At 38.6% G+C, this 72089-nt stretch overlaps 2 protein-coding genes and 1 long non-coding RNA gene across 3 annotated transcripts; all 3 read right to left on the bottom strand.

Moving 5' to 3' along the window:
- Positions 1-30697: 30697 nt before the first annotated feature.
- On the bottom strand, positions 30698-31444 carry LOC149209072 (uncharacterized). The gene has a single exon (XM_089398509.1). It carries the CDS (start codon positions 31442-31444, stop codon positions 30698-30700), a length of 747 nt encoding a protein of 248 aa, XP_089254635.1.
- Positions 31445-33622: 2178 nt separating this feature from the next.
- On the bottom strand, positions 33623-34732 carry LOC149209071 (dof zinc finger protein DOF1.1-like). The gene has a single exon (XM_089398508.1). The coding sequence runs from the start codon at positions 34730-34732 to the stop codon at positions 33623-33625; it is 1110 nt and encodes a 369-aa protein (XP_089254634.1).
- Positions 34733-49328: 14596 nt separating this feature from the next.
- On the bottom strand, positions 49329-52436 carry LOC149209070 (uncharacterized). The gene is made up of 3 exons (XR_016252179.1): positions 50927-52436; positions 50578-50808; positions 49329-49471 (listed from the first exon to the last, which is right to left on the bottom strand). It is a non-coding gene; the product is annotated as an uncharacterized LOC149209070 (long non-coding RNA).
- Between the last annotated feature and the right edge of the window lie 19653 nt (positions 52437-72089).

Genomic DNA, 72089 nt, shown 5'->3' with positions numbered 1-72089 from the left:
ATGTCTTTTCCAAACTCTATAAACATGAAAAAGATACCGAGTTTTTCCTTTATCGAACTCGTTAAAATTTAATGACATCGGATTCGTCAGCATGACCGACAGGAGCTTCTCTTTCCTAGGGATCATTAATCTTAATAAGTCTGGTCCATCTAAATTGATGGACTTATATTACAAGTGTATGCTATCCCGTTCAAGCTTGTGATAAAAAATAATTGGGGTACCTGCCAGGAATGGTGGGGGGAAATAGGAAATTTTTACCAGTTGTGTTGGTAGCTTGTCAATCTTGAACATGACACTCCTTTTTCTTCTGTCGGTTGGGATATCATCACTTCATCATTGACCTTCTTGGGTTTGGATCATCCACTTTTTTCCTTTCCCTTGATCTTTTCCATGTCATCAGGACCTCCGATCCTATGGATCCAAAGAGATGCTAAACTCTGGAGACATGTCACCGATATGTTCAAGAGTTAATCCTTCTGCAATTTACACTCATTCATGATCCTTTGTGTCATCTATAATCATTTCATCTCCTTGTCTCGCGTCGATGATGTGGGATACATCATGGCCCTCCTTCGACAAGGTCATTTCCTGTCAACTTCATCTCATTATCTAGGAAGTTGGCTGAGAGACTCCCTTCTAGTACCTTAGAGCTTGCATGCCCTAATGGAAATTTCTTCGCACTCGACGACAGGTTCTCATCATTGGCTTTCGATCGAGTGACTTCACGGGTGTTCAAATTTAGTTCCTTATTCACACTTCGTGAGTTGTGCTACTAATACCTTGAGAGTGATTGTCATTAATGGTGGTTTCTCTCGCACTTGTTAAGTGTTCACATCATTGACCGGCAATCAAGCAACTTTCTCGCATGTTCGACTTTGACACATCTATTCACATGTTAGAATTTGTACTTTTATTAGGTCATGTTGGAGCACAAGATCCTCGGCTTAGATTACAAAAGTCCAGGTTGCGAGGCTATGTGACATGATAATGCTTATATACATTTCTCTTTCAGATGGATGGTTGCAACCATACCATGAGTCTGTTATATGTGATCCTTCTCATTATTGGATGTTTGCGACCATACCGTGGGTTAGATATGATCCTTCTTACCGGATGGTTGCGCCCATACCTTGGATCCATTTACATGATTTTTTTCTGGATGGCTACGTCCATACCATGATTCATGTATCTTTTATCATATATTTTAGTGATGTATATGTATATATGCTTGCTTGTAGGTTTCCCGATGACAGTTTCTGGTTCCATGCATCTACTCGTAAAGCATTTCACCCCTCACTCTTGTTTGGCCTTCACGCTTTAGGGGGCATCTGTTACACAACATTTTGTCACTATCCCTGTACTCCCCGTTCCTCGATCCTGGAGGACCTCTATAGTGAACCTCATGTGTTTTCCTATCATGAAGAACATGTCTTTACATCACTCTTCATCTGCAGAACATTTCCCTCTTACATCATTTCCAGAGAATATTCCTTCAAACTTAGCTTTAAAGGCTGGTGCTATCCCTCAGTTTCTTCCTCGCGCTGATTTGTGGTGTTTAACATTGAGCCTAGCACCGATTATCATTGGTATCCATCCATTACCCATGTCTACCTGCTTTTGGAAAGTTTTAAAAAATGCAGTTGAAACTTCTAGGTCTAGAAGCTTCGTGAACGAAAGTCTGGTAAATGGTTAGTCAAGATAGAGCCGATAGAGACTGTTTGGGATCCTTTCCCCTATTAAAATGGAACAAAACAAAAGGGATAGGACCTCTCCCATCATAAGAGGATCCATGTCCCCTCTCTCAAGCTATATAAACTTTTCCTATTCCAACCTCAACTAGCTAATGGAAGGGTTGAAATAATCTACAAAATATTGATAGCCTTAGTCTTCTAGTTTTCGCTTATAAAGGGAGAATAAGTTTGTAGTTTGTTTGGTTTGGAGCAAAGAGGAAAAATCATTGAACTTCTATTGTTTGAGGTAAATTATGAGATTCTAATAGTGGTGTTGGAACACGGACATGTTGAAGGAAAGCTGCAATGCTAAGGCAAAGGTTGTACTTTCCCTTTTGTCATAATAATACAACTGATATTTTGTTTCCTATATCAATCACATATGTTATTTGGTAGATTAAGACTCCTTAGCCTCTTAAGTAGGTTGAATCTATTGCATGCTATCATTTTTGCTTTGGTTTCTTATCTATTTGTTTTAGGTGCTTGATTGACATTAAGGAGTTGATCGCTGGAGCAAAGACACAAGGACTTCATCAAACAAGGATAAGCGATACAAGAGGTAGGATCTTATCAATTCTAAATATAAGAGAACTTATTTCATATTGTCTCATTTGTGGTTAGACCCTCTCCCCTGGGCTAGAGGGATTGTCTCTATATGCAAAGAGAATCTTTGTACTCCACAAGGCCCCAATTGGACCCTTTTCCTTTGACGCTGGTGGTTTTGACTGGTTGGTCTCCCCTAATGTTGATGGAAGACATTTTTTCCCATCAATAGTACCTCAATCAAGTTGTAGCCTAAAGTGAGTAGTTTCTTGCATCTTTTGAGTTTGGTGCCTCAATCAAGTTGTAGCCTACTATAAGTGGCAACCTGTAATTTCTGGAGGTAGTTTCCTCCAACAATTCAAAGACTTAAAATTGATGTAAATGAATTGAAGATAAATAACAAGAATATCGATGGTTTTCTCACATATGGGTTTCCATCTAAAAAATTGTGTGTCTTTGTGATGTGATGGTTTCTAGATCTATTGATGGCTTCTTGATATGTTACTCGTATGATGATGCACTTTTATAGTTGCTGATATAATGTTTATGATCCACTAATATGTGGATGTATGATTAATAAATGGTGTGAAATTGTAAAATTGACCTCACACTGATTCACCGCCCTTCTAAATTTGAGCTTTGGCCAATAAGTGGTATTAGAGCATGTACCTCCAGGAACAACTAACTACTGTAAGGATGAAGATCAAGAGAAATGGCCACAACTAGAGTAATGGGGAGGCCCCCTATGTTTGATGGAACCAATTATGCATTTTGGAAGATAAGGATGGAGATATATCTCATATCCTTGGGAGAATAAGTTCGGGTAATTATGAACACCAATTATAAAGCTACTAATACCATTTTAATAGATGTAGTAGAGAAGGAAATTTTCACATATAATGCACAAGATAAGTATGTTAGCTTGAGTGGCTTGGAAGAAAAATAATTCATCAAAGTAATGTAGTTCAAGTCATATCATGAGGTATGGAATAAACTCCAAACTTATTATGAAGGCGATAAGAAATTTAAAGAAGTCAGATTACAAGCTCTTAGGGGCCATTTTGAAAGCTTAAATATGGAAGAAGATGAGGACATTGCTTCACATTTCCTTCGAGTAGAAAAAATGGCAACTCCATTGCAGGTCTCGATGAAGAAGTCCCTAATATATATTTTGTTCAAAAAGGTTTGAAATCACTTCCATGAATATTCAATCCTAAAGTATTATTCCTTGAGAAAATAACAAAAGTAGACAAGATGTTTGTGGATCAACTTCATGGAACTATCTTTGCATATGAGTTAATAATTAAGGAAGAGAAACCAAAAGTCAAGCAAATATCTTTCAAGGCACCAAAAGAAGATAAAAATAAAAAAGATCAAGAAGATTCCAACTCAGATTAAGAAGAAGCCAAGTTTTTCTTAAAGTTGAAAAGAGGAAACGAGAAGTTCAAGGGTAATCTTCCTTTCAAATGTTTTGAATGTGGAAGAATTGTTCATGCATCTAAATGTACTTATGCCAAGATATTCAATCCCAAGTATCAAAATAAGAAGCAAAGAAGAAAGAAAATATTTTTTTTCAAAGGAACAAAGCGACAGTGAAAGCAATACAAGTGTAAGTGATGGAGAAAGGAATGAAATACTATTCATTGTTGAGGCTAAAGAACCTAAAATGGAAGTGGATCTTGAGGGAGAACTTAAAAGTGCATTGAAGGAAATCAAGATTCTCAAGTAAAGAGAAAGTCAATTGATGCAATAACAAGTTCAATAAATGAGTCTAAATGAATACACCATTGTAGCTCTCAAAGTTTAACTAGAAGAATAAAAAAGAGTAGAGGAGTGTCTATCTAAATTTTTAAATGAGTAGGAGATAATATGTGAAATATTTGAAGAGGAATTTATCCTCTTAATAAAAGAATTAAAGTAGCTCAACTCAAAGTTCCCCAAAGGAACTGAGTCCTTTTATCATATTCTAAGCATGTAGAGGTCCCCACTTATTAAGATAGGTCTTGGTTATCGAGAATGTGAGGCATGGAAAAATAATGATTCCCCAAGTTCATCAACTGAAATTCATCCCAACAATATTGATCAAACATTTATAGCATGTAACAACAACTCACTTGAAGATCCAAATAAAGTAGTACGCCAAGCCTAGAATGTTTACTTCAATGACACTCAAATCTATTTTAGAAAGGAGTAGAATAAAAACAACCATAATGAAGAGAAAAGATCAATGAGCATAAATAATGCAAGGAAAAATGTGAATATGGCTCATCATAAATCATCCACAAGCAACATTGGAATAAGGAGAACTAAGGTCGTGAATAAATTTTTGGAAGGATATCTATGTTGTTTTGCATGTGATAAACAAACACAATGTGTCAAATGTTTTCCCTTGGAAAAATGGTGTTACAACACATCGTTTCATGCCTCATAAAAAATGTCAGCATTTATGGCACTTTATTAATATCATGCTCCATCCATCACATCACCCTTGAAAGGTACAATAAAGGCTCAAGTAGTAAAGGACCACATACAATAACAACAAGAGGTTCTCAAACTATTGAAGGAAAACATGGTTATGGCACAAAGTAGGATGAAACAGCAAGTAGATCAACATCGTAGTGAAAGGGAATTTGAGGTATGGGATTGGGTATTTGTGAGACTAAAACCATATAAATAGATATCCCTCAAGCAAAAAAAGAAGAACAATAAATTAGCACCAAAGTATTATGGCCCCTTTAAGGTGTTGTAAAGGATTGGAAGTATGGACTACAAATTTGATTCACCCCCATCTTCATGTTTACATCGAATCTTCCATGTTTCTTGCTTAAAGAAGGTGATCGACAACAAGATCCCAGTCCAAACCATTTTACCATAGATTAATGAAGAAGGGAAAATAATTCTAAAACCAGAAACAAACTTGGAAATAAGGACTAAGAATCTTAGAAATCAAGAAATTACTAAGTGCCTCATCAAATGGAAGAACCTACCATTGGAAGAAGTGGCATATGAAGATGAGTTGTTCATGAAAAAACATCCATAGATAGTTAAGTGTTGAGGAAAACACTTCTTTCAAGGGAAAGGGCATACTAATCCCTATATAAGCCCACTAAAAAACCCCTTATTAATCCCTAGATATTGATTGATTACATTTATATTGTTTTATTGTTTTATACACTAGAACCTCTCATGGTCCCATTTTATTATAATTGTACCCATTGTCTCCTATATATGCACTGGAGATACCTAGCCTTAGAACCATCAAATATAGTCTGATACATTGTATTCATTGTAAAAGGATGTTCCCCCTTGAAGAACACAACAATTATTTGTTTCTTATCATTTTTCAAGTAAAAGCTTTATAAAAAGATTAGAAAGTTGTGATCAAAACCAAAAGAAATGACAAACTAAAATACCAAACCAAATAAAATCAACTTCCTCACATGCCTCATAACTAATGGGGATGGATATGGAGGGGGATTTATGCACCAAAAGAGAGTGGGAGGAAGAAAAAGGATATTAAAAAACGATATTCCTAATGGAAACACCACTTGAACGACCATTAATGAGTTTTGGCACTAGCTAAATGTGTGAAGGAGAGTCAAAGGAGGCCATGGACTCAAAAAATGTTGCATTACCAACATAGTTAAAAAGGACAAAGGAAGATGATCATGCCTATGAATGCATCTATAGTTCAGGGAAGCTAGACACAAAGTTGCCATAGCTAGCCAAGATTGTGAGGTCATATGTTGGCCAAGGAGGGAGAAACACATGTGGCTAGCACTAAATGTTGGTGGTTGCGGATAGGAGGGTGTTGATGGTCAAAATTGACTTCATCAACATTTGGGAAGGCTATCTGATCAGAGTCTGAAATCATACTCTTGTCTATTTATAATGACGGTTTTCACTAGTTCTATTGGGTCTAGTTACCCCTTTCCCTTCATGCTGACTTGTTCTTACATGGAATTTGCATCTATGGATAAACACATTTTCCCTAGGTGGGTGACTACACCTAGAACAACAAAAAGAAAGTAGTTTAACCTTTTCTTATAGAAGATAGATGATATGGAGGAACTTACTTGTTGCCTTTCACTTCCTAAATCTCTTTTGAATCGCTCCCGTCGCTCCCACTTGAACTAAATCCGCTCAAAAGGTACTTTCATCAAGAGAAACAGAAACAAGAAACGACCAAAGCATACATGAACTGTCAACTATAAAACAATGGGATCGAATAGATTGAAACACATCATGATCACATATATGAACAATCATATGAGAAAAGGAATAAGCTCTTTATTAATGTATAAGGAAGAGTATCACCCAATACAGTTCGTTTTTGTGCCACTCCTCCAGTTTCAGTTAAATCCTTGCCACATCAAAAGCTCAACACTCCAGCAACATAACATTGCTTAACATAAAATCAATCCTCAAACCAACAAAATTTCCTTACGAACTTCAGATTCTAGCCCCATGAAACTATGATGAGTGCTCAATTTATAGGAAACAGAGGTGGTTTTGTCATAAATCAGGGTATTGAATGGCTTTCCAATCTTGTAGTTAGTTTACATTGAGCAAGGGATGAGAGAATATGAGGTTAATGGATCCTTAGCCTATCCAATTTCGAGCTCATAGGAGGGGATAAGAGATGGGAACCTTCTGGAGTCATCTAGAATGAAGGAATATTCCCAGAACCCTATGCAAATTTCGCTCAATCTTGCCCAGTGTAGGCTAAAGAGGGCCTAAGTGCACTGCAGTGCAGGACATAGTGGGCATGCCTGCTTTGCAGTTCACTGCCTCAAGGCTTGGGCTGTGCTGGTATCCCAAGGAGGATTTTCAGGAGGGCTTCAGGCCATGAAACTTTCATAGAAAGAGGCATTCAATGAGTTGACTTCTCTAGGGCATGTAACGATTGAATTAGGGTTTTATGAGCCCTAAAAGCACTAATTTGAATGTTGGGAGTGATGTGCCCAAATAGACCTGTAACAGTTGCCCCGTAAAGAATGAAGTCGAAAATGATAATGTTGAGGGATATGCTTTACAATGTGACGGAGAGGAACTGAAGCGGACAGTGACCTGCATCAATTACAATACATTACATCATGATATTTTGGATTTTTCATGAATTGCTAAGGGAAGGCATACCCATACTCAGCATATAAACTTTTCATTACATGTACATAGATAGTCATCTATAGATATAGAACCATGATGAGATGACCATCAGTGTAAAGCCATCGTAGAGATGATTTTATACTCTCCTGAAATCGTAGCCCGAATGGAAGAAACTAGATATGGGGTCTTCTATTTCGTCCAATCATTCTCTCAAGTATGAGTCTAACCATGTGAATATGTGATCCATAGTCGAACATGGGAAGACACCATCTGATTACCAGCCAATGATGTAAGCCATTAACAGACGCGAGAGAGATCACCGATAATGAAAATGATTCTCAAAGTACTATAGTACATTCTACCTAGTGTGAATAGATGTTTTGATGTCGAACACCATAAAAAGTATTTCGATCAAAGGCCAATGATGTCAACCTATCACTAGAAGTGAGAAACTTTCCATTGATGTATGCAAGCCCAAAGGTACTAAAAGAGTGTTTCTAAGTCAACTTCTTGGATAATGTGTTGATGTCAACAAGAAGTGACTCGTCACAGGAGGGCCTTGATGTATCCCACATCAATGACACGAAACGAGTGTAATGATTTTGGAGATAGAATGTGATTGACGACAGAAAGTTCAAGAATGGTGGTCATGAAAATGAAGGTTTATGAGTATTGCAAAGGATGAGTTTTATTGAGTGACTTCTCTTGAACATGTCGGCGACACTAAATAAATTGTCAGCGTTGACCCAAAACCAAAGTGATGGATGGTGTGATAAACCATAGGTATGATAACCATCAAGTAGATAACCCAACCCAAACAGTCACAGAGATGAAGTGAAAGTGTCATGTTCAAGAGAGACTTGCTACCATAAAGTGATTTATCCCTTTTCCCATTTTCCCAGTCATTGCTGACCAGTACCTCTTTATTTTTTAACAAGCTTGAGGAGGATAACATATGCTTGTAGTATAATTCCACCCTTCGGGTGAATCCATCTCTATGTGATGTTTTAACGGGCCTAGCGAAGGTGAAACTCAGTCTTGTCATGATGGACATGTTTGTCGCTATTTGATGTTTTAACGAGTTTAACAACAATGAGAACTCGGTCCTTTTCATGTTTAGAGAGTTTGAAAAGGGACAAAAAGGAAACTCCACAAGTTCTTTTTCGTAAGTTTATCTCTCAAGTCCAAAAAAGCGTAAAATAATACAAGAGAGAACCTATTGACCATGTTCGATCAACATATTCCTTTTTCGTAAATAATCTATCTCAGCTGGAAAAGGGTTAAATTTTTACTGAGTAGATGTCATTTCCAATCCATTTACGATCTGAAAAGGAAAAGTGCCCGACAATATTTTCATGTTTAAAGAGTTGGAAAAGATCTTGAAAGCAAACCCCCTATATTTATTTTATTTTAACGAGTCAAAAAAGGAAAATACTCAGTGATCTTTTAATTTTTTACGAGTCATAAAAGAGCTTAAAGGTGACTCATCCTAGAGGAACGAGTGGTATAAAGGGTAACAACTAGTTTTGGTGAAGTTGGAACTTCTCAAAACATGTAATGGTCAAGAGGCTAGCTAATAAGACCACTCATTGCAGTTGTTCCTCAAAAAAGGGTAAAACAACCAAGTGAAAGCATATGATCGGCCAAGTAGATAGTGACGATGGAAGGAGAAAAACCAAGGCTCATCTGATGGAAGAGGATGATAGAATGGCAATCACGAGGGTTAAAATGGAGATGGGTTCATTTTTACACAAGCTTGAACCATAGGGAACTATGCTTGGATTCAGTTTCATGTTTACACAAGCTTGAAATGAAAAACTATGCTTGGATTTAGTTTCATGTCTACAAAAGCTTGAAATGAAAAACTACGCTTGGAATTAGTTTACATGCCCCCAACATGATGAATCGATTCTAGGTGCATGACCCCCAAGCTTCATTGCATTCACCTAAGTAGATTACTCGTGACTATCAGGTGGATGGAATGAAGGTTCATTTATGAGATCAAGTGAAAGAGTCAACTGGGATTTTACAAGATCTAATCAAAGACTCGAATTGGAACTTTGCTCTAGGGGCCTTGTTTCATTTTTTTAATGAGATTGACACATGACAAGGAACTCTGCTCAGATTCCTTGTTTCATTTTTTAACGAGCTTGATAGAAGACAAGGAAATATGCTCTAGGACCTGTTTCATTTTTTAATGAGGTTGACATAGTAAAAGAACTATCCTCATATGTTAGGGTCCCACCCTAACCCCCTTATTTATGTAGTAGGATCGAGTCTTAGTTATAGTTAAGTAAAATAAAGCCCATATTAATAATTATAATTGGTTAACCCGCATTTAATGACGGGACCACAGTTAGTTGCAAATGGGCCATGGTATTAGATAGATGGTATTAATAAGAACCATGGTATTGATCCATGGTATTGCATGTATGAGTCATATATAAAGGATAGAGACTCCCTGCGAGGAGCATCATGTCTTATTTTGTAATCGAGCTCTGCTCTATTGGAGGTTGCCCCCTCGAAGAGGCAAGTGAACATTGCTTTCTGAAAAATAAAATACTTGTTGTTGTTTCTCACTATTCTATGTTCTGGGTATATTTCTTCACATATTTGGTATTCTAGTATTCGTCTTGCATATTAAGAGCATAATAAGTGGTATTAGAGCTCTTTCCAGGGCCGGTGGGATCTCCATTTCTTAGAAATTTTCTTTTTTGGCTAGAGACATGTTCCGGCGTCTTTAAACCACGGGATCTGTCATTGAGCGCATAAACCTGCAGATTTGGGGAGGCATGCACGCAGGAAATACAAGAGGTGGTCACGCTTGTTGGACTCCCTTGTAACCCCTGTGGGTACCCCTTCGAGTAGTAGCACATTAGACAGAACCGCGCGCGGACAATCTTCCAAGTACCCTTTGGGTATATCGGAAGCCCCCTAGCTCCTTTGAAACCTCGCCATAGATAAACCGTCGGCTGTTTTGTTGCTACAGTACACCGAGAACAGCACTCGGAGAGATTACTCACCCGTATGATAGGGTAGTCGGGTTGTACGGCTAAGGGTATGGTTGATCCTCCTTAGTTAGAGCCCTAAAACATTGGGCCGAGTACTACTGTCAAACCCTTATGTATATTGCGATCTGTAGCACCTGACACTCCTCGAGACCATAGTTCCCTTTTCTATCTCTGGATCACACATAATCTCTGCCGGATCAGATCTCGCAAGTGGGGTTTGCAACAGCAGTAGACATCAGTTGATCTGAAAATGGAATGTACTTGTTTAAGGGTGCAAGGTATCCATTTCCAATAATTTCAACTATGAGCTAGACACTCCAAATGACCTCTAAAAATGTATAAACTTCTTATTTCTTATACAGAGATAGACTGTAGGGGCATTCACCGGACATGTCACCTCTAAAAGGAGGATGAGTTCCAGAGGCTACCTGGGCCTCTACAGGCTCTGCCTAAAGAAATAACAAAGTAAACACTTAGAAGTCTTTGACATACACATACTTGAAGTTTAAGGTCTTGCGGAAAAAGACAAGTAACTTTCTGCAGCTGAACAGGTGATTATGTGTGTATGCAAGTTATATTTATTTTTTGTTTAATACTTTATATCAGTTTTGTTTAGCATATCATCTTCAGCAAATAAAGACATCAAAATGAGAAAGCAGTTCACCCCCCCTCTTGGCTACATCTGCTGGACCAAACCTCTCCAACTAGGCTTGTCCTCTTGTATTAAAATTGCTACAAAGGCTAATACAAGAATATGGGTGTCTCAAATGACAGATCTGACTGTAAATACAGAATCAGAAGATAGGAATTAGCCAAACATGCTCTTTCCCAAACACTAAATAGTGAATTTTGTACCTTATACAGTACTTTCCCCAATTGGCCCTTGTGGCCCTTTAAACTTGCATGGAGAATTTCGAGGTGAATATGACCTCAATTGGTTCTGAAACCTCTACCATTAGACTTAGAAGGTCGAAAATAGCAGACATAGGCTTTTGAATCACCGAAAATAGATGAATATAGCCCCCAAACAGCTCCAACATTGAAATGGCCTTGGTGGCCCTCAAAGCTTCCCTGAAGCTAAACAGTGAAAAGAATGTCTCAAAAGGAAAAAAAAGGTGCATAAATGGATTCAGAAGGCTGGAAAACTTCAGGAATGACCTTCGTTCCACATTCACTGGCTGCACAATTCCCAATGCAGCTCCCAAACTGATTTGGCCCTAGTGGCTCCTCGAACTTCCACGAAGCAACAACACCTGAAAATGACCTCATATGGCTGTGAAACCTGTTCCAATGGCTTCATAAGGTCGAAGAGACCCAAAATCAAAAAAAAAATCGTCCAAAACCGACTTTCCTAGCCAAAGTTATGGCCATTTAAAGTTTCTCCAGTTTGCCCCTAGAAAAACTCCAGATAGCTCCGCCAATTATGGTGGGTCCGCCAAATTTGGAGCTCCTGCCAAAATTCCGCCAACTTAACTGCAGTTACATTTAATGTTTGGTGTTTGCCTCGGATTTCGTGCTAGGCGGAATATTCCTTTTTTAATTTTTTTTGAAAAATTAAAATTTCTAATGTTATGGACAAATTCTTCTTTTTGCCATAACTTCCTCATACGGCGACCGTTTTTCGAACCATTTGCGGTACCGGAATCGGGAAGACGAGAAATTTCCAGTCATTCAACTTTGAATCAGTTCTAATCACTTTAAATTTTGAGCATTTTCCGACACTTAGGACATGAGCACCTGATCACACCTCCCAAATGAGAAGGCTTTTGGTCCCCAAAAGCTCACTGTATCTCTGAACTGAACTGTACAGCACTTGAGGAACAGAAATATCCTCTTCCATTCAGCCAAAAGAGCATACTGATGCCAAAATTTCCTGCCTTATCAACTGTCGTCATGGCGAATGTTGCTGCATAAACCAAGTACTCGTCGAATCCCGACCAAGCTTGTTCACCAGACAAACTGAAAGTTTGCAGAAACCAGCAATGAAACTTTCTGATATATGAGCTGAAATATTCCCCTGAATATCTGGGCTTGCCAGCTGTCACGATGCCCATCCATGGCACCTCCACTCCAAAAGAAGAGCTGCCTCCCAAATGAGAAGGTTTTTACCAAGATGAAACACTTCATCAGTTCTCCTCTTTACAATCTTGGAGATCAAATTAACTTTTTCCAAGTCAATATTACATTACATGCATGGTTAAAAATAAAGTAATCAACCCTTCAAGTTAATCACACATACATGTTAAAAATACAAGGAAACCATCATGATCCCTGTGCTCATGCATATCATTCTCATGCATGCAGTTTATCCTTCAATTTTCCCTTAGGTACAATCATAAGTACAAGATCCTCGATCACATGTACATGTACTTTCAAAGCTGAAATGAATATAACTTTCACTGCAATAGAGTGAGTCTCATACTCAGCTTTTCCATCCTGCAACTTGCATTCCCTTAACCAAGAAATGCATTCAATCAAAAGACATGCAACTTTAATTGGATAAGAATTCTAACCATTTCTTACCAATCCATTTCAAAGACGCTTCCTTTAACTGCACATCAATATCAACATGTGTATCATCCGACACATATCAATGATGGAAACTTCCTTCCCATTCTTGCCATACTCTTTCTCCAGTTTCTTCAACTTTTGGGAAAGCATTGTTGGATTCAGAGTCCAACACCTTTCAACAGTATGTCCATGCTTATGGCAATAAGTGCAACACATGTTCACCTTCTTGATAGCATGATTTGCATTTTTCAATGGAACTTTGGCTTCTTGCCTCCTTTCCTTCAAAATTTTCCTGCATGTTTCCATTCTTTTCCAACATCTAGAAACACTATGGTTAAACAGACCACAAAAAGAGCATGCAATTCTTTTCCAATGCTTGTGTGGAAATTTTCCATGCTTTACATGATCAAAGGAAATATGATTGAAATCAGATTTATACCTTTCTCTTTCACCTTCATTACCTTCATGAGGAGATGAATCAAACGAAGAAGAAGCTCCTTTTGGAACACCATCAATCCCTTCAATGGTTTTAGAGCTTTCACCATTCTCTTGTTCAAGTGCATTCTTATGCACATCTTCTTCCTGCAAAGCATGTTTCAAACTATTGCATTCCTCAAGAATACAACCTTTACAACCTTGAGATAAAGAACCTGAAATGAAACTCCATTAGGAACTGTTTCAATTTCCTTCATGGCTGCTTTAGAACTTTCTCCACAAGATTGTCCATAGCCAAGACCCAAATTCTTAGGCCTTACCTCAACCATTATTGGCTCAACTATACCCTGTGCATGTTTGCCCAATCCTTTTCCTTCATATCCCATTTTGGACATCAACTTGGACCCTATGCCTCTGGTATGTTTCTCAAAAGAACCAACATAAACATTCTTATCAGAATTTGAAGACAAACTAGAATTGTTTACCTCTTCTTCAAGCTGATACTTGGCTAAGGCTTCTTTGGCAACAAGGAGTTGTGTCTGCAACTCACGCATCCTTTCCAGCTTCATGTTTGCAATATGAAGTTGGCCTTCTATTTCCTACAATTGGTTAGAAAGCAACTGCTTCTCTTCCCTCATGGAATTCAACTGCTCTTGAAGTCTAGAGCTCTTTCTTTCATCCTCATACATTTCTCTCACCATATTCATCATGATGAAAAATTCTTGCTTCAAGCCTTCATCAAAGAATCTTGTGAAGGAGGACGATTTTGAGAACTCACTTATGGAAGTTGTCATTATAGAAATGAACAAAAGAGCTTCAGCAACTCAAACAACAAGTAGTTTGCAGAATAATGAAGCAGTCAATCTTCAACACTGCTTAAGACACCTTTCAAGCTACACAATCAAGCTAGTGATGTAAGTCAAGAAAACCTAGTGCTCTGATACCATCTAATCTGAAAATGGAATGTACTTGTTTAAGGGTGCAAGGTATCCATTTCCAATCATTTCAACTGTGAGCTAGACACTCCAAATGACCTCTAAAAATGTATAAACTTCTTATTTCTTATACAGAGATAGACTGTAGGGGCATTCACCAGACATGTCACCTCTAAAAATAGGATGAGTTCCAGAGGCTACCTGGCCCTCTACAGGCTCTGCCTAAAGAAATAACAAAGTAAACACTTAGAAGTCTTTGACATACACATACTTGAAGTTTAAGGTCTTGCGGAAAAAGACAAGTAACTTTCTGCAGCTGAACAGGTGATTATGTGTGTATGCAAGTTATATTTATTTGTTGTTTAATACTTTATATCAGTTTTGTTTAGCATATCATCTTCAGAAAATAAAGACATCAAAATGATAAAGCAGTTCACCCCCCCTCTGGGCTACATCTGCTGGACCAAACCTCTCCAACTAGGCTTGTCCTCTTGTATTAAAATTGCTACAAAGGCTAATACAAGAATATGGGTGTCTTAAAGGATAGATCTGACTGTAAATACAAAATCAGAAGATAGGAATTAGCCAAACATGCTTTTTCCCAAACACTAAATAGTGAATTTTGTACCTTATACAGTACTTTCCCCAATTGGCCCTTGTGGCCCTTTAAACTTGCATGGAGAATTTCGAGGTGAAGATGACCTCAATTGGTTCTGAAACCTCTGCCATTAGACTTAGAAGGTCGAAAATAGCAGACATAGGCTTTTGAATCACCGAAAATAGATGAATATAGCCCCTAAACAGCTCCAACACTGAAATGGCCTTGGTGGCCCTCAAAGCTTCCCTGAAGCTAAACAGTGAAAAGAATGTCTCAAAAGTAAAAACAAGCTGCAGAAATGGATTCAGAAGGCTGGAAAACTTCAGGAATGACCTTCGTTCCACATTCACTGGCTGCACAATTCCCAATGCAGCTCCCAAACTGATTTGGCCCTAGTGGCTCCTGGAACTTCCATGAAGCAAAAACACCTGCAAATGATCTCAGAGGGCTGTGAAACCTGTGCCAATGGCTTCAGAAGGTCGAAGAGACCCAAAATCAAAAAAAGAAATCGTCCAAAACCGACTTTCCTAGCCAAAGTTATGGCCATTTAAATTTTCTCCAGTTTGCCCCTAGAAAAACTCCAGATAGCTCCGCCAATTATGGCGGGTCCGCCAAATTTGGCACTCCTGCCAAAATTCCGCCAACTTAACTGCAGTTACATTTAATGTTTGGTGGTTGCCTCGGATTTCTTGCCAGGCGGAATATTCCTTTTTTAATTTTTTTTGAAAAATTAAAATTTCTAATGTTATGGACAAATTCTTCTTTTTGCCATAACTTCCTCATACAGCGACTGTTTTTCGAACCGTTTGCGGCGCCGGAATCGAGAAGACGAGAAATTTCCAGTCATTCAACTTTGAATCAGTTCTAAGCACTTTAAATTTTGAGCATTTTCCGACACTTAGGACATGAGCACCTGATCATCAGTCCCACAGTTTCGAGTTAACAGAACAACCATTTAGATCTATTAGATCCATCAGATCCACAGCAGTAATCTGTTCCGCCGCTTAGAGCTATCTGAACAACCATCCAGATCTGAGTAGTTGTGTGGGGTTCCTGCACAGGGGCATGATTTTCATAGGAATTTCGGCAGCATTGACATTTTGGGGATTCGGCTACTGCAGTATTCCTAAGCAAGGAGTAAAACTCCGTTAGGAGTTTGTAGAAAAAAAAAAAAAAAAAACCCCCCGGGGCGCTTATTGGTGATCTAGCCCATAAGAATCAGGACGACGAGCTAAGCAAGGTGGTACCATTCAATTGTTAGTGCCAAAAAAAAAGTTCGGGCGGTCCCAAATTTCAAATGCATCGGATCGGTGCATGGTAGAAACTAGAGCTCAAGCTATGGCCAATGAGAAGATCGACAAACTTGAACAATCCATGAAAGACCTCCAAGATTAGCTCGACAAACTAACTAACGCACTCTCTAAGGGCAAGGTAGAAGCCCACGAGGAGGCGTATATTGGCAATGAACACAGTGAGGGTGAGTAGCCACTCTCTTCACCTCTGGGGCACCCACCAACAATCTCGTCCACGACCTCCCAAGATGGATATGCATAAATTTGATGGTTCTCACCCGGCAGCATTGGCAGCACAAATGGAGCAGTATTTCAATCTGAATTACATCTTAGATAATGAGAGTCAGCTTATGGTGGGGAGCATGTACTTGGACAATGAAAGATGGCAATGGTGGCAATGACATCAACGTTGCAATGGAAGTTTTTTGACTTTGGACGCCTTCAAAAAAGCTCTTACAGAGTGCTTTGACCATGACTCTGCTTTTTTGGTTCGTCTCACTAAGCTCCGAAAGACTGACACAGTGGATGAATGTGTTACAACTTGAAGCTTTAGCTTTCCGCACTAGGGGTCTCCCAGATGCGTTCTACACGGAATGTTTTATCAGCGGTCTTAAAGAGGCCCTACAAGCCCATGTCTGGCTGCACCACCCTCCCACATGGTCAGAGGCTTGCAAGGTAGCTTGTAACGTGGAACATGCGTTAGCGGCCCAGTCCGTTCACCAAAATTTCACCGCCAAGGGTCACTCCCCACAGGTTCACAGCATGACTCAAACACTTAAGGTTCAAAAGGTGTCACCTGCAGAAGTGGTCGAAAGAAGAAAGTAGGGATTATGTTACTACTATGATGAAAAATACTCCCAGGTCATAAATGCAAGGAGCCCAAATTATTTCAAATTGATGCCACTGATTACAGTTAATTGGAGGAAGCCCCACCACTTGAGGAACCTAAGGAGGCAGAAGAGGACAACCAGAAGGACAATGTCCCTGATGAACCAGTTATTTCGCTGCATGCTTTGGCAGGGATTTCTTCACCTCAAACTCCCAAATCAGAGGTTTCATTAAGCATTACCCAGTAGTAGTCTTGATTGGTAGTGGAAGTACACATAATTTCATCCATCAAAGAGTCGTGGAAGCAGTGCATTGTTTTGTACGAGCAGTTTCTAACTTCCAAGTCCAAATTGCGGATGGGGGAACAATGAAATGTGAAGGCCGCTGTGAAAATGTCAAACTTCAAATGGGGGATTATCAGTTAAAGACCCACATGTTTGCCATACACATGGGAGGGTGCGACATTGTCCTCGGTGCTAAATGGCTTCGCACTCTTGGGCCAATCACAATGGATTTCCAGGAGTTATATATGAGCTTTAAGCAGAACAACTCCACACATACCCTCTGCGGACTCCAGGCGGGAGCTCCCTCTATCATCAACTCACATATAATGGAATTTTTTTTTTAAAAGGGCCATCATGTAGTTATAGCTCAATTTAATGCCATCCAGGCCGTCGAACCCAATTCTCTTCCGATTCATCTTGAGATGCAACAGATTTTAAATAACCATCTACCAGTCTTTGACAAGCCTCATGAGCTTCCACCCTCGAGAGGGGAACATGATCATAGCATCACCTTGGTTCCAGGGACCCAACCACCAAATGTGCGCCCATACAGATATCCGTTCACCCAAAAGAATGAAATAGAAAAAATAATCAAGGAACTTTTGTAAGCAGGTGTCATTCGCCCCATCATTAGTCCTTATTCATCACCAGTGGTCATGGTGCTCAAGAAAGATGGGGAAGAGTGTATGTGTCCAGACTTCAGGGCCCTCAATAAGTTGATAGTCAAAGATAAATTTCCCACCCCGATTGTTGATGATTTGCTGGATGAACTCAATGGGGCTCAATTCTTCACTAAGTTGGATCTTCGCTCAAGCTACCACCAAATTCGCATGAAGGAAGTCAACATTCCAAAGACTGCTTTCAGAACTCATGAAGGCCATTATGAGTTTTTGGTCATGCCATTCGGTCTTTGTAATGCCCCATCTACTTTTTAGAGCCTTATGAACCACCTTCTCAAACCATATCTCAGGAAATTTGTCCTTGTTTTCTTCGATGACATCCTCATCTACAGTTGCACTTGGGCCGCACATCTTCAGCATGTAGATCTTCTCTTGCAACTACTCTGCAAGCATAAATTATTTGTTAAGATGTCCAAGTGTTTGTTTGGCATGGAAGAAGTTGAGTATTTGGGCCACATTGTGGGGTGTCAAGGTGTCAAGGTGGACCCCAAAAAGATCCAGGCCATGCAGGATTGGCCTCAACCTAAGACCTTGAAGAGCCTGAGAGGATTTTTGGGTCTCACAGGCTACTATCGCAATTTTTTCCGTAATTATGGTCGTATTGCAAAGCCCCTCACTCAACTCCTCAAGAAAAACTCATTCTTCTGGAATGATGAAGAACAACAGGCATTTATAGCTCTCAAAAATGCCATGTGTTCCACTCCAATCTTAGCACTACCATACTTCACCAAATCTTTTGTCATTGAATGTGATGCTTCGGGTACGGGTATTGGGGCGGTCTTAATGCAGGAAGGTCAACCCTTGGCCTTCACAATCCAACAACTAAGTGGGAAGAATCTAGGACAATCTACCTATGAGAAGGAAATGATGGCCATATTACATGTTATAGATACCTAGTGAGCTTACTTATTGGGGCGACGTTTCCAAATCCACACAGACCATCATAGTCTTAAATATTTTTTGGAGCAACGCCTATCCTCCCCACAACAAAATAAATGGCTCACCAAAAGGCTGGGATGGGATTATGAGATCATTTACAAGAAAGGGAGCAAAAATATTGTAGCATATGCATTATCTCGCCAATTTGAGGAGGAAAGTACCCAGCTCGCAATTTCCCTTCCCATTCCAGAATGGATTGAAGAGGCTCGCAGGGAATGGTTTTCACATCCCTGGCTCTCCCAACTCATTACTCAATTGCAGGCAGATCCAAATTCCACCAAGGGCTACTCGTGGTAGGATGAGATTCTTCGCTACAAGGAAAGAGTCATAATATCACCAACATCCACCCTCAAAAGCCGCATTTTGGCAGAATTGCACTCCTCCCCCACTGCAGGACATTCAGGCTTTCAGAAGACGTATGCTCGCACTAGAAGATCATTTTTTTGGACAGGCATGAAAAAGGACATCCTTACTTTTGTTGCGGAATGCGATATCTGTCAGCACCACAAAGGGGAGACAGTTAAAGCACCAGGCACATTACAACCATTGCCCATCCCAACATCAATATGGACGGAGGTTTCTATGGATTTCATTACAGGTCTTCCAAAGTCAGGAAACAAGTCAGTCATCATGGTGATTGTGGAACGACTTTCTAAGTATGCTCATTTTTGCGCCCTACCCCACCCTTTTATACCGACTTTGGTCACTCAATATTTCATGGATCATATCTTCAAATTACATGGCATGCCAACTTCTATTGTGTCTAATCGTGACCCGATCTTCACCAGTAATTTTTGGCAGGAACTCTTCAGGCTACAAGGCACCCAACTAAAACTCAGTACTTCCTATCATCCACAAACGGATGGTCAAACTAAAGCTGTCAACAAATGTCTGGAAACCTACCTTAGGTGTTTCACTTCAGAAAAGCAACATCTTTGGGTACAGTGGTTACCTCTAGCTGAATGGTGGTATAACACCAACTATCATGCCACCACCAAAGTGACTCCCTATGAAGCAGTTTATGGTCAACTCCCTCCTTCCCCTACTTCTTATATCAAGGGGTGCTCAAAGGTACAAGCAGTGGATTAACTCCTACAAAATCGCACAACCATGCTTGCCAATCTTAGAGAGAATCTTCATCAAGCTCAAAACCGCATGAAGCAGCAGGTAGATCAGCATCGCTCAGATCGCCAATTTCAAGAAGGGGAACAGGTATTTTTGAGGCTACAACCATATAAGCAAACATCACTCAAAGACAAGGGTTGTCAAAAACTATCTCCAAAATTCTACGAACCGTATCAAGTACTTCAGCACATTGGAGAAGTGGCCTACAAGCTAGCTTTGCCACCCACTGCAAAAATCCATCCAATTTTCCATGTCTCATGCCTCAAGAAAGTGATTGGGAAAAATTGCAGAATTCAAACTAGTCTACCTGAATTGGATGAAGAAGGGTCAATCTAGATCCAACCTGAACAGGTCCTAGACACACGAGAACGGCACCTGCGTGGCCGCATGATTAAGGAAGTCCTCGTCAAGTGGAAAGACACCTCTCCGGAAGATGCAACTTGGGAACCAGCCACTATTCTTCAACAGTTTCTACAGCTTCAGCCTTGAGGACAAGGCTATTCTTAAGGGGGAGGGCATGTTAGGGTCCAACCCTAACCCCCTTATTTATGTAGTAGGATCGAGTCTTAGTTATAGTTAAGTAAAATAAAGCCCATATTAATAATTGTAAGTGGTTAACCCGCATTTAATGACGGGACCACAGTTAGTTGCAAATGGGCCATGGTATTAGATAGATGGTATTAATAAGAACCATGGTATTGATCCATGGTATTGCATGTATGAGTCATATATAAAGGATAGAGACTCCCTGTGAGGAGCATCATGTCTTATTTTATAATCGACCTCTGCTCTATTGGAGGTTGCCCCCTCGAAGAGGCAAGTGAACATTGCTTTCTGAATAATAAAATACTTGCTGTTGTTTCTCACTATTCTATGTTCTGGGTATATTTCTTCCCATATTTGGTATTCTGGTATTCGTCTTGCAGGTTAAGAGCATAACATCGTATTCCTTGTTTCAATTTTTAATGAGCTTGACACAAGACAAGGAACTATGCTCATACCCTTTGTTTCATTTTTTAATGAGGTTGACACAAGACTAGGAACTATCCTCATTATTCCTTGATCACAACCCATAAGATGTCATGACTTCCAAGAGGTTCTCATCAGATGGGAGAACAATGCTCTGGAAGGGATATGTAGCAAGGAATCCATTGGAGAGATCTGGTTCCAATGCCCCTAGTACATAATCCATAACATCACGAAATTGATCATTAGTTGATGTAGGCATGGAATGGGTTGCCACATAATTGACCCGTGGCGGGGAAGATACCATTGGGACAAAGGACCATTTATGGAAGATGGTTTATTGGAAGCCATATTTGGACCAGGAAATGAAAGTTGGTCAACGGTGACAATTATTCCTTCATGCGGGAAACGCATCATTCGAAAGAGTGTTGAAACAATAGCTCCCATGTCATAAAAATAGTCGTGCCCAAGAATTAAATTGTAATCTAAAGGGCCTGCGACTATCATCACATTGAGATAAACAATTTTCCCTCCCAAAGTAATAGGCAACTGAGGAATGATCCCTAATGGTTGACTGGTTCCTCTATTAAAAGCCAACAAATTTTTGGTAACAGGCACAAGTGGCGGTGAACCGAGAACCTTCAAAGCAGTGGAGGAAAGGATACTCACAGATGCAACTTCATCTATAATAGTGCCTGGTACAATCATATTACAAACCTGTACTATGATTTGGAAAGGCACATAAGAAGGAAGACGACATCTTGATAGTCGATTCCAATCAAAGGAAGTGACCAGACTACTTGGAGAGGGTACCTTATGAATGGGAGAATCACCCCCTTGAGTTACGAGAACTGGAGGATTTTCCTCCTGTCTTGGTGGAACAGGAGGGTTGCCCCCAAGCACGTTGGAATCTGAAGAAATAAAAAGAACCTGAGTGGTATCATACTCACTCTCTACGGGAAAAGTACGATTAACTAAAGGTGAAATCGGGTCAACCTGTGATTGGTCAGGTATAAACTCATGGGATTCAAATTCAGAGAGAGTGGGTTTGACCGATGGTTGATTCATGTCAGTCACTTCATCAACTAGTGAAGGATTAAGGGAGAGTCTCCTGTAACCAGATGGAAGTCACTACGGAGAAGCAGGATGGTTATCCAACACTTTTTGGGCTTCATCCAAATAGGGACAAAGGTGAATGGGGTGATTCCCTTCGCATAACCTACAAGGAAACTTAAGTTTACCCTTCTTTCCATGAACTTTACTACCACTAGTTGATGGTGTGTCACCAACATGATCTCTAGACGTTCATGACATAGGATGATGTGAACGAGAAGACCATTCTTCTAAGATCTAAGGAATACCAGAACAATTTAGAAGAAGATGGTCTCCCGCACAAAGTTTGCAAGGATATTAAAGTTTGTGAGGCTTATCAGGCGGTTTCTCATCAGAAGTTGCATTCGAAGCAATGGTTGCTTGGTTGCCCCCTGCTAAATTTTCTTCTTCTTCTTCTTCTTATCCACCTGGTTACTGGTGTTAATACTTTCACCAGGCGAAGAAGAAGAAGGGGAGGAAGAAAAAACCAACGAAGAAGGTAAAGGGTCAACTTTAGGATCACCTGGAGGTTGATTTTGTCTAGGTGGAGGAGTACTCGATTGCGGAGAAATCATGACATTTTGAACCAAAGAGGTTGAAAACAACCATACTGGAAAGCCAATGGTAAATCTTGAAGGGATAATGTAGCCATATATGTAGCACCAACATTTCTGAAAGGAGGAAAAGGACTAGGATTCCCATCGATAGGAATTCCTTTATTAGTGGACTATGGAGTTGTTGCCATATGTTTCAACCTAAGATCAACTAAGGAGTGACATGGAGGATGTTATCTGCGGTCAATTAATTTATTTTATTCAAAAATAACATAGCAAAACAAAAGAGGGATAATTTAGGCAAAAGGATTACCAAGTAACTGTAAACTGTAATATACTGCCTCAGTAAACCAAGGACTTAACATACATTCAAGCAATCTCCCCGAATGTTTTTTTCGGTGTATCACAGTATACAAGGTGGCCGACTCGGTTACCTAAGGATGGATAACAAACTAATATAGTCCTCCCGTATATACCCAAAAGTACGCAGAGGCCCAATCCATGTTAGCGCTGTCTAATGCGAAACTGCACAGTGAGAGCATTCCTTTATACTTTTCATATTATAACATCACCCTATATACCTGAAAGTATGTGGACGAGATATGATATACTCATGTATGTGGAATGAGGTATCACACTTGGAATGTATCGTAGATAATTAACGACAACTGCTATGTTTAACGACGTCGGAACACGCCTCTAGCCTAGACCTCTAAATGTTATTCATTAGGTGACAATGCTCCATTAGGTTAATTGAGATAACTTTTAAGTTGATCTTGATTAATAGTTTGTCTTTTAGGTTCACTGCGTGATGTCTTTGAAACCCTAGAATGGAACTATGATGAGAAACATACTTTCATTTGATTTTGAACAATGAAAACCTTAACTACAAGGGATAGATCAATCAGAATGTTTAATCAAAGAGGAAAGAACACATCTGATGCAATTTCCCTAAACTATTCCTATAAGCACACACAAAACCTCTAATTGCATAATGTAAGTTTTTCTTTTCAATTCCATTAATGTTGAGATGAACAAAAGGAAACTAATGCACATACAATCAATCAATCTTTAGCAAGAATGAAGACTTTATGACAGTTCCTTTTTGAAAGAAATGAATACTTTTACGACACTTTCTTTTCAACAAAGATTAATCGACTATAAGCTAACTTTGACATTGAATTGATAATGATAAAGAAATCATTTAAGAAACACTAAACAATCAAGGCCAAAGTAGGGATAGGAAGAGAAATACAAGTTGATTTCAAAACCACAAACATCATTGGTCTTTCAGCAAACGACAAGAGAAGCAACTTTGGAAAAATCAGACCATAGGTGGGATTTTTAGCCAAAGAGGGAGACAGTGTGCTGCAATGCACTATCTCTAAGGCAGGGGTTGCTTTGCAGTGCACTGTGTCAAGACTAAGACTGCGCTGGTGCCAGAGAGTCAATTCAAGGGACATTCAAGCACAATTTTTGACTAAAAACACTTCAAAAAGACTGAAATAAGATCAATAAAGCTAAGAAAAGTCTACTAGGGTGTGATATGATGAGGGTAAGCCACCAAGAACAACAGTCGTTCCCCAGTGGAGTCGCCAATTTGTTACATGGAATTTGCATCTACGAATAAACACATTTTCCCTAGGTGGGTGACTACACCTAGAACAACAACAACAACAACAACAAAAAACTAAACTGAGAAGATCGATCGATGATGGATGCACTTACTTCTTGCCTTTTGCTTCCTAAATCTCTGTTGAATTGCTCTCGTCGCTCCCACTTGAACTAAATCTATTCAAAAGGTACTTGCATCAAGAGAAATAGAAACAAGAAACGATCAAAGAATACATGAACTATCAACTATAAAACAATGGAATCAAATACATTGAAACACATAATCATCATAGATATGAACAATCATATGAGAAAAGGAATAAGCTGTTTATTAATGTAGAAGGAAGAGTATCACCCAATACAATTTGATTCTGTGCCACTCCTCCAGCTTTAGTTCAACCCTTTCCACATCAAAAGCTCAACACTTCAGTAGCATAACATTTCTTAATATAAACTCAATCCTCAAACAAACAGAATTTCCTTACAATCTTCAGATTGTAGCCCCTTGATCACTATGATGAACACTCAATCTATAGGAAATGGAGGTGTTTTTGTCATAAATCAGGGTATTGAATGGCTTTCCAATCTTGGAGTTAGTTTCCATGGAGCAAGGGATGAGAGGATAGGAGGTTAATGGATCCTTGGCCTATCCAATTTCGAGCTCATAGGAGGGGATAAGAGATGGGAACCTTCTAGAGTCATTGAGAATGAAGGAATATTCCTAGAGCCCTATGCAAATTTTGCTCAATCTCGCCTAGTGCAAGCTAAAGAGGGCCTAAGTGCACTGCAGCGCAGGCCACAGTGGGCTTGCCTGCTCTGCAGTGCATTGCCTCAAGGCTTGGGCTATGCTGGTATCCCAAGGAGGCTTTTCAGGAGGGCTTAAGGCCATAAAACTTTCATAGAAGGAGGCGTTTAATGAGTTGACTTCTCTAGGGTATGTAACAATTGAATTAGGGTTTGATGAGCCCTAAAATTATTGATCTGAATGTTGGGAGTGATGTGCCCAAATAGACCTGTAACACTTGTGATGTCTCTAATTAATTATCAACAAGAAGAGGAAATCAAACCTACCCTCTTCATGCATGCTTGCAAGAAAGCAGTTTTTAAGGAATCTTCTAAAAATGAAATTATTAAATCTAAATGCAAATTTATTCTAGTATGCAAGCAACAACAAAAAAATCTTAAATCTATCTTGACTGGGAAGATATAGATATGATCCCAACCAAGAGAAAGGTAGTGAATATTGGACTAGATTTGAATTTAGAATAAAAACAAAGTCAATAAACCAAGGAAATAGTTCTAAGACTTACTACTAATTCAATTAGGTTTATACATTCAACTATCTGATGAATAGTCATTACATCTCTGCTGCACATACATCCAAATTTAAATAAAATGTATTCAAGCTTAATGGTATGATTTCCTTAAGGTAAAGTTCTCACAAAACAATCATTAGTAAAACTAAGATAAACTTGACATGAATTTGCTAAATAGTTATCAATTACACTATGCTTATCTATTCAAATTAGTTATTTAACTTGATAGAAATTAGATCCATCATTAAAAGATAAGTTTCAAATGATTTTAAAAAGCATATAATTAAATAAATTCACAATAGTGCAAAAACCAAAAATCACATACTTATATGGATAAAGAATTACATCAAATCACATACTTATATGGATAAAGAATTACATCAAATTTGGTGAAACGTAGGCCGTTAATCAACCTCTATCGCTGACAAAAGTGTACAAAAATCAAAGCTCTGATCAAAGCCTTTTGAACACAAAAGTTCTCAAAAAATTTCATGATAGCATGAAATATTCAGAGTTGAAATACATCTCTTTAATCTCGTCCAATCTAGTTAATTCTCTACAAAATTCATCCCTCTACTATAGTACAAAAAGCCTTGTTTTTTTAGAGAATTTACTCAAGTTTCAGATATAGAACCTCCATAAGCTTACAATCATCTTCTTTTTATAAGCCTAAAAACTTATTTATTTTCTCTTTGATCTTAGGCTTCAAATCTCCCATCTCCGATCTGCAATCCAAAACAATCAATCATTTTTTGAATCAAAATGATTTGTAAAGATTTATTAAACTAAATTTAAATTAATCTAATTATTATTAAAATAAAAATAAATAAAATAATAAAATAAAACTAAACTAAATACAGTAGTGTAATCAAATTAAAATAATATAAAAATAAAATTGAATAGAAAATAAACAAATAAAAACAAAAATTTAAATATCAATAAAATAAAATTTAATATAATAAATTTAATTAAAAAAATAAAATACTAAAATAGAATAAAATCATAGTAACTGCAGAGCTAAAGAACACTAAATTATAACTATAAAGCAATAAAAGCAAAAAGTTAAAAACAAACTATGACTAAACTTCACTGCACTAAATAAAATAAACAAAACAAAAATAAATTATAACTATAAAGTAATAAAAGCAAAAAGTTAAAAACAAACTATAACTAAACTTCACTACAATAAATAAAATATTTAAATTAATAAAGTAAACAAAACAAAAATAAAAATGCAAACTAAAAACCAAACGGAAAGAAAACTAAAATGATTGATTGTTGACAGTAATATCATCGCTCCTTCCATTCTGATCTCTTTGACATCTATCTGAATTCTTCATTTCTCGGGTTTATCGTGCTATCAAAACTAATCAATGCAAGTAAATATGTAACTGCATCCCAGTTTCATAATTCCTCCCACAAATATTCACGCGGTGGCGTAAATGGTGAAAGTCTTGAGTTGGTGCCATGGAGTACGTTAAATTCGCTTGATTTTCATATTGTGTTTAAATATAGAGGATGCGTATAGATTTATTTTAATCACAAATTCATGTCGTGCAAAAATTATTTTAATCACAAATTCATGTCGTGCAAAAATTAAGGTGTAAATTGTTTTTTTTTTTATTAATATAAAGTATATTTTAAAATTAATTCATATTAAAAAAAATTATTCATAACCCAAATTAAATTTTTTATTTTATTCAACATTAAAACATTTTCTTTTAACATTTTTTTTAATTGGTATAACGTTTTAAAATATTTTTGAAAAGTATAGAGTTTAAATATTTTAGATATTTTTTTTCTACGTTTAATTATATTATATTATATAGACAATTAATTAAATATGTATAGCATAACCAATATTGCTTTTCTATTTTGAGAATATTTTATTTTTAATTTTAATAAAGATAGACATAGAAAAATATCTTTTGATTAATCATATTTTCAGGGTTGGATTGACATTTAGAACCAACTAATGTGGTTTATCTTCAGGACTAGGTGGAAAAGTCATACAATCTTCATGAATAAATAGTAAGGATGCATCATTGTCTAGGGTTAAAAATAGTCATTGAAGACTAGCTATTGAGAACTAGCCATTGGAGATTAGGTAGTTAGAAAACCTAAAAAAATTATTTAATATTTATTAGTTATAAATTTTATTTAATAAAATATAAATATAGTTATAAGATATTATAAATATAGTATTTATTAGTTATAAATTTTATTTAATAAAATATAACGTTATAAGATATTATAGATACAGTTATAAAAATTTTAGTTTACTAATATTAATAATAAGGTTAGGAAAAAATAATAAGGCGGAAAAGAATAAAAATAGTTGTTAGGATAAAATAGTAAACTATAATATTTTAGGATACAGCTTGAGTGGGCCTAATGGTTAAGAGCATGTGTTTCCTCCTAAGAGGTCACAGGTTCAAAAAAACCAGAGGGGGATAGAGTATGTATGCCTTCGTAGACTTAGCAGTCAAATCGCTGTGCGGAAGTGGGTCCCTTATCCCACAAACAAGGGGGTCTCATACACCAATTTGGTGTCTGGCTTGGCTGTGACCTTAAAAATGGATATTATTATTAATAAATTATAAGAAATATAGTAATATAATTAAAGTGAAAAAGGGTAGATAAAGAGGATAAGAAAACACCATAAAATTAATAAGAGGGTTTAGAGATATAAAAATCATTGCTAGGAGTTTATAATATCAAATAAAAAATTAATTAAATTAAAGTTAAGCAAAACAAAAGGAGCACAATAAAAGCAACAGAATTAATACAACAAACCAAAAGCAAGAAAAAAGAGGGGAGAGGAAGGACAAGGAAGGGGGCAGACAAGAGAATCATAAGGAGAGGGTCGGAATCTAGCTCTTGGTCAACTTCCAACCATCATCTCCGTTGAGATTTCTGGCATGCCTCTCAATCTCGATAGCCTCCCTAACTAATAAATATTAAATAATTCCCTTTTAAGTTTTCCAGCTACCTAATCTCCAACTGTTAGTTCTCAACAGCTAGTCTTCAACGACTAGTTTTAACCCTAGACAATGATGCATCCTTACTATTTATTCATGAAGATTGTATGATTTTTTACACCTTGTCTTGAGGATGAACCACATTGATTGGTTTGGAAGGTCGACCCAATCCTGAAAATGTGATTAATCCGAAAGACATTTTTCTACATTATAGATCACAAAAGTCTCAAATCTAACAAAGATAGACACATTTACACATTCACTCAACTCTAAAATGAACCTCTTAACTTAATAAAATATTAATTATCCAAAACATAACAGAAATGCCAAATGAGAACACGTTGAAGGAATAAGTTTCGCAAGTTGGCCATATACATGATTTTGGTAATTGGCATGTCAACGCTTAAAATGCGCTTGGACTTAGTGTTATTTTCATTCACTTGGACTTCGTGATATGGAGTACAATCCAATGGTTGACTTGCACAATATGTACGATTCTTTTAATGAACTAAGAACTTTCAGTGGTCCATATAATATTGAGTTGTTTTTAGTGTGATTTTTTGGAAAAATTTTGGTGGATTTTTCAAATTTATTTTTTTAAGAATTTATTGAAATCACAAGTTTGATGAGTAACCCCTGCATAATAGAAGTTTTTTAGGAATTTTTTAGAGTGTTGAATTTATATATAAAATAAAAAAACAAATTTAAATAACACAAATCAAGATTTCATCACAATTTTTTCAGCACAACCAAAACTCTAAAAACTCCAAAAAATCACACTCAAAAAAACTCTTTGTAATATCATCTCCTTATTAAAACAAAAGCTTTGATATGTTAAATGGACCCTTCTTCCGGACCCTTCGTGGGCCGAACTAGCAGGTCAAAGGCCGAATAGATCACTTGCAGGTTTCTTGAATTATGGAACGTAAAACATATATGGCTTCCCAATCTTGTTTATTAAGGGTATGACGTAATGTATAACTAGCATTTGCACCAGATCTTGCAAAGGAAACGTCGTAAGGCATAAATTGACGAAACGCAGATACAACAAAAAAATACTTTCATAAAGAATAAAAATACTTATAATGAATTTACTATTAGATATTCCTATATATTGCACTATATATTAGCCCCACTAATTGTTTCCCTTTCTTAATGTAACCTTTCACCGCTATGGTCACTATAATATCAAATACAATATGTGTCTCTTAACCAGTGGGTGTCAGATAAAAAGCAGCAACTGCTCCTAAAAACCCTTAGTTGTTCTTTACCAAAGGCTCCCAATCCAAAGTTATCCCCACAATTGGAACTATCCCAAATGAAGCAAATAACAATAGCCACAGAGGAGAAATAAGAACAACCCACTGCCATGAACCCTCGCATATTTACAAAGAATATCATCATGATACCAACTGATTATCAAAAGAAAACTGTTAAACTTGTGAAACAGTTTCACCTGACCTTAGCAATAACTTTGTCTTGACTCACGAACTCTAGACAAAAGTGAGTTAGCATATTCAGCTATCCTGCATAGAACTGGATGTGATAATTTGATTTCCTCCTCTCCTTGCAATTTTGCTAGGATAATTAAGGCAAATTATTAACCCCAACCTTTGTTGCCCTACAATGTTTGAAGCTCGAAAAAAATGAAGCTTCAAACCTCTTATGTTGTACATTTGATTTGTATTCCTCAGTCAGCTTCTGTCATGGTGATCATGTCCCCAGTCCATCATGTCACTGCATTCCTATGAAGTGAATTTGGACATGGATGAAGACCCATCGTATAGATCTTGATGACAAATGAAAAACAAACAAACAAACACAACAAAATTCAAGTGTAGGGAAGCCTTCATCTGGAGAGACTGGCCAGACTACATGACAATTAGTCAGCCCTGAAAGTCTAAACCCTAATGCTTAACATTTCCTTCATGTGAAAAAATACATTCCTTTCATCAATTCATGCTCTTTCAAGAAGCATTTCATGTGCAGCAGCTAATGGGTAGTATATTAATTCTAGATCAAGGAGCCTACAGAAGATCCATAATTAGTGAGCTTAGGCCATACTCCTCCATTCCAATATGCAGAATCACTAGTTGCCTCAAACAAGGGCTCTAATGGAACTGGCCATTCTGGAGTTATATTCAAACGATTGTCTCAACCTTCCACCTTGACACAAGAAGGGAGGCTTGTGACAAATTTTAGGTTAATATCATTCCTGGAGCTATTACTGTTTTCCAGTTCAGAGAAAGGGGTTATACCTATCTGTACAGGATCACTACCCTCAGCTAGCTTCTCCTGCTTAATTTCTCTCCACTGATTGGCCTCAGAATACCTGTTGGTATTGCCATTAATGATCCCTTCTTGTAGAGATAGAGAATACAGAGACAAATCATCACAATTAGTGGAATTCAACACTGGTAATGGTACTTCCGGGATTTGTGCGGGGAGACTTTCAAAGAAGCTGGCATCTATATCTCTGACTGCTCTAGTTAGGGCTTCTGTTCTATTAGGGTTAGAATTAAAATTGGGACATGGAAAAGTGGGTTTAAAAGAGTTGAGGGCGTTTAGTGAGGAGAGCCCATTGAGAGGGGATAGGTTGCAACTACGGGGATCAAAGAATGCACTTAGAAACTCATAATCATTGCCATATAGATCTCTCTGATCTGCCAGCCTCGTGGCAAGAGAAAGACTGTGGATGCCATCATGAGTAGTAGCACTTCCTGCAGGAAGCCCATAGAACATAGAATTTTCATTTTGAGAATGCCCTATGGGAGCTGAACCGTTTATGTTTAACTCATTAAAAGATGTGGAAGCTTCATTCATTTGAGCACAAGTGTGATCTATTGTTCTCTTGGCACGCTTGTTCTTCTGGCACCCACCACCAATAGGAACGTTGCACATATTTCCTCCTCTAGTCTAATATCTCTTGCATGTCTTGTAGAAATGGCGAGGCTGGGACAAGCTATAGTTGTTGTAGTAGCAAAACTTGGTGTTGGCTGAATCACAACGAGGGCATTTGAGTGGTTGATCTGGCGGTGGTGGCTTCAATCCACTTTGTTCCACATAGGCCGGGAGCAAGCCGGCAGCATTTCGCCCAGAGGCTTTAGGGTTCTCTCGTGCATGACACTCCGCACAAAGAATCAAAGGAAATATTGCGTCAAATACAAGAATCAATATCTCAGCTACAACTCAAATTTCTAATTATGCCAAAATAAATGAAAGTTTCTAAGTTTATGCTTTTGTGATTCTAATTCATTTGAATTTTATCTCTCTAATAAATCTATTTTTTACTTGTCAACCTTGAAAATTGTGTAACAATAATCTCTATGTGAGGTATCCTAAAGATAAAACTCAAAAAAATTTCCAACCTTGAAAACTTTATCACAATAAATCTCTATGTGATGTATCCTGAAGATAAAACTCAAATAAACGAAGATAAAACTGAAATAAACAAAAACAATTAATGAAAAGGATCTTGATCTTGGATTCTAATAGACTTATACATCTCCAACACAAGCCAAAACATTTGACCTCCTCCATGGAATAAGAATGCTAGTAGAAGAAGTTGTGATTCAGATGAAATTCTAAGAATAACTAACAATAAAGCATCATATATTTGTGAAATTCACCCTGAGCTGCATCTAAACATGAATCAATACTAAATTTCCAAGGCTTAAAGTAATGATTCACTACAAAAGTGTAAGTGAGATGCTTGTAAAGCTACAAAATATGCATATAATATACTCATAAACCCTGTACGGGATGGGATGAATTCGTACCTACATAACATCGCCTTTGCTGCAACCCTAACCCTAAGAAAACCAAGAAAGAGGAGAAGGGCAGAAACAAGAGTTTGAGCCTAATCGCAGTGCAATTAGGCTATTGTTATACCTGTGGCTAGTCAGAATCCATGCAGACTTGGATGGAGCTGAGAACCATTTCAGCTCTAAAGCTAACTTATAATCCAACACCTTGAAAACCACTACAGTTTGAAAAACCGATATGCAGGCGAACACACACCAGTCCTGCACTGTTGCGCCAAGTTGCAGACCCAGATGGAAGCATCTAATAAACAGATCCTGCAGTAACATGGAACAGTTAGAATCCAAAAGAATTAATACCATGAAGCAAATGGATAGGAAATACTTATAATGAATTTACTATTAGATATTCCTATATATTGCACTATATATTAGCCCCACTAATTGTTTCCCTTTCTTAATGTAACCTTTCACCACTATGGTCACTATAATACCAAATACAATATGTGTCTCTTAACCAATGAGTGTTAAATAAAAAGCAACAGCTGCTCCTAAAAACCCTAAGATGTTCTTTACCAAAGGCTCCCAATCCGATGTTCTCCCCACAATTGGAAGTATCCCAAATGAAGCAAATAACAATAGCCACAGAGGAGAAAGAAGAACAACTCACTGCCATGAACCCTCACATATTTACAAAGAATATCATCATGATACCAACTGATTATCAAAAGAAAATTGTTAAACTTGGGAAACATTTTCACCTGACCTTAGCAATAACTTTGTCTTCACTCACAAACTCTAGACAAAAGTGAGTTAGCATATTCCGCTGTCCTGCATAGAACTGGATGTGATAATTTGATTTCCTCCTCTCCTTGAAATTTTGCTAGGATAATTAAGGCAAATTATTAACCCCAACCTTTGTTGCCCCGCGATGTTTGAAGCTGGAAAAAAATGAAGCTTCAAACCTCTTATGTTGCACATTTGATTTGTATTCCTCAGTCAGCTTCTGTCATGGTGATCATGTCCCAAGTCCATCATGTCACTGCATTCCTATGAAGTGAATTTGGACATGGATGAAGACCCATATTATAGATCTTGATGACAAATGAAAAACAAACAAACAAACACAACAAAATTCAAGTGTAGGGAAGCCTTCATCTGGAGAGACTGGCCAGACTACATGACAATTAGTCAGCCCTGAAAGTCTAAACCCTAGTGCTTGACATTTCCTTCATCTGAAAAAATATGTTACTTTCATCAATTCATGCTCTTTCAAGAAGCATTTCATGTGTAGCAGATAATGGGTATTATCTTAATTCTAGATCAAGGAGCCTATAGAAGATCCATAATTAGTGAGCTCAGGCAATACTCCTCCATTCCAATATGCAGAATCACTAGCTGCCTCAAACAAGGGCTCTGATGGAACTAGCCATTCTGGAGTTATATTCAAAAGATTGTCTTGACCTTCCACCTTGACACAAGAAGGGAGGCTTGTGACCACTTTTATGTTAAGATAATTCCTAGAGCTATTACTATTTTCCAATTCAGAGAAAGGGGTTATACCTACCTGTATAGGATCACTACCCTTAGCTAGCTTCTGCTGCTCAATTGCTCTCCACTGATTGGCCTCAGAATACCTATTGGTATTGCCATTATTGATCCCTTCCTGCAGAGATAGAGAATACGGAGACAAATCATCACAATTAGTGGAATTCAGCACTGGTAACGGTACTTCTGAGATTTGTGTGGGGAGACTTTCAAAGAAGCTGGCATCTATATCTCTGACTGCTCTAGTTAGGGCTTTTGTTCTATTAGGGTTAGAATTAAAATTGAGACATGGAAAAGTGGGTTTAAAAGATTTGAGGGCGTTCAATGAGGAGAGCCCATTGAGAGGGGATAGGTTGCAGCTACAGGGATCAAAGAATGTCCTTAGAAACTCATAATCATTGCCATATAGAGCTCTCTGATCTGCCAGCCTTGTGGCAAGAGAAAGACTATGGATGCCATCATGAGTAGTAGCACTTCCTGCAGGAAGCCCATAGAACATAGAATTTGTAATTTGAGAATGCCCTAGGGGAGCTGAACCGTTTATGTTTAACTCATTAACAGATGTGGAAGCTTCATTCATTTGAGCACAAGCGTGATCTATTGTTCTCTTGGCACGCTTGTTCTTCCGGCACCCACCACCAACAGGAATGTTGCGCAGAGTGCCTCTTCTAGTCCAATATCTCTTGCACGTCTTGCAGAAATGGCGAGGTTGGGACAAGCTGTAGTTGTTGTAGTAGCAAAACTTGGTGTTGGCTGAATCATAACGAGGGCATTTGAGTGGTTGATCTGGCGGTGGTGGCCTCAATCCACTTTGTTCCATCATAGGCTCGGAGCAAGCCGTCAACATTTCCTCCAGAGGCTTTAGCGTTCTCTCGTGCATGACACTCTTCACAAAGAATCAAAGGAAATATTGCATCAAATACAAGCATCAATATCTCAGCTACAACTCAAATTTCTAATTATGCCAAAATAAATTAAAGTTTCAGAGTTTATGCTTTTGTGATTCTAATTCATTTGAATTTTATCTCTCTAATAAATCTATTTTATTTTTCAACCTTGAAAACTGTGTAACAATAATCTCTATGTGAGGTATCCTAAAGATAAAACTCAAATAAACTTTCCAACCTTGAAAACTTTATCACAATAAATATCTATGTGATGTATCCTGGAGATAAAACTCAAATAAACGAAGATAAAACTCAAATAAACAAAAACAATCAATGAAAATATCTTGATCTTGGATTCTAACAAACTGATAGATCTCCAACACAAGCCAAAACATTTGAACTCCTCCATGGAATAAGAATGCTAGTAGAAGAAGCTGTGATTCAGATGAAATTCTAAGAATAACTGACAATAAAGCATCATATATTTGTGAAATTCACCCTAAGCTGCATCTAAACATGAATCAAGACTAAATTTCCAAGGCTTAAAGTAATGATTCATTACCAAAGTGTACGTGAGATGCTTTTAGAGCTACAAAATATGCATATAATATACTCAGAAACCCTAGACAGGATGGGATGAATTCGAACCTACATACTATCGCCTTTGCTGCAACCCTAACCCTAAGAAAACCAAGAAAGAGGAGGAGGGTAGAAACAAGAGTTTGAGCCTAATCGCAGTGCAATTAGGCTATTGTTATACCTGTGGCTAGTTAGAATCCATGTAGACTTGGATGGAGCTGAAAACCATTTCAGTTCTAAAGCTAACTTAGAATCCAACACCTTGAAAACCACTACAGTTTGAAAAACCGACATGCAGGCGAACACACACCAGTCCTTCACTGTTGCGCCAAGTTGCAGACCCAGATGGAAGTATCTAATAAACAGATCCTACTGTAACATGGAACAGTTAGAATCCAAAATAATTAATACCATGAAACAAATGGATAGGCTATGGGAGCCTGAGATGAGATTACCCAAAGAAACAGAAATTAAATGTAAAATCCACACACCTTGATTTGCTTATTGGAGTATCAGGTTTCAATAACATTAATATTAAATAACAAATTGTTGGCTTGTAGTGTTCTGAAAGTGAATCACACTGAATGTCTAGTAATGTTTACTCTATGGCTGGAAAGGTCGACTCAAGTAACATAGTGTGATGAATCCGGAAAATAGTAATTATTTCCAAATATTTTCTCTGCACGCAAACACGGAGAAATAAAAATACAGAAAGAACAGGGAGCAAGATGAAAACAAATGGGAGGAGAAGAAGAGATCAGATTGTACAGAAGACCAGCATTAAAAAAGAGGGAAGGCACAGAAGACAAGCGTGGAGAACAAGAGGGCGTGTGAATATATGATATCTTGAGTGGGGATTATGATGATGATGGGCATGGGATCAGGGTAAGGGAATCTGATTGGCAGGCGGTTGCACGGTGATGAAAACCAAGGCTGTAATGATCCTCTGAAGTACATACACGACAGGCAGTCAGGCGGGGCCTGGACCTAAACCCACAACTAGCAGCTACAAGAAAGAAAGAGCTCCCAGGATTCTCTTATGGGTGGATACCAGGTGGATGTGGAAGGAAACCGAGGTAGGTAATTAGGGGAGGCAAGTATGGCCCATACCTTATAAGGATTCTCATTTTCCACTCTGACTTGCCTTCCAAAGCCTACAACTCTTGTGAAATTTTCACTGCTTGGGCTGGAGATAAGACCCTGGCTATGTCAATAAAATTGGTGAAGATGTTAGGTAGCTGAAGGTCTGGGACTTTTATTGCTTCTGGCTCTTTTAAGGCCATGTTGGATTGAAATTCTGAGTTCAGGATTTGGGTAATTGCTAAAGATGGTGTTAACTGCACTTGTTGAATCAAAAAGGTGAACAAGAGCATGGATGCCATTGACAGAGTTTGCTTACCCACATCCTTGAGAATGTTGTTTTTTTGTTGTGCATATATCAACTGAGAAATACCCACGTTTTTTAAGGTGATCTGAAAGGGGTTGAAGTTGTGGGGTATTGAATCAAGTTTACATTGACTAACAAAGTATGAGTGTTTTATGGATTGAAGGTGGGCTTGTAATTGAAAATGGAGAGGAAAGAGAATGACTTAAAAGAGATAACGCAACAGGAACTGAGTGGCATTTTAACTGGGGGTGGAGAAAGACTCAGAATGCTCTTGATGGTTGCTTGCTGAGGCTTGAGCTTGAGTTGCCATGAGATACTAGAGATGGGTCTAATCACGAAAGACAGAATGCACCAAAAATTCTGTTGCTCAATTGATCTCCACTGATTGGCTTCAGAATACCTGTTGGTATTGCCATTATTGATCCCTTCCTGCAGAGATAGAGAATACGGAGACAAATCATCAAAATTAATTGAATTCAGCACTGGTAACGGTACTTCTGAGATTTGTGTGGGGAGACTTTCAAAGAATATGGCATCTATATCTTTGACTGCTCTAGTTAGGGCTTCTGTTCTATTAGGGTTAGAATTAAAATTGAGACATGGAAAAGTGGGTTTAAAAGAGTTGAGGGCGTTCAGTGAGGAAAGCCCATTGAGAGGGGATAGGTTGCAGCTATGGGGATCAAATAATGTCCTTAGAAACTTATAATCATTGCCATATAGAGCTCTCTGATCTGCCAGCCTTGTGGCAAGAGAAAGACTGTGGATGCCATCATGAGTAGTAGCACTTTCTGCAAGAAGCCCATAGAACATAGAATTTGCAATTTGAGAATGCCCTAAGGGAGCTGAATCATTTATGTTTAACTCATTAACAGATGTGGAAGCTTCGTTCATTTGAGCACAAACTTGATATATTGTTCTCTTGGCATGCTTGTTCTTCCGGCACCCATCACCAACAGGAACGTTGCGCAGAGTGCCTCCTCTAGTCCAATATCTCTTACATGTCTTTGTTGTGGGGAAAAGTATCCGACTCGGATGACCCTATCCCTACTCTAAGGGTGACAGTCCTTAGCAACAACTGAAAGTAAAGCTTTGATATTTTCCTTTATGAAAGTACAGAGAAGGAAGAAAAGATTGACCAACCGGTGTCTTTCGCTTTTGTCGATCCTGTCCTCTCTCTCTTTGTCTCTTGTTCCCAGCTCCTTGCTCCCTTTGCCGGCCCAGCTACACACAGATCCTGCACAAACAAGAGAGGGAAACTACAAGAAACGTGTACTCATAACTGATCCATGGATTAGAGTGAATCAAATATACAAGTAAATACAATACATCAATGCAATACAAGTATATAGGAGAACATTCAAAGCTTTATTGATAGAAGTAAAAGGGTTCTGAGAAGGTTACAACCATCAATGGCTCCAATCCAGCAGCACCTCCCCAGCAGCAAGAAGTCTCCTCTTCACCTCTATAAAAGCAATCACCCAATAGCTCTGACTGTAAACCAACAGCACTTCCTTGCTTTGCACAAAATTCCAGCCTCCTTAGACCTCATAGAAGAGCTCTATATATAGGATAGAAGAAGAGAGGATGAGTCAGCTTGAGACTGACATAAAGCTGCCTTGTGTCCTCTCCCTCTTCAGTTAATCTTCAGTTCTTGAGTCCACTTGGAGATCCTTGCTTACACATGGAGATCAAGTACCTCTTACTCATCACAGGGCGAATCTCTTGAACCAAGTGTCAGTTTGGAAGCTTCCTGGGCAATTGACACCTTGCAGAATGACTGTGCCACTTGGCCAATCTCGCCCAGCGCAGGTAGCCTTCATTAGATTTGACTTTCAGCACAGGTACAAGGAGGAGCAGTTGTATTCCAGCGCATATGCTCAGTGGAGCAGCTGACATGATCCAAAAATAGCCTGTTTTTGAGTGTTTTCAGGTGGAGAACTGATGGGAAGTGCTGTGGTTTGCTGACCTTGTTCTTCTAGGGGTAAGAACAACATGTTTAGGGACTGAGGATCCCTGTAATTATTGACATTTCATGCTCCATGTCGCGAGGCACAAAAATGTCTATAACAGTCTTGCAGAAATGGCGAGGCTAGGACAAACTATAGTTGTTGTAGTAGCAAAACTTGGTGTTGGCTGAATCACAACGAGGGCATTTGAGTGGTTGATCTGGCGGTGGTGGCTTCAATCCACTTTGTTCCATCATAGGCTGGGAGCAAGCCAGCAGCATTTCATCCAGAGGCTTTAGGGTTCTCTCATGCATGACACTCTGCACAAAGAATCAAAGGCAATATTGCATCAAATACAAGCATCAATATCTCAGCTACAACTCAAATTTCTAATTATACAAAAATAAATGAAAGTTTTAGAGTTTATGCTTTTGTGATTCTAATTCATTTGAATTTTATCTCTGTAATAATTCTATTTTTTATTTGTCAACCTTGAAAACTGTGTGTCGTGATTCAGATGAAATTCTAAGAATAACTGACAATAAATCATCATATATTTGTGAAATTCACCCTGAGCTGCATCTAAACATGAATCAAGGCTAAATTTCCAAGGCTTAAAGTAATGATTCATTACAAAAGTGTACGTGAGATGCTTTTAAAGCTACAAAATATGCATATAATATACTCAGAAACCCTAGACGGGATGGGATGAATTCGGACCTACATACCATCGCCTTTGCTGCAACCCTAACCCTAAGAAAACCAAGAAAGAGGAGGAGGGCAGAAACAAGATTTTGAGCCTAATCGTAGTGCAATTAGGCTATTGTTATACCTGTGGCCAGTCAGAATCCATGCAGACTTGGATGGAGCTGAGAACCATTTCAGCTCTAAAGCTAACTTAGAATCCAACACCTTGAAAACCACTACAGTTTGAAAAACCAATATGCAGGAAAACATACACCAATCCTGCACTGTTGCGCCAAGTTGCAGACCCAGATGGAAGCATCTAATAAGCAGATCCTGCAGTAACATGGAACAACTAGAATCCAAAAGAATTAATACCATGAAACAAATGGATGGGCTATGGGAGCCTGAGATGAGATTACCCAAAGAAACAGAAATTAAATGTAAAATCCACACACCTTGATTTGCTTATTGGAGTCTCAGGCTTCCATCGCCTTTGCTACAACCCTAACCCTAAGAAAACCAAGAAAGAGGAGGAGGGGAGAAACAAGAGTCTGAGCCTAATCGCAATGCAATTAGACTATTGTTATACTTGTGGCCAGTCAGAATCCATGCAGACTTAGATGGAGCTGAGAACCATTTCATCTCTAAAGCTAAATTTGAATCCAACACCTTGAAAACAACTACAGTTTGAAAAACCGATATGCAGGCGAACACACACCAGTCCTGCACTGTTGCATAAAGTTGCAAACCCAAATGAAAGCATCTAATAAACAGATCCTGCAGCAAACCGTTTCTGCAACGAATTGGTAACCACTTTGATCGAACGATTGAAACTTGTGCAATCGTCTAACATACAATCTTGTGGTGCACAAGATGACAGGTGTGCAGAGAGGGGAGTTGATTAGAGGGAAACGCCTTACAGCGTAAATATATTAATATTTAAAAATAGTAATTCATAGTAGGTGTTGTAGGGTTATAATATAATGTACAGGTGTTATGTTTACATACTTGAATTATAGATTTTATTTAATTTTTTTTGTTATATATATAAATGTTATATAGTAGTTAGTATTTGTGGTTTAACTTGAATATAACTTAATGAAATAAAGGTAAAGATTCCATTACAAAAATAAAATAACTACTAAAAAATTATATTGTTGAATGTCATCACCAAAAATTAAGAAATATGATTAATTAATATTGTTTATATTAAAATATGTAAATCTATATATGTGTTTTTTATTTTTATTAATTTTTATTTTTCGTGGAAAATGTCGTAATTTCATTTATTAATAAGAAAATTACATTTTGTAGATGCAGAGCATATATATATGGTGAGGCCATGCCTGTCAAACCCAAAAATAATTTTGGAATACTCCTCACAATGGAGGAAACTATTCAAAAAAGCATTGATATGTTGATGTTCTCTTTGCAGAGAGACTAGTTCTGAGATAAATACAAGAAGTTATATAGACATTTACATATGATCATTTAAATTAAAAACTGGTCAAAATTGTGCCTGTCTTAAACTCTGGGATCTATGAATGGCCTGTGGTAGTACTGATATGTGTTTCCATCTCGTTCCTCTTGGATCAACCAAGTAACATCATCCCTGAGCGCTGCTTCCTTGGATAGGTGGTCGACAGCTAAGTTGTGTTCCCTATAAATGTGTTAACAAGAAAAGGAGTCAAAATTTGTGATGAGTCTAAGAGCTTCATCCAAAATATGCCTTAATGAATATGCACTGCATTGAGATTTTTTGTTTATCCAATTGCATATTATTTTAGAATCACCAAAAAGTTGTAGGTTCAAACACTTTTTGTTCAATGCAAAATGTATGAGGTTTTTGGCTATTAAAAGCTTAGCATAATTATTTGCCCCTCTACCCAGTCCCATTTGAATCTTGAAAGAGTGAGTTTCAGATAAATGTAATATTGCACCCCCTCCACAACGTGTCTCCTATGCTGATCCATCGAAATAGGCCCATGGTTGGGAGGTATTGATGGTTTCTAGAGTTAGGATCCTATGGGTCAGCGGAGTGCCCTCGTCAGGGATAGAATTGTAGTCGGCTTTGATTCTGGTCAATATGGAGGGCCAATATGGGTCCTTTTGCTGAAAAATGATTCGGTTTCTAGCGATCCAGATAGCCCAGCATAAGAGAAGAAGGATGTTCCTTTCTTTGTCAGAAGCTTCCATCCACTAGTGTTTCCAAGCGTCTGCAATATTATTACCATGCCATCGGAGTGAGATAGGGAACAAAATAAGGAGACTGTTCCAAAGCTCTTGTGTGCTAGGGTAGTGAAGAAAAAGGTGATCTGTGTCTTCACTACTGTTCTTGCAAAGGTAACACCAAAATGGGCCTAAAAAATATCGTTTCATCAAATTAGCACCAGTCGGGACCTTATTGCGTAGTATGGAACCACATGAGAAGCCTCGTTCTGGGTGTCACCTTTAACTTCCACATAAGTTTCCACCATGGCTTGATAATTGGAGGCTTGTAAGCCTCCATGAGCACCTGATATCCTATCTTGGGGGTATATACACCATGTTTGGTGAAAACCCAGATAAGTTAATTATCCCCCTCTGTTATTCTTATGTGGGCCTCAATTAATGCTTTTGTGAAGTCCCACCACTCCTATTGCCAGCACTGCGGGATGTTAAGACGGTGACCTGATTTCTAGGCCTGATGTAGCAGCGTGGTCTGAGCATTATTAGCAATGTGGCCGATATGCGTGATACCTTGCTCACTGAGGAAAGTTCTCAGCTCCTCAGGTAAACAGTGAGCGTTGCCACATCCAAACCAAGGGTCTACGCCTAAGCGCACCTGTTCTCCAAACCGGATTCTCCATGTCAATCTATTTCAGATGAGTTCCTTGGTGTTTAATACAGCCTTCCAAATGATGGATATGTTAGCTGAGATCCTGTGATTCTGTCTAATCCAATCGATGGTATTGGAGGGAGTTATGTACTTAGAAACGACCACCTTCGTCCATAAACTATGATTGTTGAGTAGTTGCCATCCTAACTTTGCTGCCAAGGCTTTTGAGAATATGTCCAGCCTCTTGATCCCCCAACCACCCCATCGCTTTGGTAAGGCGAGAGATTCCCATTTTTCCCATGCAAATATTCTCCCGGGCTACTTGCCTTTCCATAGGAAACGACAACAGATGTTTTGCAAGCGGGCCAGTATGTCTCAAGGAATCCATGCCAACGACATCCAATATACTGACGTTGCTTCCAGGACAGCATTGATTAGAACTAGCCTCCCTGCTCTGGATAGGTATTTATGATACCAGATATTTAGTCGCTTCTCTACCTTGGTTATAAGCCATGACCAATCTGTGATTGTATAACCATGTGGTTTTAACCTGTAGCCAAGATACCTGAGACCTTCTTCAAGTGGAAAAACAGCAAAGGCAAATCTCCTGAGAGAAAATTGTAATTCATATTGGGAACATCTTGTAGCAGTGATGGTGGATTTTGCCTCATTCAGCACCATACCCATAGCTTTTAGGAAAATACCCAAGGCATGATGGAAGGATGTGAGGTTGCCTACACCTCCATTAAGGAAAACATGCACATCATCAACAAACAGCAAATGGGTCAATGTGCATGCGTCGATGATTTTGATTCCCCTAACTCGTCCTTGCCTGTGTTCTTCTCCAAGTATTCTATTGAGACCCTCCATTATGAGTAAGAAGAGTAGGGGAGAAAGGGGGCAACCTTGCCTCAATCCTTGTTCCGCATGAGAAAAAGGGGATGCCGAGCTATTTATTAGTACACTGTAAGATACATTGGTGATGCAACACATGATCCACTTGATGAAGGGATAGGGAAAGCCTAGATGGGTTAATAGGATTTGGATGTACAACCAGCTAACTCTGTCAAAGGCTTTGGAAAGGTCGATTTGCAAGATCATTCCTTTGAGATGTTTGGTCTGTACAGAGTTAAGGAGCTCCTGAGCAGTGCCAACAACCTCATGTATCTGTCTCTTCTGTAAGAATGAAAACTGTTCAGGGGAGATGTGCGAAGACAGGACAGGCTTAAGGCAGTTGGAAATGATTTTTGCAATGATCTTGTAAATGCAATTACATAGAGAAATAGACCTAAAGTCATCATAGGTCGAGGGCTTATCAAATTTAGGAATGAGGGCAATGAAAGTGGAATTGAGACCTTCCCACATCCTTCCCTTACTACGGAATTCTTCTATGAGTCTCAAGATGTCGAGCCCTAGGATGTCGAAAAAGGAAATATAGAATTCTACTGTCCATCCATCTGGTCCCGGGCTCTTGTCCTTCTTAAGCCACTTGAGGGTTGCTTCGAGCTCGCCAAGGGTTACTTCTTTAGTAAGTTCTTGTTCGTCTTCCTGATCAAAAAATCAGGGGAAAGACTGTGTTGTACGCATTACTTATGCTAGAGTGGCTATGGGTGGTTCCTTGAAGATGTCTTTAAAATGTGTATTCACCAGAGCTGCCAGTTCACGGAAGGATTGTACTGATTGTCCTTGTTCATTTTTGAGCTCCCATATGGTGTTGATCACCTTTCTCCCATTTGCATATTTATGATAAAATTTGGTGTTATCATCTCCTTCCTTGAGCCAAATTGAGCAGCTTCGAAGTCTCCAGCTCTCTTCTTTGTCCTTCAGGATTTGTGTCCTTCTTTGTAGGGGAGAGGCCATTTTGTCTTTTTGTTCCTGAGATTCTATAATTCCTCCAGTGCCCTCTTCCAAAATAAGGATTGCCTCCTCTGTTGTTTTGAGTAGTTTCTCTTATTGTTCTCTTTTCTTATGAGCCCATTCTTTTGAGAGGGATTTCAAGTCCTTCATGTTATGTGCAAACCCCTCCACTATGTTTCCCTCAGTGCTAACTAGGTGAGTCTTCCAGAAATCACCCACCATCCTCATATATTCAATGTCCTTTAGCCAAGTAGAGTTGAATTTAAAAGGAGTCTTGGGTTTTTGAATGGCATTCTGTATCTCCAAGTAGATGGGCCTATGATCTGATAAGCCACCCGAGCCAACCCATTGTCTGATGTGAGTGCCACTACTGGCCAGAGCTTCTTTAATAAGGAATCTGTCGAGCCTCCTGGCCAGGCTGGCTTCACCTATTCTGTTATTACTCCAGGTGGGTTGTATTTTGGCAGATGGGATGTCTATTAGGTTGTGATCCTCCAATAGATTCTCAAAAAAGACAGACATAGAGTCCACTTGAGCTTGTTAACCCCATGACTCTACAAACCCTATAGAGAAATTCAGGTCCCCTCCCAGGATAAGGTTATCCTATTGCAACATAGATGAGTTTAGTAATTTCCTCCAGTATTCAGCCCTGTCTCGACAGGGGCTGTATACATTGATGACTCTGAAGCTGGCTTCTAGGGATGATGAGAAGATGTCAGCTCCCAAGTAGCCAAAGCCCCCACCCCCCTCCCCAAAACACTATGAAATTTGATGGAGTGGGTGCAAATGCCCAGGGCGACCCCTCCAGATCGGCCCGTCCCATCAAGCGAGTGGAAGGTCCAGCCCGGGAGCCAAGATTCTAGGAGGGGAGTGATGGTACAGGTAGCTACAAGGGTTTCTTGAAGAAAGATGATATCAACAGCTTCCACAGAGATTAATCACCTCAAGGCTCGTTTTTTCCTAGGACTAGCCATCTCATGACAGTTATAGGAGAGCATCTTCATGGAGGGGGGGATTTAGGGTTTACTCTGCCCTAAGGACCCAGTCAAGAGTTTTTTGTTTGCCTGAGGCAATCTCCTCCCTTGCCTGGTTTTTGGCTCTAGTAAGAGAGGAGGGGCGACCTCGAGTAGGCTTGGGTAAGGAGGGTGAGGAATCGACAACAAACCCTACTGCGTCGAGGCCCTGTGATCGAAACTTTGAGCGAGTAAGGTATTGATGATCAAGGCAATTGGAATAAGCGGGGTGCAGGAGAGGAGGGACCTCGGGGATGGAAGGCTAGGGTAAGGAGTAAACCGGGGGGAGGCGCGATGGAGCAAAGCTGATTGATGGGGATCTGCTGGAGGGGGGCGGGAGGAGGGGGTGGAGCCAGGGAACAGGGGGACGAGCATAGGGGAGCTTCCAGGGGAGAGAAACTCTATCATGTGAAAGTGAAATAGATGAAAAATGTAATTCAAATGTAGAGAAGGCAAAAGAGAGGGGAGAGTTTTCCATACCCGTGATGAAAGCATCCCCTTAAGCTGCCTGAGCTCTCGTCAGTGGTGGAGAGGGTGACCAAAGTGGAGCTTTCCCCCGCTTCTTCTTAGGGCCTTGTTCGTGCTCCCTTCCTTCCTCAGTAGGAGCTTGCAGTGGCTGCTCTTCAACCTCCTTTAAGTGCTAGGATGGTTCTTGAGAAATGGTGCTGCTTGTGACATTTTCATGTGACCTTTGTCCCCCTTTGATGTTCATCGGGAAATCCCTGAACATATGGCCAACCTTACGACATCGGCAGCATCTGTAGGGCACTCCTTCATAATCCAGCAATTTCTTCCGAGAGTAGGTTCACCATTGGATGGTGATATGCTCCTGTAGACCCCCTCTTGTATCCATATGCACCAGTACTCTAGCATATGCCATCTTGCTAGTAGAGAGGTAGGATCTGTCAAACTCCATATACGTGCCAAGAGAGTTGCCAATGCATCGAAAGATATCTTCCAACCAGAAGTGGGGTGGGAGCCCTGGCAGCCTGATCCAAATTGGGCTGACCCCTATCTGCTCTGATTCTGGATCAAAGAGAGGTGTCCATCACTTCAAGAGGACGGGCGCATGTTCGAAATGCCAAAATGATGATAAGACCCAATTAGTGTGATCAGGCCTGGAAAACCTAAAAACCAACCAGCCCCTCAAAAAAGTCTAAATAGTGGGAAGATCTACCAAGTGATGCCTTGAGACCTCAGAAACCCATGCTTTTAGGCAAGCCGCAGAGTGGTTTCGTCCGTGAATCCTTCTGACCAAAACCCTATCAGAAATGTCCATGGTTTCCGCAAGCTGTATGTCTTCCTCAAGCCGCATAATGATATCTTCTTCTTTGGATCTAAAGTACCTAGATTTCTTGTGGGGCCTCGCTTCCTCTGATGAGTCCTCCTCTGGAGCAGGTATACTTCCAGAGACAGGAGGATTTTCGAGTGGATGGGAAAGTGTAGATGGGAGGGCTTCCGATAAAGGAGGTATGTTCGTGAAGCTTCCAGAGGAAGGGATGGGGAGATGAGACGTGGTTGGGGGCACCGAGGCTACTGGGGTTGACGAGTTGGGCAAACCAGAAGCGTGACTAGAAGATGAAGGGATGTGGGTAAGACCTACATAGGTATCTGTAGGGTTAGGGTTTAGGCAATCGGAGGAAAACCTTAATGAAGAAGGTGATGGTGGGGGCGAGGAAAGAGAGGGCCAGGTCGAGGGGTTTTCCAACAGAATCACGGGGTGGAGAAGGCCCCGAAAACAAAGGTAAGTCGGCAATGGCCTCTCTTAGTTCACAGCTAAACGAAACACAATCTTCCTTAGATGAGTGCGGGGTTGTTTAGATAGATCTCTCCGGCCAGCGGGTCCTCCGAGTAATCAACAAGATCGAGGTCCATGGTTGTCGGGGGCACGAAAATGCCAGCTGCTTGTGAGTAACTGCCAAGATAGCTACAGGAGGAGAAAATGTAGGTGACCCGAACCTAGGCAATAGGCACTGAGCAGAATGGTAAAAATGACACAGTAAAAATGTAAACCCTTTCTGAAATGCTGCCAGGGTTAAGGTAAAGGAGTAGCCCCAGACTAGGCGAGCTATGTGTGTACACCCTAATCTACCATCTGCAGCCTTGTACTGTATCCATGAAGGGTCAGACGTACTCTCCATCGCACCTCAGAGCTATCTCCCTCAATCCTTATATATATATATATATATATATATATATATATATATATATATATATATATATATATTTATTAAAATATGTTTTTAATATAATAATAAGTCACCTTAAATTGAAAATATTGTGAAAATAGAAATAACATAAAAAGAAAAAGAAAAAATCAAAATGTTAAATAAAAAGGAAATAAAACTAGAAACAAAAAATTAGTAACTAATAAAAATAGAAGTTACTAAACAAACCATAATAAGACCACAACCAATCACCTTACAAACAAATAAATTTTGATAATAATAAAAAATAATAAAAATTGAATTCCTAATGTTAAACCATGGATAAACATCATAATTTTTTTGTCAAAGACAAACTAATACACAGTCGAAGGCAAAATTGAGTGTGTTATACAATACATGTAAAATAATACATATAAAGAAGACCATGTAGGTTATATTTTATAATACAAATTATATTATAGTTTGTAATATGTTTATATATTTACAATTTGTATAGTATTATGTATTAAATAAAGTATGTGTATATTCATAAATAAGATACATATAAAGTTTATAACATGGCATATTAATATTTATTACTAGAAATTGTCCCAAAAGGTACAAAGAGAGGCCGATAGGATTATTAAATTGGAATTGTTGAATTATTAAACCTTGTTTTCTTGGACTGGATCATTGTGCAATTACTTTTCTTTAGATGTTTTGTTTATATCTATATTACAAGGAACACACTGAATGTCTTATTTCATTTTAGAGTAAGTTAATTACCCAAAATCGAAAGGTTAAGTTAATTACCCAAAATCAAGAAACCCCTATAGATGGCCAAGCGTATATGAAGCTTGCTAGTGACCAAGGCAATAACCCCCATGACTATCCCCTACCAATATATTTCATTGAAAACCATAATTGTATATTGCATTTAGAAAGTCAAAACATAATATTAGAAAACATGTTGATATATTGCTATTAAAAATTTAATTCCATTAGAAACCATGATATTATTATTATATTTTATAAAGAATAATATACATATATAGAATGATACTACATTGAAAACCATAATTGTATATTGTGATTAGAAAGTCAAAATATAATATTCTAAACTATGCTAAATATGACATTACAAACCTTAAATGTCAAAGGGAGAACTTAGAAGTTGGAAATTAAATGACCACAGCCATTCCGAAGACCATGTCTATAGAGACGTTAAAAAACCATGGTCAATGCCAAATTAGGAGGCCAGAGGCAAAAACAAAAATAAGAAAATACCAAATCGTTGATAACATTACATGTAGCAAGAATAAAAGAAGCACTTCTTCCCCATGGATGCCTTCCTGATTGTGATCTCACGCTCGCCTGAAGACGACCATGCCTGAAGAAAACCATCTAAACATGAACATGCACACTCGCCTGAAGACAACCATGCCTGAAGACGACCATCTAAACATGAACACGCACGCTTGAAAGGAGGAACAACACACCAGACACTATTCAGATCAGCTAATGAAGTATTATAAATTCTTGAAAATTTTGGAAGACTTTATAGTGATGGTTTTGATCTTGTTGGAGACTGGTTCATAGCACATGCTATTGTGTTAATAATATTTGACTAAATTAAATGTCGCACAACAAGAATCAATCATTATCTGTGTGCATAATGAAACACCATGGCAAATTATGCAGTGTGGTCAAAAAAGAACAACATGCAATGTTCAATAAAAAAATTGTTTTATATTGTCTGCATACAAGAAACGATCCAATGGGTGCAGCAAGACCTGTACAAAAACTTTAAACAGAAAACTTGGGTCAGGTAGGATGCGGTTGCATAAAGTAGCGCTTCCTCGAATAGCTATCCCCAGAGGCCACGCCGCTTCCTATACAATCGAATCAGAATATAGCTGAGAGAAAAAAAGGCATCATTATGCCAATAATAAAGGCCAAATAAATACAAGTACCACAAATATAATATTAAGTATGATTTAAACATACAAGCATACTTGTAAATCCAAGTATCTAGAAAGGAGCAATTGGCGTAAACCAACAGCTTTCACCTTGAAATCGTAGTTGTTAACATACATGAAAACTCCTCCCTGGAGATTTTGGATGAGATGAAAAAACAATTTTCTGCAATCTCGAATTGAATAGTTGAAACAATGCATTGACAATCGGATCGCATTTGCCTTTCCACCTGCTCAGCCCTAAAAATTTCATCCCAGGACTGCATCCCAGCGGTGAAATGCTAAACACAACGAATTTCCTGCCCCGAGTCTGGTACAGCCTCTGTAATAGTAACAATCACAAACATCCAAATAGATATTGTCACTAAAACATCAAAATCAACATTTACTATTAAATTGTGCAGGAGCAAGGTTTAGTTCAATCAATGTTGTTAGATACAGTTGGATGTCAGCATCAATATCAACATTAGAGTTTAACCAATGTTGTTGGACACAATTAGATGTTATGAGGTATCACCGGTGTCCACACCAGTGGAAACAATGAAATTTTTGAGGTGAAATCAATTAACAGGGAAGCAAGAAATTTTTTGAGGTGAAATCAATAAAAGATATGAGATATGGTTTAACACAGAGAGATGTCATGAGATGTCACAGTGGGATGTCATGAGGTGTCACCAGTGGAAATGAAATTTTTGAGGTGATTCAATAAAATATATGAGATGTGGTCTATTGTATCATTTAAATTGTATTTTTGAATACAGAAATAAATTCAATAACTAAAAAAACTTGGACACTTAAATTATGTAAATTCAGCGATTTAAATTACAATTTCTAAATTTACTGTACTAATAAATCGCCAGCCTCAACCAATTCTGGAATAAAACATACTAATATGCTTATAAATTTATTAAAAATGCTATCCATTAATATGTCTTTGATTTCTGAGATGATTTTCTGTTTTTTAATAATCCAATGATATGAATTTTTTAATGAGATCTTAAATATTGTATCATTTAAATTGTATTTTTGATTACAGAAATAGATTAATATCTTTAAAAACCTAGACATTTAAATTACAATTTTTTCAATTTCTAAATTTCCTGAGCTAATAAATCGCCTGACCTCAACAAATTCTGGAATAAGGCGTACTCATATCCTTATAAATTTATTAAAAATTCTATCCATAATATGTCTTAGAATTCACATAAAATCTCCCAATTTTTTTTTTCAATTTCTAAAATTTCTGAGCTAATAAATCGCCTAACCTCAACAAATTCTGGAATAAGGCATGCTCATATGTTTATAAATTTATTAAAAATGCTATCCATAATATGTCTTAGAATTCACATAAAATCTCCCAAAAAAAAATTTGGTACCGATACTTCCCAGCAAATAGTTTTTATAAACAGGGCCTGCACTAATACTTACCAGCAAATAGGTTTCATAAGCTTTTAATAGTGACTCCACAAATAGTTGAGGACTAATGGTCGCCTGCAGAGACTCGTTCACCATGTAATTCCCCACAATATCGTTGGCTCCAACGTTGATTGCAAGAACAGCATTAGACAGAAAATATTGTGCTGAATAACCAGAATCATTACGCAGCTTATGAAAGAAATTTCTGAACTCCTTCACTTGGCGCTCAAAGGGAATAATGTTCTGAAGAAAAGTTTATCAAGACTTCAGATAATCAGAAAATATCATCCTAAACAGGCAAGAAAAGCCATATACTGCTATCTTTAATGAAAACCCAATGTCAAAATGAATGAATTGTTACCAGGTGTTGAAGAGTGGAATCAAGCAAGCGACTTCCAGCAGAAGCAAAATTAGCACCATGAGAGATATCCAAATACACTTTAGGTTGAAACCAGGGAGCAGGAAAGGGTAACCCTAAACCAGAGGTTGCGAATCCAAGATCATAATATTAATTTAAGAGAATAGGGATTTGTGAGAAGAGTAATTTTTTTCTTCCATTTACAGATTACAGATTACTCGCATCGAATTTTTTTAGTCAAAATGATCGCAAAAACTAAGATATGAGTAATCCGGAAAAATATTAAATTTATATATGAGAAAACATAAAATATACAGGTAGCCATGTCAGGGCCAGAATGTTGCTGAGCTATCTATTTTCTTTAACAAAAATACCAGATAATGAAGAAGCAACCAGATTGATCATGGAACTCACCTATGAAATCGAAAAGTGTTCGGCCATCAGAGAAACGACCAATGGGTTTCTAGAAGAAAGATTGGCCATATGGATGATCGCAAAAACTGAGATATGAGTAATCCGGAAAAATATTAAATTTATATATGAGAAAACATAAAATATACAGGTAGCCATGTTAGTGCCAGAATGTTGTTGAGCTATCTATTTTCTTTAACAAAAATACCAGATAATGAAGAAGCAACCAGATTGATCATGGAACTCACCTATGAAATCGAAAAGTGTTCGGCCATCAGAGAAACGACTAGTGGGTTTCTGGAAGAAAGATTGGCCATATGGAGCAAAGTTAGCCCGAGCCTTGATACTCGCATTCACAAAATTATTATTCCCAGCATCTGCTAATGAGTCTCCAAATACAAACAGAGAAGAGGCATTGGGATGGAGATCATTATAGGGATCATACCAGTCTCTGGAAGATTGAAGGCCTACTTTCAAAATCAAAGCTACCACACAGAAAATCAAAATCTTGATGAATCTCCCTGCATTCCAAGCCATTATTCACAGAGAGGATTTACTAATGAGAATGATTGAATCTTGATTTCTTCTATTTCTTTTGTGTTGAGGCCCAGTTCTTTCTTTGACAGATGCCAACAACTACTCACCGCCATTTTTGACTAGAAAGGCCGAGGGGAATTGAAAGTATGCATCAATCTTTATTTTTTAACACAGTTAGATGCAAATTCTCTATACTGCTTTTAGTTTTCACTGCGATGAAAGACAGAATGGCAACGCAGTGCACCAATTATTTCTACTCATCAAATTACCGAGTCAATGTTCAGGTAGTTTTAATTGGTGTATGGGGTATATAATTTAATACTAATCAGTGCTTGCCAAAAGCCAGGGAAAAAGAACAGCAACAACCACTAGCAGACCAAAGAAATGATTAACTCTGAGGCCAAGAGTGACATAAAAGAATGGGAAAAAGCAATAAAAATATCTTGCCATGCCACAGAGTGCATAGCAGAACTCTGAGGTGAAAAGAAGACAACTCAACCGATATTTGGAAAAAGCAGTCACACTTCAAATCAACGGTTGAAAGTGTCTCACCTGATGGAACAGAGCAGGGTAAAAGTGTTGACAATTGTTGATGCATAGGAAGGCCTATCGGCCTAAAAATAATCTTAATATATGATACAATTTATTTATAGTTATATGTACATATTTACATATTTTCTTAACTAATATGAATTATGGGAATGTCATGTGAACACCAATTTGAACCAAGATCAAACAACCCAAAGTAGGAATTGATCAAAGCAAGGAACCAAAATGACGAAAGTAATCCAAATACATCAAAACCACGAGAACCGTAAATCATCAAAGAACTCTTAAAGGAGAGAAAGTAGATGGGGAGATTATAACCAATGAACAAGAACCAACAAAGTCGAAGCAACGAAAGCGACACCCTCAAGGATTGGGAGAAAATATATGCCAGGACTTATCAAACCTTAGAATATCAAGTGGGAAAAAATCTGATCAAACAAAATAAGAGCAAGTATCAACCAAACAAATGGAATTTAAAGAAGAAATTTCCAAAATTTCCAATGAGGGCCTTGTAATTAATTTTTAAAATCAAGGGAGGGTATTGTGGCCACAACAGAGGGGTGTCATTAGATTGCAAAGAAGAGATATCAACATTATTGTACTCAATGGCTCTATTGCATCATATCACAAAGAAGAGATATCAACACTATTATAACCATTGAGAAAATTCTTGGTTGAAGGGGAATTAGTGCCAAGGACATTAAATAAATTATCTTAAGATATTATTGGCTAGGAAAAATGGTTCATTCCTCGTTGATATAAATACTTTTCCTTTAACCATTCACCAAGTCCAAATCATCAACGACTTGCAGTTTCAAAATTTAATAAGAGTGACAATAGATAAAAAGAGGCAAAGTTCAATTATCTGATCATTTCATTCATTTCACATAGCCATAACTTTTGAGATAAAGACACACTAAGCAGTTAAGAATCTAGGGGTCACCAATATATATACCCTTCTCAATGCCCAAACTTATACTACATGGATTGCAAATAAATTTTGAAAGTGTGCTCAAAACAAATTGTTTCTACACTAATTTCATCATCTTAAATTAACCGAGCATATTCAGAGATGGCTTGCACATTTTTTTATCATACTAAATTAATTTGAACAATAGAAAGATATAAGAAGAAAAAGGCTTTGAAATGCAAAAAAATCACACCAGAAAAAAGAAAATGCGACAATTTGTTGAAAACTAGAATCTTTAGTGATTGATTTTAATAATTACATCATTTCAATCTCTACATGAAATTACAAATTCCCATAGCTTCTCTCATAAAAATTATTAAACCCCTTTTCAAGTCCCCTCTCCTCACATTTTATCACTGCTGAAAACATGACGTCAAGCCAATTGTTCTTTAAATTATTTTAGGTTAAAATCAATTAACCCTTTTATGTTAAAATCAATTAACCTTTAGTATTTTACAAGCTTTGTTAAATAAAATTCATATTTATATCCAATAATAGAACAAGAACTAAAATTTCCTCTTTCCCAATCTACTAAGTTTGGAATTTCCTACCATGACAGTTGTAGATAAACTAATTACTCTTATTTATTTTATACATATCATGGTATTAGTCATATTGTGTGTGTGTGTGTTTATTCCAAGTTCTTTAAATGTCATTATTTCCATTCAACATTGTCAAGTTGGTGATCAAAATCCACCTTATGTAGATGGGCCTTCAAACCTCATGCACCAAAAACACAAAGTATCATATGACAACCCTAGTCATATGGCAGAAGGATATTCATGTGAAAGGATGACCTTAGACATGAAAATTGTGATCATTATTCTTAAATCATAATGAAGAGAAAAAGAGATAAATGGCATAGTTGTCATCATCATCAAAGGAGAGGCTTCCATCTAAAGATGTTTAGCCATTAATACACCAAACCCATTCAACGTCCTTGAAGCAAACACAATTAGCTCACATTGAAGTTGATGCACCCAAAAAGAAAAATAGGTTATACATTTAATCACATGTGATTAAGCTCCCAACTAACGAAAATTGTGAATGGTTTCTACTATGTTACAAAAAAAACCATGTACTATCAACCCTAAGGGATTGAACTCATTACCGCCAAATTTACAGATGCTACTTGTGACAATCATACCAAATATTTTTTATTAATGATGTTTCAAAATTGGATATAGATGATGACATGGTAAAAGACCTAGATAGAGCACTAATCCTATTCTAGGTATGTTCCATTAACATTAATGCAATATAGACAATATGGTTTTATTCTCAAACTTTCATCTACTGGAAATCTTCTTGTACTATACTCAATTTCTTGTATATTCAAGTTTATTATATTGATGGCTTGACCAATTCATTCATCTCTTGGTCTGCTGAGATACTCTCTCACTACATTAGGGATATTCAACCTTTCTTTTCTAGGTACTTTTTCCATGGAATTTCCTTCTAGTGATGCCATGTATGAGGTATCACTTCAACTATTTCATGAGTTAGATGGGTAATTGCAAGTGGTGTTGCCAAATCTAGAGGAACAAATTCAGTTACCTAGAGAAGAGAGACAAATTTGGCATGTGGTCTTGTTTGAAATCCACTTATCAATGCAATCCAAATGGAAGGCATGTCCACAAACTGGTAAATGCTACAACTTTTCATTCATTTGTTAATCCCAAAGACAAATAGTACACCTCCCCTATGCGACTAGAAGCAAGTTCAACTTCAAATATATCTAATGGAAGCCTCCCATATGTCCAAGTTCTACGCAGTGTCATCTTACTTAAGGTTAATCTCAATGCCTTACACAGTGTATGTGTATTTTATCTTCTCTAGATGAAAATCACAATTTCAAGCACCATAACAGTGACTAGGATAATGGTATTTCCAAACTTCAAATAAAGTTTGAGCCAGGATTTGCAAATTCCTATAAATCTTCCAAGTAAGTACTGAACAACTCGTGGGGGACTCTCCAATTTATATGAATAGTTAATTAATTATTTGATCATGCGATTTAAAAGCTACACCATTGGAATTTTGATTTGAATTTGATGATGTATAATTTTCCTCATTTCATTGTCATAGAAACAAACATGCTATGTGTTGATTTTCCATTAATTATGTTTACATATATGAATTATAGATTTTATTTAATTTTTTGTTTTATGTAGTTATATATATATATATATATATATATATATATATATATATATATATATATATATATATATATATAATGTAACAAATATTACATATTATTACATATATAAACAAGGGTTACATAGTAGTTAGTACTTGCGGTTTAGCTTAAATATAGCTTAATGAAGTAAAAAAATAACAAAGGCAAAGATTTAATTACAAAAATAAAACAACTAATAAAATATTATATTGAATATCATCACCAAAAATTAAGAAATATGATTAACTAATATTGTTTATATTAAAATACATAAATCTATATGTGTGTGTTATATATATATATATATATATATATATATATATATATATATAATTAAATTTATTAAAATATGTTTTTAATATAATAATACGTCACCTTTAATTGAAAATATTTTGAAAATAGAGATAATAGAAAAAGAAAAACAAAAAATAAAAAATAAATAAAACTAAAAACAAAAAATTAGCAACTAATAAAAATGGAAGTTACTAAACAACCCATAATAAGACCTCGACCAATCACCTTACAAATAAATAAATTTCAATAATAATAATAAAGAATAAAAATTGAATTCCTAAAGTTAAACCATGGATAAACATCATAAATTTTTGGTCAAAGACAAACTAATAAACAATCAAAGGAAAAATTGAATGTGTTATATGCACGGGTGTATAATAATATGGATACAACATGTAAAATAATACATATAACGAATACCATGTGGGTTATATTTTATAATACAAATTATATTATAGTTTCTAATATGGTTATATATTTGCAATGAATACTTTATTTGTATAGTATTATGTATTAAATAAAGTATGTGTATATTCATAAATAAGATACATATAAAGTTTATAACGTGGCATACTAATGTTTATTAAAATAGTCTTAATACATGATACAATTTATTTATCGTTATATGTACATATTTACATATTTTCTAAACTAATGTGAATTATGGGAATGTCATGTGAACACCAATTTGAACCAAAATCAAACAACCCAAAGTAGGAATTGATCAAAGCAAGGTACCAAAATGACGAAAGTAATCCAAATACAATGTACATCAAAACCACAAGAACAATAAATCATCAAAGAACTCTTAAAGCAGTGAAAGTAGATGGGGAGATTAGAACTAATGAACAAGAATCGACAAAGCCAAAGCAACGAAAGTGACACCCTCAAGGATTGGGATAAAATATATGGTAGGACTTATTAAACCCTAGAATATCAAGTGGGAAAAAATCCGATCAATGAAAATAAGAGCAAGTATCAACCAAACAAATGGAATTTAAAGAAGAAATTTCAAAAATGTCCAATGAGGGCCTTGTAATTAATTTTTAAAATCAAGGGGGGGTGTTGTGCCCACAATAGAGGGGTGTCATTAGATTGCAAAGAAGAGATATCAACATTATTGTACTCAATGGCTCTATTGCATCATATCACAAAGAAGAGTTATCAACACTATTGTAACCATTGAGAAAATTCTTGGCTGAAGAGGAATTAGTGCCAAGAACATTAAATAAATTATCTTAAGATATTATTGGCTAGGAAAAATTGGTTCATTCCTTCTTGTTGTAAATAGTTTTCCTTTAATCATTCACCAAGTCCAAATCATCAACGACTTGCAGTTTCAAGACTTAATGAGAGTGACAATAGATAAAAAGAGGCAAAGTTCAATTATCTGAGAATTTCATTCATTTCACAAAGCCATAACTTTTGAGATGAAGACACACTAAGCAGTTAAGAATCTAGGGGTCTCTGTTGGCTTGAGGGGGCCTGACCCAGGTTCAGCATTATTTAGCCAAAGAAATCCCCACACTACTGGCACTTTTGGCATCAGCCCGTAGAGCACGGACTGAAGTCTCACCCGAAGCAGTATGGGGGGATGTTGGAACCAAGTTTCCACACCCTGAGATGGTTGTGATGCCAGTTAATTTCCTCTATCCTTGCCTTCGCGCAGGTCACTTAACTATAGGGCTGCCAGAATAGCCCCTTATTCCACCCTTCAATACCTCTGCGAAAGGGTATGATCAACCTTTGCACAGCCCTAACTTGCTGCTCAGGTACTTTCGCGCTGCTATGGCAGCGTACCGTGCAGATTCCCCAATTAATGTAAGTGACTTGCTTATCTTTATCAATAATTATAGTTAACACCACGTAAACAGATATCCATAATTGCATTCAGTTTTCCAATGTAATTGCATTCATTCACGTATCATATAAGAAAAATAAAGGAAATTCATACATAAGACGACAAGATGCATTAACAAAACAAAGACACAGAAATTGCAGAATATCTCTCTTTATTGATGTCTTCGAAGTGATTACAGACTCTATTTACCCTGCAACACAGCTGCAGGGGTTCATGCACTCAGCTACATATTTCTACCCTAGGCCTCTGCACACTCAGCTGCAAAGCCTCTACCTATGCTACAACCTAAGACTTAGACTTCTTACTTCAGAGCTATGACTATTTTACATTCAGTGTCCCTAAAACTACTTAGATCTTAGCTCTTTTTACACAATCCCATGGTCCGTGGACCATGGGTAGATCTCTTACAGCCGACTTTACTTTACAAAACTAAGGGCGGGCAAAACTTTATGACTTATGACATCTTCGCACTCCGCAACCACAAAATGCGGAGACTTTACAATTTTATTACAAAATTTGACTCAAACATGGGCTTTTATCCCGAAAACTGTCCTTAGGGGATCCCGCTCCCAACAGGCCCCCAACACAAACATCGTGACTTGCCCTCGAGTCACTCAGTAAGTGTGGAGATATTTGTGCAAAGCCCTTCCAGCTTGACCCGTATGATCGCTACCTCGCCCGTGCATTGAGCTGCTGCCTACTTCACGTCTTCCACTGTCTGCTCGGTCACTACTCCCGCGTTGTTAGCCTGAAGCTTTTGTTGCATTTCCTGCAGAGTCGCAAGCTTGCCTTCGATATTTCCTGTGACTATGTAAGCTTCCTCTAGCCAGGGCTTTAGTCTCGCCTTCATCACTGCTTCCTTGTGCAGCGCTGTGTCTAGCTTTTCTTTCAACTACTTAGCCTCCTGCAGCTTGGCTAGTCTCTGTGTAAGCGCGACGGTTTGCATTGTGCCCTTAACCTCATCGTAGCGCTACTGCAGCTTGCACGCTATTATAGACATATTTTGGCACTTCAACCCCAATCACATATGTCGATAGACCAAGGGCTCTTTAACCCCTAAAAGTGTTGTTTCGTACGCTAAAGGATCATGGTCAACTGATTACATCATTTCCCAGAAGTTCCACTTAAAAAACCACTCAGAACTGGCCAAAACTGGACCATACTGACTGCTCCTTAGTCAAGGTGTGATGCATACTAGCTACTACACTAGCCAGGTGTGATGCATACTGAATATGCCTTCTATAGGGTACCATAAGCAAGAATGGACAAATGGCTGAGACAGTTTGCTAGGTGGATGCTCATGGAATCTTCTAGAAACTTCTCCTATGACACTCCTCTCTGAATTCGCCCAGGGATGAGTAAGAGATCAATGAAATCTCCAAGTGGAACCAAGAACTATCAATGGAATGACACTAATAAAAAACCTAGAGCTGACTCACACCCTTGCAAGACATCTATAAATGGATCCCTCATCTGAGAGATCTAGAGGCTGGAATTTTGTAATTTGTAAAGAAGTGTTGTTGGTGTCTCTTTGAGAAGGAACATTGTATTGTTGGGTGATCTTGCTTTTCATGAGGTGAAGAGGGCTTTGATGCTGGGAGGATGATGCTGGATCACACAACTGGGTTGTAGTCCTCTCTTCTATTTCTACTATTAATAAAGTTCTTTGAGTTTTCCTCCATACAATCGTGTATTTGTGAATCTTGTTATTTGTAAATGTAATTGTATGATCAATGTATTTCTGATTCTACATTTTTTATGATATTATAGATCAAGATGCTTTGATGGCGTTTTGTTACTTTGTCTCTACAGGTATTCTCTAAAGCGGGACAAGTAGGAGAGGAGTTGCAAGCTCTATCAAGGGAGAGAGAAATCAAGCAAGGAATCAAGTGGAAGATCTAGGTTGGTCCTCTTTGCTTCACTCTTATGACTATCACACATAAAGGAAATCGCAAATTGCTTTGATTGTTTGTTTCTAATATAGCTACCAATCTTAGTGGGACTAGCAGATCGAAAAGACACTAGTTTTCCTGGAAACAAAATGGCGACTCCGCTGGGGAGCGATTAGTTTGTTTTTTTGTTACTGTTGTTTGCTTTATAAACTACAGACGGAGCCTGAAGTTAGCCAGATAGCCTTTGAGCTGCTCTTGCTATGCAAGTGCAAAGTAGATGAATGCTACTTTAGTCAATCTCTGGGTTGGTTTATGAACTGAACATCTAACTTACAAACATCCTAAATACCCTTGTGGTAGCTCAATAACCTCCTAAGATCATAACCCTGTACTTTGTTTTTACTGTTCATCATAGCTCAACCTAAATCACTGAACTTAGCTGCAAATTTTGAGCAAAAACCCAACTCAGTTTCGCTCCCTGGCCCATCGCACTGTCTGTAACTGGAAGCCTGTATGCATCGCACTTCCCGTGTGTAGCAGGTGAGATGCATCCCTATTTTCTTGAAGGACAGGGGCGATGACTGAGTTATACTATTTCTCTCTTTGAAATTTGGGTTTTTCCTCCTTGTTTTCAGCTCTATTCAATTGTTTTGCTGCTTATGATCAGTATCTCATTGTTGAAGCCTCTTTCCTTTACATTGTTCAACCTCCATTGATTAGGATTGATAAAAAAAAATATGTATTTGTCCATCATTTACGATTCCTAATAAAAAAGTAGCCTAATCAAACTGTCATTTTTTGATGCAAAAGTGTCATAATTGTCATTTTTAGTCAAAAAGAAGAGTGTCGTAAAGTCTTCCTCCTCTAGATAGTCGAATGTACTTTTTTCATTGTATTTGATTTGAATTGTTAATATTTGAAGTGTCGAAAGCAGTTTTCTATTCAAAATCGAAAAGTGTCGTTTTAGTCTTCCTTTCATTTTGAAAAGAAATTGTCGAAATGTCTCTTTGAAGAAAATAATTCAGATCTGTACTTAGTTTTCCTTTTTGGCATTCTCATATTAAGGAAACAAAAAACAAATACATGCATGTGCATTTGCATTTAGACTATATGTGGAAAATGATTTAGGAAAAGTGCATCTAATGTGTGCTCTTTGCTCTCTGTTGAAAGAATTGTTATCTTCTTTCCTTAGTAGGTAGGATTTTCATTGCTAAAAAAAAATAAACGACTGTTTATCATTTTAGATTGAATATTTAGGAATTTTACATCTACATCACGCGGTGAACCTTGAAAGACAAACTTCTAAACAAGATCAACACTAAAATAAATCTCACTGAACATAAAAACGCTTTGGAACCTAATGCAACACATCTAGAAGTCTAGGCTAGAGACATATTCCAGCATCATCAAACCTGGTAACTATCATTTTCATTGAAGGTTGGGTGATTCCTCCTCTTTGATATGACAAGTGCTAGTACGAACTTGTGCTCCTCGTACCATCGAGTATATATTAGGAGACCACAATAGGCTGATATCCTTTATCTATAGGAAGCCGTGTCTGCCGCCCTATTGATTGCAATGCAATGAACACATCATTCAGGAAGATTGACTGCCGTACATAAGTCCTTGGTAATTTCTCTTTAATTTACAACCAAGGTGTATATTGCAGTTTTGCGATTGATTTGGTAATCCCTTTGTCTAGATTTCCAGAGTAGTCACTTTCATTCCTTTTGGACTCCTTAAAAGAAAAGGTCCATCTGAGCACTTGTCACTTCAGGCTCATTAAAAATCGAAGGCGACTAGAGTCATCTTTAGCTTTTTCTCGACACTTAAAAATTGAAAAAGCAAAGTTGTGTCAAAGCGTCATTAAAATTTATTTAAATCGGAATAATATCCCTGTTCCTTCATTGATCTTAGGTTGAGATAATGGAGTCCACCAATCAAGGAATCCCTCTTGGGGGGAATCCTAGTCCTTTCTCTTCTTGGGGAGATATTGGTGCTCCATATATGGCTACATTGTCCCTTCCAGGAATCACAATTGGCCTACCAGTATGGCTATTCTCGACCTCGGTCGTTCAAAACACCGTGATTCCTTAGCAATCAAATCAGCAACCAGTTGACACTGAAGTTGACCCTTCACCTTCTACTTCGTTTGTTTCTCCCTCCCCTTCTTCCTCTTCGCTTGGTGAAAGTAGCGATGCTAGTAACCAGGCGGCTGAGAAGAAGAAGAAAGGGAAGGAGAAAAAGAAGAAGTCAGTCAAGCAAGGGGGAAACTATGCAACATCTAGTGAAAATCCGCACACCAAACTTTCCAAACACAGATCTCCATGCATAATTTGCAAGGGAGACCACCTTCATCGAGAATGTCCGTGCATCCCTCGGATCTTGAGAGAATGGTCTCCCTGTTCACACTGTCAGGTGTCATCAACCTCTGGTCATCATGTTGACAACACACCATCAACTAGTGAAATCAATGGACAGAAAGGAAAGGTCAGATTTCCATGTGGGCTATGTGAAGGTGATCATGCTCTTCACCGTTATCCTTTTTTGGATGAAGCAAAAAGTGTCCTGGATAACTGTCTTGCTTCACCACAACGACTTCCACCTGGATACAAGAAACTCTTACCAAGTCCATTTCTAGTTGAAAACCCGACTGACGTAACTCAATCGTCAGTCGAAATGCCTATCGTTGAGAGTGAACCTTCTGAGTCCATACCGGACCAAAGTCAACAGGTCGAGATGGCAGTTGACCCAGTCTTGCCTTCAGAAGGTCCGCCTTCAGATGATACTATTTCCAAAGAGAAAGAAAACGATGTTGTTCAGATTCTTTTTGTTAATACAAAGTATGATGAACTTGGGGGCAATCCACCCGTTCCTTTACAACAGGAGGAAGGTCCCCCAGTTCAAGGGGTTCATCCAGCCGTTTATTCGGTACCCCCTTTGAGCAGTCTAGTTGTTTCCTTCGATTGGAATCAACTAGCAAGATCCTGCCTTCCATCTAATGTACCATTCTGAATCATAGTACAACTTTACAAAATGATCGTGTCTGGCACTATCATAGATGAAGGGGCTTCAGTGAGTATCCTTTCCTCAACTGCTTGGAAAGTGCTTGGTTTGCCATCGCTTATTCCTATTACTCAAAATTTATCAGGCTTTGACAAAGGAACCAGTCGATTGTTAGGGATCCTTCCGAAGTTGCCTATAACTTTGAAAAGGAAAACCGTTCATTTGAACGTGATGGTATTCCAAGGACCATTAGATTACAATCTTCTTCTTGGACGTGACTACATATATAGCATGGAAGCTATTGTTTCCACACTCTTTTGAGTGATGTGTTTCCCACATGAATGAAAAATGATACAACTTATTGACTAGCTTTCATTTCCCAGTTCAAACACAGCTACAAATCAAACATCATCCCTAAATGGTCTCTTTTCATCGAGAGTGTCTCTTCAACCTTCATTCCATCCACCAGATTGTGGTGACTAGTCTGGTGAATGTAACGAAGCTTAGGGGGCATGCACCTTGGTCTGCTTTGGCAGGCGAACCCAGCTGAAAAAATAGGTTTCCCGATAGGTTATGTGATTGGAAGCTCACACCATTCACCTTTGTCTATTTCGATGGGCAAAGCCAAGGAAGTGTTTTTTGTCTAACCATTGACAGAAACAATCCTGCCTAACTGCAGGGACTTCCATATGGTAACCAGGAGACTCTCATTTTCTCAATACCTGGGGCATGTAAACCTTTGTATGCAAGTGAAAAACAACCAATTTCTTTTTTTAGCATTTTAGCGTTTTTAACTTTTTATCTTTTTATTTTCAACTTCTTAGGTTAGGTGATTGTTCTAACCACCATTCACCTTTGTCTGCAACACGCAGACGAAGCAAAGGAAGTGTTTTGTCTAGACGAAAGACAAAACTATCCTACCTAACCTCAGTAGTTCCTTAGCTTTTAGTGTAGTTAGCTCTGTAGTTTGGTTGTTTCTAGCTTACATAAAAAGGAAAATGAGGAAAGTTTCGCATGGTGCAAGCTCGCTAAAAAATGAACCTACCAGTGAGAGACATCTTTTGAACGACTGGTATGTGCAATGATTCTGCAAGGTTCAAGCTCGTTAAAAAATAAACCTGCTAATGAGCAATGTTTCTGCAAGGTTCAAGGTCATTAAAAATAAACCCACCTTTAGTAAACGACCTATGTGATTGACATGCTATCAGCCTTTTGAGCCTTGGTTGTGCTCTATCATCACCTCCATTCCTTTGGCCGATCATATGCTTCCACTTGATTGTTTACTCTTTTGAGGAACAGTGGCATCGAGTGATTCTGTTAGCCACCCTCTTCACACTGCCATGTTTTGAGAAGTTCCAAACTTACCTAGAACCAGTTGCTACCTGAAAACATCACTCGTTCCTAAAAAACGAGTCTCTTTTAAGCTCTTTTTAGACTTGTTAAATATGAAAAGATTGTCGAGCTACTGGCCCTTCCAGCTCATTAAAGTAAGGGGAAGCGCAATCCCTCCTCTACATTTTAATATTTTTGGAGTTGAGGGATCATCCCACAAAAATATCAAGCGCTTGTCTTTTTCGGCTCGCTAAAACAATCAAAAAGTCATCCCTTTTGTATTATTTTATACTTTTTTGGACTTAAGGGATTATATTACGAAAAAGGACTGCTGGAGTTTCCTTTTCGTCCCTTTTCAAACTCTCTAAACATGAAAAAGACCTAGTTATCTTTGTCGTTAAACTCGTTAAAACAATAGCGACAAACTTGTCCACCCAGACAAGAACGAGTTTCAATGTCGCTAGGCTCGCTAAAACATAGTGACAGGTTTGTCCGAAGGGAAAATTATAGAACAAGCATATGTTATCCTCCTCAAGCTTGACATAAATAAAGAGGTACTGGTCAGCAATGACTGGGGAAAAAGGGAAGAAAACTTGAATAACTTCATTGGTAGCAGATTGCTCTTGAACATGAAACTTTCACTCCATCACCATGATTAAGTTGGCTTGGGTTATTCCGTTCATCAGTCATATCACCATTGGTCCTCCACACCATCCATCTTTTGGGGTTAACGCTACCAATCCATCTCAGTGTCACCGATATGTTCAAGAGAAGTCATTCATAAATAAAAAAACACTGCCTAGCTAACGCCTCATCCACTGCAATACCTTCACTCTCCATTTTTCATGACTACCATTCCTGAAACTTGTATCATCAGATCGTTTTCACCTCCAGAAAATCATTTGCTCCATTTTGTGTCATAGATGTGGGATACATTAAGGCCCTCCTACAATGAGTCACTTCTTGTCGACATCGGCTCATTATCCAAGAAGTTGACTTAGAAACAACCCTTTCAGTACTTTGAAGCTTGCATGCCTCAATGGCAAGTTTCTCACTTCCGGCGATAGGTTTACATCAATGGCCTTCGACCGAAATATTTTGCATGGTTTTCGACATCGACTCATATATTCACACCACGTGAATTGTACTGCAGTACCTTGAGGGTCATTATCATTATCGGTGATTCCTCTCATGCCTATTAATAGCTTACATCATTGGCTAGTAATCAGGCGATGTCTTTTCATGTTCGACTTCAGAACATCTTTTCACATGGATCGACTTGTACATCGGGCGAAGATTGATCGAGTTTGAAGACCCCGGATCTAGTTTCATCCATTTGGGCTGTAATATACTTAGGACAATAAAGACATCTAATGTACACAGAAGTTGTGCAAATGATTATCCATGTTAAGGGATGATGACTCTACACATAAAGAATCCCCAGTCTGCAACAACAGACGATTATCTGTTCTATGTGCATGAAAATGAATTTATAAAGCTGAGCATGGGAATGCCCGCCTTAGCTAGATCATGAAAATAATATGATGATGATGTATTGTATTGTATCTTATATAGGTCACCTTTCAGTTCGAATACTTTGGATCCTCATGATAAAGCATTTCATCCGACATCAAAATATTTACGACCTCATGCTTTAGGGGGCAATTGTTATAGACATATTTGGGCACTTCAACCCCAATCACATATGTCGATAAACCAAGGGCTCTTTAACCCCTAAAAGTGTTGTTTCATACCATAAAGGATCATGGTCAACTAATTACATCATTTCCTAGAAGTTCCACCTGAAAAACCACTCAGAACTGACCACAACTAGACCATACTGACTGCTCCTTGGTCAAGGTGCGATGCATACTGGCTACTACACTAACCAGGTACGATGCATACTGAAGAGGCCTTTTGTAGGGTGCGATGAGCGAGAATGGACAAATGGCTGAGACAGTTTGCTAGGTGGATGCTCATGGAATCTTCTAGAAACTTCTCCTATGACACTTACCTCTCTGAATTCGCCCAGGGATGAGTAAGAGATCAATGAAATCTCCAAGTGGAACCAAGAACTATCAGTGGAATGATGTTAATCAAAAACCTAGAGCTGAATCACACCCTTGCAAGACATCTATAAATGGATCCCTCATCTGAGAGATTTAGAGGCTGGAATTTTGTAATTTGTAAGGAAGTGATGTTGGTTTCTCTTTGAGAAGGAACATTGTATTGTTGGGTGATATTGCTTTTCATGAGGTGAAGAGGGCTTTGATGCTGGGAGGATGATGCTAGATTAGACAGCTGGGTTGTAATCCTCTCTTCTATTTCTACTATTAATAAAGTTCTTTGAGTTTTCCTCAATACAATCGTGTATTTGTGAATCTTGTTATTTGTAAATGCAATTGTATGATCAATGTATTTCTGATTCTGCATTTCTTATGATATTATAGATCGAGATACTTTGATGGCGTTTTGTTACTTTGTCTCTATAGGGATTCTCTAAAATGGGACAAGTAGGAGAGGAGTTGCAGGCTCTATCAAGGGAGAGAGAAATCAAGCAAGGAATCAAGTGGAAGATCCAGGTTGGTCCTCTTTGCTTCTCTCTTACCTATCATACATAAAGGAAATCACAAATTGCTTTGATTGTTTGTTTCTAAGATAGCTACCAATCTTAGTGGGACTAGCAGATCGAAAAGACACTAGTTTTCCTAGAAACACACGCTTCAGTCTCTAGCCTCTGTATATTGGGGTCTTCCTGCAAACTTCTCAGGACCTCAAATGATTTCTCAAACAACTGTGTGCAGTTTTCTACTACACTATCCACCACCACTACTGCTTATGTGACAGTGGTCGCCCGTTGTTCGTTCACTTCTAGCAGAGTTGAAGGTTGGGCCCTCAGTTGTAACTCTGTAATTTGTAGGTTCAACTCCAACTGAACACGCACCATCTCAGTCTGAGTATCGCGCACCCCTGTGGCCAACTTGCGGATGTGTACCTCGACTGGATCCTCCTCCAGAATGGCCAACTCTGGGACCATTTAGCATGCCTCCTCAATGACCTTCATAATCCTCTTGCTATGATTGGTTGCCTCGGTCTTAGCGACGATGACAACATTTCTCTGTAGGGCCATCTATTCATTGTTGATCCATTGTTCGCTGATTACCTGGAGGGTGCAGTGCTCTCGGGCCCTCAGTTTTGCAATTACTCCATCCTACAAGAGGTGGAGTGCTTCGTGCAAGAGTGCTGCCAGGTTCAACCCAACTCCCTTTAGGGCATTGACAGTGGGCCTGTTAGCCTCATTCTTTGTGGTCAGTGCTCCATCCGGTAGCACTATCGCACCGGAAGCATTCGTGCGCAACATGTCGGCAACCTCTGAAGTGCCAATAGCCAAGCTGGTAGACACCGTGCCAAATTGTGATGCGTGAGTCTGCAATTCCTGCAATCCTATCTGGATAGCCCCAGGATGATCTTCTACTACTGTTTGAATTGTTATAGGGCCTCCGCGTTGACATCCCTGACTGTGTCATCGATGTTATGTAAATCATCCTCTCTTAATGTGATGGGGTCCAATGAGGTCTTGGTCGCCTTTGATTTATTCCTAGTCCCCCCCTTCTCCAGCTCTCTTAGGCACTTGATGCGGGCAGATGTCTCCTGAGGGTCTGCGCCGAGTTGTTCTGTTTCTTCCTTTATCTCAATTGAAGGTGACCTCACGCCTTTGTCAGAGCCCCGCTTTATCCCACCTGTTTGCTTCCTTGTCTATTGCGCGGCCTCGTGCTCCACCTGGGCTGTATCAACGACCTCCTTTTTCCTCTTCTCAACCAACTGTACCATCTTAAGCTTGGCCTCCTTCTTCTTCTTCTGCACAGCGGATTTGCTCCCACCCACCGCCAATTCTGTGGTAGTGCACCACTCTGTTGACCATTGATCAAGCATCGCATCAATGGCGTCATCCGTGGCTAGATATAGAAATTCATACCATTTTTTCTCAGAGTCCTTCCACGCCTTGACGGATACTCGATGGAAATCGAATTTGAATTTGACGTAGCCCTGCAGGTTGGCATACACCGTTGGTGAAAATCGCAGTTTGCAATTGATGGCCATCCGGATGTTCATCTCCATTAAGATCCAAAAGATCTTATTGTCCCTAACTCTCTGTGTGTCCTTGGTCACCCACAATGAAGCGTACTTCACTGCTTCATGGAGGTTTGGCGCGACCAAAGGGAACTGGTTGTCCTTTGGTAGCTCCCATGCTACTAGCACAATTGACAGCAAGAGCCACGCGTAGTGGAATGTCTTGCTGAGCTATTGTTCTTCACGGCAGTTTGTGAGGAACTCTCTGTGAAGGTAGTTCGACCAGTTGAACTAGACTCCTTCAGTGCACTGTGCTGTGAGCGTGATGATAGGTGCCGACACCTCATCAGCGCGACACTTCCTTATCACTTTCCCCGCTAAAATCTGTGTGGTTGCCTTCACAGTGGAGTCGTAGATGTTGGATATAGCATATCCACGCGACTTCTTCATAGTTTAAATTTTTCCTTCATTGATTCTACAAGAGCCTACTCACCACCTTTTCCACCAAAGATCATGGCCGAATTCTCTCTTGTATACGGTAGTCACATTATTCGGTGAATCAACCTATCTGTGATGGGTATCGGCTCCTCCAACCATAGATACCCATCATGCACCAAGCACAACAGATTCTTGATGACCAACACTATCACTGAGGTGCGGTTGTAGTGAGGCACCTAGAGAAGGTTGAGCAACCCTGCCTTTTCTACTCCCTTGAGCCACCTCCATGGCTCCAATGCGGTCATTCCCGTATTCGTATCAATGATGCATCGCATCAGCTGCTCGGTCGCCAGGTGTAGGAACTTCTCATGGTCCGCTAAGTCCCAGTCTTCAAGTTTCAACAGCAACACTCGTGCCAAGCGCAAACCATCGAAAATAATTTCGTCCGACAGTAGAGGGGTTTGCAGGGGAGCCTTGCTCTCATTGATGTCCTTTGGTATCTTGGTCTTAGGCTTGCATGGAGGGACATATTCTGACAACTGAGTAATAGGGTCCGCACCCTAGGCTTGAACCTCCTCCACTTTATCTCCCACATCCTCATCATCCATTGGGATGTCTTCGATATATTCCTCCTCTGGTTCTAAGTTTATGACCTTTCCTTTCTCCTGTGTAGTGCGCTTGGGTGGGTTTCTCCTTGGCAATGCATGCACCAATATAGCACGTTGCTTTCCCTTCTTTTCCTTCATGGTTTCCTTGGTTGCGGTCGGCTTTGGTCTCAGCATCCTTGGCGATTTAGGGACCTCTACAAATACTTCGGCCACTTTCGAAGAAACTACTTCTGCCTATATCTCCATTTCTTATGTCGGCTCCTCTACTACTTGTTTAGCATTTATAATTTCTGCGGGTGCTGACATAATGCTTTCTAACAGTGCTCGCAACGTCTCTGGAAAGTTTGCAAATGTGGGAGTCTCTTTGAAAGCCTCGAAGAGTTCTCAGTTCATGGGTGTCTGAGAGCTCAACAACTAAATACTCAAAATGCCAAGTGTTTTTCACTGGACAACCACTTGTTATTTATAGGGCATTTTAAATTCAAATCCGACCATTCCCCCCAAATTTGGTTCATTAATGTTGGATTGGTGGTAGATTTTCAAGGATCTGAGCCATAAATTTCATCTTAAATGTCGGTCGCCCGCTCCATTTGGCCTCACTTCTGCTGTCAAATCATGAACATTGACTTTAACGGTCACTTTTTGGCAAACCTAAACGATTTTTCCTTGGGTAGCGCAGCTCCCTTCGCACTACTACGGACCCTGTGACACTTCCTTACTTCACACCATCCTCCAATCGCGAAGCTCCCCAACACGAGTAGTGTAGTTTATAGTCTCGTGCCTCCTTTCATCTACCTGGAGCGCTAAGACTATGCTACCTTCATTTAGTCACATGGCCGGACCGTCGGTGTATGGCTTCAAGTGACTTCCATTCACCTTTCCTGGGAAGGGTTCTCCATTTAATTTGACCAGCTGTACCTCTCCTCCATCAGTAATTTCCTTAATGACATAGGGCCCTAACTAGTGCATTCTGAATTTTCCTAGAAATTTATCAAACTTACTGTCATATAGCAAAACCAGGTCATTTACCTTAAATGTGCATAGCTTAATGTGTTGATCATGCCATGTCTTTTTGCGCTGCTTTTGGACCTGTTGGTGAAAGCCAAGCTAAAAAATCTCTTCCTCAAGTTCATCCAACTGTGTGAGCCTTTCCTCCAGGGCTTTGTGATCCGTCATACCTATGAGCACTGCTATGCATAGACTAGGCACAATATATTCCATAGGAATTACCACTTCAACCCCATAGACAAGCCTAAAGGGGTTTTGTTCAGTCAACTTCTTGCATGTCGTTCGATAAGCCCATAGTATTGTAGGTATGCATAGGTCTCAATCACTTTGCTAAGCATTGCAAACCTTGGTCAATGCGTTTTTGAGCACTTTTTTGAACGCTTCCACCATTCCGTTAGCCTTCGGGTGATAAGGCATGCTCTTCTGGTGATATACCTGAAATTCCTCCGTCAGCATGCTAATCATCTCATTCTGGAAGTGTGTATCGCGATCACTCATCAATATCTTCGGACATCCAAATCATGCCAGTACGTGCTCAAAGAGGAACTTTGCAGGGGTCGTGCCTTGCAATCCTTCACAGGCTATGCCTCCACCCAACGAGTCAAATACTTCGTCGCGGTGATAATGTACCTTGCCGTTGTCTTTCCTTGGGGCTGAATGGATCCCACAAAATCTATCGCCCACTGTTCAAAGGGTTGTAACATCATCTATGGATTCAAAGGCATATCATCCCTCTGTGATGGCCTACCAGTCCTTTGACACACATCACACTCCTTGCAATACGCTTTTGAGTCCTAATGGAGGGTTGGCCACCACAACCTGCATGTAGAATATTTTGCTTGGTTTCTCTTCCTGCATAATGTCCTCTCGCGGCACCCCCATGAGAATCTGTGAGGATGTTGCTTCTTTCAAACTTGGGTACATATCGGTGCAGTATCTCATCAGACCCCATTTTGTACAGATGCCTAGCAATGACAGAGAAATATGTCGTGCGCAACACTAATTCCTTCTTTTGTTGGACAGTGTATCCTTCCGGTGTAGTACCTGTTGTTAGGAAATGTATTATATCCTCAAAATGACCATCCACGACACACACTGAAAATAGTTGTGCGTCAAGAAATCCTTCTTCCAAATTAGTGGGTTCCTCCCCCGTTTTGATGTGCGACAGATGGTCTGGTCCCGTGTTCAGTCGTCTAGGTTTTACAATAAATTCAAAATTATATTCCGGGAACAATAAGAGCCACTTGCAGATTCTCCCCCCCAACATAGGCTTATTGACCAGGTACTTCAGCGCAGAGTGATCTGTATACATCTTAAAATGGCCTCCCAGCAAGTAGTGCCTAAACTTCTGGAGTGCATACACCATGGCTAACCCTTCATGCTTGGTGGTGGAATAGTTCTTCTTCGCTTTGGATAATCTTCAACTTGCGAATGCGATAGAATGGCCTAAGCCTACTCCTCCAACCTATGTCAGTGCTGCTCCCAACGCTATACATGATGTGTCGACATGTACATGAAACTCCTTCTTCCAATCCTGGAAGACTAGAATCGGCGTGGTGACCATCTTTTCTTTCAATATATCTAAGCTCTTCTTACAATCCTTGTTCCAGCAGAATGTGACATCCTTTTTCAACAATGTCTCCATAAACGCGGTGGTTTGGGCATAACCTTTGATAAAATTTCTGTAATATCTCGTGTGTCCTAAAGTAGCACACAACTGCTTCACACTCCTCGGTGCTTCCAAGGTCAGTATCACCGCAATCTTCACGAGATCTACCATCAATCCCTGTCTGCAAACCACATGACCCAACAAGGTCCCAAAAGGAACACAAAATAGACACTTCTTTAGATTGAGCACGATCTGGTATTTTTGACAAGTATCCAGCATCAGGCGCAATCTTGCTACATGGCATTTTACTAGCCCAAACATAGTCTAGTCGTCAAAATATACCTATATGAACTTATGAATAAATTCCTTGAACACAACAACGACTATGCGCGAGAAGA

The sequence above is a fragment of the Pinus tabuliformis genome, chromosome 1_2 (assembly GCF_031772625.1).
Source record: "Pinus tabuliformis cultivar Carrire ecotype Pingquan chromosome 1_2, CPIR1, whole genome shotgun sequence".
Classification (NCBI taxonomy): Eukaryota; Viridiplantae; Streptophyta; class Pinopsida; order Pinales; family Pinaceae; genus Pinus; species Pinus tabuliformis.
Note: the sequence above shows the minus strand (reverse complement) of the source record. Positions and strands in the feature narration are given on the sequence as shown.

Coding starts and splice junctions, on each gene's coding strand:
- LOC149209071 (XM_089398508.1), bottom strand. CDS start 34,732: ATGCACGAGAGAACGCTAAAGCCTCTGGAGGAAATGTTGACGGCTTGC.
- LOC149209072 (XM_089398509.1), bottom strand. CDS start 31,444: ATGTGCAACGTTCCTATTGGTGGTGGGTGCCAGAAGAACAAGCGTGCC.